Here is a 72089-nt window from a genome sequence, read left to right as displayed (position 1 = left end):
CCATACAAAATGGTTCACATTGTATCACATGCAGATTAGACAAGGCTCAGAATTAGAAGAAGCAGTTCTATCCTCAGCCCAAGGAAAGTCAGGGCCTTCTCTGTGCAGGAGTTAGTGGAGAGTATGGAGTGTAATGGTTCACAGCTCCTCTGGAAGTACATGGTTGGAATGGGAGAGTATCAATTCCCAAAAAGAAGAAGAATATTATCCAAGGATGTTATGATAACAAATGTTCACTCCAACCTCTTTCTCCACTCCCCCAATTTCTCTATAGGCTCATCTTTTCCTTTTATGGAGACATTACATTTCATATGAGGTTGCCTACTTGCTTAATAGTAATAGCCAACACGTATATAGCCTGACTATAAACCAATTCTTTTCATAATCTCTCTCTCCTCTCTCTCTCTCTTTCTGTGTGTGTGTCTCTCTCTGTCTCTCTCTCTCTCGGTGATCACAATCTTATGAGATAAATGTAATGTGCCGCCCAGATCTCCTTTCTAGGAAGGATTTGTTGCCCATGGTAAAAGAAATGTAGCAGTAGGCAGAAGTCTTCGGCTGTCAGCTCCTACAGTAACTGACTCAGCTGTAGACAGCTGCCTCATCCAAGGCCATGTCTTTTCCTAAGATAACTCTCATCTGATAACTGTTTAATGCCTGCAATAAAAGTTCTGGTAATTTCAGCCCAATTTTAGAGAGTTCTGTAAAACCCTTCTAGCTCCAGAGTTACCCTTGGGCTTGGCCAAATTTAACCATAAATCTGTGTCACTTGCCTTCTTCTGCTGCTCCCTCCTGCTTTCTCCCCACTCTTTTTCATAGGTGTTGATTCCAAGGGCACTTTTCAATAAATTTCCTGCAAAGTAAACTCCTTCTGGAAAACAGTTTCCCAGGGAACCAACCTGTTATATATAGATGCCATTATTATTCCCAGTTTGGAAAGCAGAAGTGAACTCTGTACATTTTGATCTATAGGTCAGATACTTTACACACAGTATAAATTTCACAAAAGATGTCTTCTATTAGATAAAATTCCTCAAAGCTGAAGTGTGAGCTCACTACTTTAACTTCTTTCTCTTTATCACACTCACACACACACACACAAAAGGCAAACAAAATACTTTTTTCCTTTATTCTTTGCCATTTATGCTTTTGTCTTGTGAATGGCTGCTTATAGTCTTTCCCCAATATTCTATGGGTTTATTGATTTGTTAAAATTGTTTATGTACTCTATATTCTAATTCTTTAATAACTATTTGCACTGCAAATACCTCTTCTTGTGATTTGCTTTTTCATCTTTTTTTTCGGGTATTGTTTGGTGTGCAAATGTTTCTGATTTTATTGTGGACAAATTAAGCACCCTTTCCTTCATCATGTGTGCTTTTGGTACCTTTGCTAAGAAATAATTTCGTAACATAGGGTCGTAATATTCTGCTTTATTTTCTTCTAAATATTATGAAGTTTTGCTTGTTTACATTTAAGTACTTAATCCACTTTATCTTCATCTCTTTTAAGTCCAATTTTATTTGGACTTATTTTTGTTCCATATGGACAACCAAGTTCCCTAGCAACGTCTATTGAAGAGTACATGTTACTAATTGATTAGTAATAGTACCCTCATTATGTAACAAGTGTTTACATATTCATAGACTGCTAGATTTAAATTTAGCTGCATAATTAAAATTTAGACTTTGGTATTATATCATGGGGCAATTTTATAATTGAACAATAATCAGAATTTATATTATGATTATGTAAAGTGTTCTCTACAGAGCAAATAATATGTACTGAGTGCATATTTATTTTTATATTTCTAGTTTTGTCACCTCCATTTTACTCAGAATAAATGTTTCCTTTTTAAAAAAAAAACCCACAGTTTAAAATAATGCCATATTTTAGTGTTTTTGGTATTAAAACCGTAACTTTTCTTGTGTTTCTGTTCATATTTCTAACTCCAAGGTAAAAAGTATTTGAAATGTAACTACTCTTAGAGTTTAAATGATAACTTTGACACTTATTATGTGACTTTCAATGAGTTATACAAGACATTTGTTTCCTCATCTTTAAAACTGGATTGATAATAAAAAATATTTCATAGGACTATTGTGATGAGAAAATAAATAAATAATCATAAATAATTGATGAAAAAATAATCATAAGTAATTTATACCAGTGTGTGGAAATTTTTAATTAATATATATTAAATGTTCTAAAATTTACATTTTTATTTTATTACCATCAACTGTCAACTTCCTACTTAGTCTATTGATAGATTTCATGAATTCTTCTCCCTGAAATTCTCCACCTTCCCTTCCAGTTTTGGAACCCTTGAGTCATATTTGTATTTTTTTTTTATTTACTTATTTTTTTGAGACAAGAGTCTCACTCTGTCGCTCAGTCTGGAGTGTGGTGGTGTGATCTCAGCTCACTGCAAACTCCTCCTCCTAGGTTCAAGCGATTCTCCTGCCTCAGGCTCCTGAGTAGCTGGGTTTACAGGTGCAGGCCACCACACCAGGCTAATTTTTTACATTTTTGGTACAGACTGGGTTTCACCATGTTGGCCAGGCTGGTCTTGAACTCCTGCTTGAGTCATCTTTGAATCCTGATTTGCATAGTTTTTTAGAAGACAGGGGATGAGTGGGTAGTTATATTCATCAGTTTTCACACTGCTCTGAAGAATTTCCCTGAGACTGGGTAATTTGTAATGGAAAGAGGTTTAATTGACTCACAGGGAGGCCTCAGGAAACTTACAATCATGGCTGAAGGCAAAGGGGAAGTCAACGCCTTCTTCATGAAACAGCAAGAGAGAGAAGTGAGCAAAAGCAGAGAAAACTGCTTTATAAAATGATCAGATCTCGTGAGAACTCACTATCATGAGAAGAACATGGGGGAACCACCCCTACGATCCAGTCACCTCCCTCCTTCGACACGTGAGGTTTACATGTCCCTCCCTAGACATATGGGAATTACACTTCAAGATGAGATTTGAGTGGGGACACAGAACCAAACAATATCAGTAGTGTTTCTATTATACTCCTCCTTTTTAACACACTTGTTTCTTTGTCATTTTTCTAAGTTCCTCTAATAAGTCAATAATATTCTATTTGGTATAGTACCCTCTTTTCCCAGAGTCCTCTTTTCCTTTTTTTTCTTTTTTTTTTTTAGATGGAGTCTCGCTGTGTCATCAGGCTGGAGTACAGTGGTGCGATCTCGGCTCACTGCAATCTCCGCCTCCCGGGTTCAAGTGATTCTCCTGCCTCAGCCTCCTGAGTAGTTGGGCTTACAGGTGTGCACCACCACATCCAGCTAATTTTTGTATTTTTAGTAGAGATGGGATTTCACCATGTTGGTCAGGATGGTCTTGAACTCCTGACCTTTCGATCTGCCTGTCTCAGCCTCCCGAAGTGCTGGGATTACAGGTGTGAGCCACCTCGCCCAACCCAGAGTCCTCTTTTATTTTGCCTTCTGTTCTCCTGCCCATACTGAGACTTCCCTTTTTTATTTTGCTGAGATAGAGTTACATTTTTCCAGATCTTGTCATCCTCTTTTGTGGTTTACTCTCTCATTTCCCTGGAGTATATTTTCGAGTAATGTCTTAAGAACTGATGCATAGCAAATAAAATAGCTGAGCCACTGTGAGTCCAAAAATGTCCTTTTTCTTCTCTCTTTTAGTAATAGTTGGTTCAGTCAGAATAGAAGAGTTTATTCTGTAGTAGTGAGAATAAGTCCCAAATATCAGTGTCTTAAAACAACATAGGTTTATTCTCAGTGTTACTTCGTGTCCATCATGGATCAATCACAAGAGAAGGTGGCATTGTTTATTGTCACTGAGAACAAGACTGCAGGAGCAGTCAGCAGCAGAGATTGGGCCAGTTGCCATGCCTAGGGGAAGAAAAGAAGTCACTGGATGGTTTTCACCGGAAATTAAATGTGTCACAATAACTCCTTTCACTTATGTTAGTAATACTCTTGCCTGAACTGGTTACATCCCCTACTCAACTTAAAGGAGGCCAGGAAGTGAAACTCTAACAAGTTCTTAGAAAGCAGAATGCCTGAAATGTCTCTTGATTAGCATTAATGACTATCATATTAATGTGGCTGATATTATCTTGGAACTTCAATGAGTTAAATGCTAGGTTTTGAGGATTGGTTCTCCACGTGTTTTGCCTCTCTTTCTGTCTATATATTTGTTTCCTTAATTACTTTCCTTTACATAAGGTTTCTATTTGTCCCCCTAAATAGCTAATAGTTATATTCCACATTATATATCCAAAACAAATATCATTTATGCTAGCAGAGTTTCACTTGTGATTTTCCCTACTACCAACAGTAACACAAATTTAACCTTACTGTTTAATTAGCAAGTATAAATAGTATTCTTTGTTTTCTCACATTCTGCATCTGATCTATGTTATCTCTACATTTAAAAGACTGGCATCACTTATCTATGTCACACTTACCCTATTGCTAACACCCCAGCCATAGTCACCATAATTGTCATCAAGATGACTGCAATAACCTTCTAATTAGTCTTAACATTTCAGCTATTGCTCATCTACTGTCAATTCTACATACTGAGGCATCTTTTAAACATAAACCAGCCATCAAAAATTATTTAAAATAAATAAAAACAGAGACACAACATATCAAAATCTCTGCAATGCAGCAAAAACAATGCTAACAGAAAGCACTATAAACTGGGCTGTCTTTTGGGTGCTACATACCTACCTCAAAAGCTAGAAAGATATCAAATTAATTATATAACAACACACTTAGAGGAACTAGAACAACAAGAACAAAATAATCCCAATGTTAGAAGAAGAAAAGAAAACTAAAATCAGAGTGGAGCTGAAAAAAATTGAAACCCAAAATCCATACAAAAAAAAATCAATGAAACCAAAAGTTGGTTCTTTGAAAAGATAATCAAGATCAACAGACCACTAGTTAGATTAACAAAGAAAAAAAAAAGAGAGAAGATCCAAATAAGCACAATCAGAAATGACAAAGGTGAATTTACAACTGATCCCACTGAAATACAAAACTCCCTCAGAGACTGTTATGAACACCTCTATTACATAAACTAGAAAATCTAGAGGAAAAGGATGAATTCCTGGAAACATGCTGTATCCTAAGATTGAATCAAGAAGAAATTAAGAGATTAAAAACACTGAATAGATTAATATCAAGGTCTAACATTTAATCAGTAATAAAAAACATGCCAACCAAAAAAGCTCTGGACCAGATGGATTCACAAGCCAAGTTCTATCAGATGTACAAAGAAGAGCTGGTACCAATAGTACTGAAACTTTTCCAAAAATTTGAGGAGGAGGCGTTCCTTGGTAACTCATTCTATGAAGCCAGCATCTCCCTGATACCCAAATCTGGCAAAGACACAACAAAGAAAGAAAACTACAGACCAATATCCCTAATGAACATAGATGCAAAAATCCTCAATAAAATACTAGCAAACTGAATTCAACAGCACATCAAAAAATTAACTAGCCATGATCAAGTAGGTTTCATTCCTGGGAGGCAAGGTTGGTTCAACATATGCAAATCAATAAATTTGACTCACTACATAAACAAAACTAAAAATGAAAGCAATATGATCACTTCAATAGATGCAGAAAAAGCTTTTGATGAAATCCAACATCTCTTCTTGATAAAAACTGTTGACGGTTAATATTAAGTGTCAGCTTGATTGGATTGAAGGATGCAAAGTATTATTTCTGGGTGTGTCTATGAGGGTATTGCCAGGGAAGATTAGTGCTTGAGTCAGAGGACTGGGAGAGGCAGATCCACCCTCAGTCTGGGTGGGCACCATCCAATCGGCTGCCAGGGTGGCTAGAAAAAACAAGCAGAAGAAGGTGAGATGAGCTGAATTGCTGCGTCTTCTGGCCTTCATCTTTCTCCTGTGCTGGATGCTTCCTGCTTTTGAATATCAGACTCCAAGTTCGTTGGCTTTTAGAGTCTTGAACTTTTACACCAGTGGTTTTCCAGGGGCTCTCAGGCCTTCAGCCACAGACTAAAGCCTGCACTATAGGCTTTCCTACTTTTGATGTTTTAGGACTCTGAATGAACCACTACTGGCTTTCTTTCTCCTTAGCTTGCAGAGGGCCTACTGCGGGACTTCACCATGCGATCGTGTCAGTCAATTCTCCTTAATAAACTTCTAATATATACATATATCTTATTAGTTCTGTCGCTTTAGAGAACCCTGACTAATACAAAAACCCTCAAGAAATGAGGCATCAAAGGTATAATAATCAAATAATAAGATCTATCTATGACAAACTCACAGCCAACCTCATACTGAATGGGCAAAATCTGTAAGCATGCCCCTTGATAACTAGAACAAGAAAAGGTTATCCACTCTCACCACTCCCATTCAACATAGTACTGAAAGACCTAACCAGAGCAATCAGGCAATGGAAAAAATAAAAGCATCCAAATAGGAAAATAAAAAGTGAAACCATCTCTCTTCACTGATGATATGATTCTCTACCTAGAAAACCCTAAAGACTCTGTCAGAAGGCTCCTGGAACTGATAAATGACTTAAGTAAAGTTTCAAGATACAAAATCAGTGTACACAAATCAAGAGCATTTTATATGCCAATAATGATTGAGCTTAGAGACAAATCAAGAAAATCAAGAAAACAACTCCAGTTACAATAGCCACAAAGAGAATAAAATGCCTAGGAATGCATCTAACCAAGGAGATGAAGATCTATACAAGAAGAACTACAAAACATTACTGAAATGAATCACTGATGACAGAAACAAATAAAAAAATTCATGCTCATGAATAGAAATAATCAACATTGTTAAATAGCTGTACTGCCCAAAGCAATTTACAGATTCAATGCAATTCCTATACAACTACAAATGACTTTTTCACAGAATTTGGAAAAATGATTCTGAAATTCTTATGGAAACAACAAAGAGCCCAAATAGCAAAAGAAATCCTAAGCAAAAAGAACAAATTTGGAGGCATTATAATACCTGACTGACTTCAAACTGTAGTATAAAGATACAGTAATCAAAACAGCATGGTACTGGTACAAAAACAGGTATATAGACTGTCTCTATACCATGGAACAGGTATAAAGAACCCAGAAATAAAACCGCACACCTACAGTCATATGATCTTCAACAAAGTCAACAAAAATAAGCAATGGGATACTAATACCTGGCTAGTCATATGCAGAGGAATGAAACTGGAGCCATACCTTTTACTATATATAAAAATTAACCCTAAAGGGATTAAATATTTAAATTTAAAACCTCAAACTGCAAGAATTCTAGAAGAAAACCCGGTAAACTCCATTCTGAACCTTGGCCTTGTGAAAAAATTTATGACTAAGTCCTGAAGAGCAATTGTAGCCAAACAAATATTGGCAAGTGGGACCTAATTAAACTAAACAGCTTCTGCACAGCAAAGAAACTATCAACAGAGTAAACAGATAGCCTATAGAATGGGAAAAAATATTTGCAAAGTAGGCATCCGACAAAGGCATATTTAGAATCTATAACGAACTTAAACAATTGAACAAACAAACAAAAACAAACCCATTAAAATGTGGGCAAAAGACCTGAACAGATACCTTTGAAAGAAGACATACAAGCAGCCAACAAACATATGAACAAATGCTCAGCATCACTAATCATCAGAGAAATATGAATCAAAACCCCAATGAAATACAATCTCATGCCAGTCAGAATGGCTATTTTGTAAAAGTCAAAAAACGACATATGCTGGTGAGGCTGCAGAGAAAAGGGAATGCTTATACACTGTTGGTGAGAATATGAATTGGTCCAACTACTATAAAAATTAGTTTGGAGACTTCTCAAAGAACTTATAATACCATTCATCCCAGCAATCCCATTACTGGGTATGTATTCAAAAGAAAACAAATCATTCTACAAAAAAGAAACACGCACTCACATGTTCATTGCAACACTATTCACAACAGGAAAGACTTAGAATCAATCTAGGTGCCTATCAATGGTGGATGAGACTTTAAAAAAAAACGTGGTGCATATACACCAAGGAATGCTACGCAACCATAATGAAGAACGAAATCATGTCCTTTGCAGCAATATGGATACAGCTAGAAGCCATTACCCTAAGCGAATTAATTCAAGAACAGAAAACCAAATATTACATGTTCTTACTTATAAGTGAGAGCTAAACATTGGGTAGTTATGAACATAAACATGACAAAATAGAAACTGAGGACTACTAGAAGTTGGGGAAGGAAGCAAGGGAAGGGTTGAAAAACTATCGGCTACTATCCTCTGTACCTGGGTAAGGAGATCATTTATACCCTAAACCTCAGCATCACACGATATAGCCAGGTAAAAAACCTGCACGTGTATCTCTTGAATCTAAAATACACATTGAAATACACACACACACACACGCACACACTGGCCATGACTCTCTGCTCCAAGGATTCCCCATCACACTAATAAGAAAATACAAATCTTTTCAATACCTTGCTTTTCTCTCTGTCTTTCCCTCCCACCATTGTCTCCTTAGCTTGTTCTGTTCTAGCCACATTGACCTTCTGGTTGGTTCAGTAAGAAGCATTTTTTTTCCTCTTGAAATATGATTATGACTCAACAAACACCTTCTCTAGACTTCATATGACTAGTAGCTTTCTTCTTATATATTAATTCATCTAACGGAGTTTCTTTGAATTAACGCTTTCTTCTTGTTCTATTTCCTTTTCCTGCTTTAGTTTTCTTCATAGTCCTTATCAATTTTTGACCTCATGTTGTACATTAAATTGTCTATTTGTTTCCATGGAGTCCAAGAATTATAAGTCCCATATGCACTGTTTAATTATTTGTGCATTTCACGACACTATTGATAGTACAAAGCCAAGACCAGCAAAAAATAAAAAATAAAAAATAAATAAATAAATAAATAAAAAAAAAGCAGGAGAGTGGACCTGGCCAGGCGCCCCATCCGAATGCCACAAATCCCTGGAGGTACTTTCTTTCGGAGAAGAAGGAGATGGCGTTAAATTGTCTAGTAAATACTAAATGAATGAATGAATCGCTAAATTTGAGATAATTTCTTAAATATATTCCAAGCTTGAATTTAATTTTTTTATTTGACTTTCTGTTTTACATTTGCCATGAGCTTTTCCTTGTGTTCTGATCATGCATTTTACATAGGACACTATTCTATATTTGTTTTGTTTTTGTTTTTGAGACAGGGTCTCACTCCGTTGCCTACACTGGAGTGCAGTGGCACGATCTTGGGTTACTGCACCCTCTGCCTCCTGGGCTCAAGTGATCCTCCCACTTCAGCCTCCTGAGTAGTTGGGACTACAGGTGAGTAGCACCATGTCTGTCTAATCTTTGCAGTGTTTGGGGAGACAGGGTCTCCCTGTGCTGTTCAGGCTGGTCTCAAACTCCTGGACTCAAGCTATCCTCCCGCCTTGACCTCCCAAAATGCTGGAATTATGGGCATGAGCCACTGCACCCAGTCCTATTCTATATTTGTTAATGAAATATGTTCTTGAGTATCTTTTAATTATAATTGAACTTTATTTTTAAAGTACAATTAAAATTATTTTTGTTTGCTGAGTCATTAAAAATTTTTATTCCTTGTTCTCTGATATATGACAATTGTTCTCAATTGTCTGATAATTCTTGGCTGTTATTAAGTTACTCACTAATTTTTTCCTCTATTCAGCATCTCTGTTGAGCTGGGTAGAAGTTCCTTCCTTGGAATGGCAGTAAGAACCAAAGCAAGAAATGAAAGCAACATGTTTCCAAACATCTAAGAACTCAAAACATTTCCAAAAGCCACCATAATTGGTTTGACCTTATCCTTGTCCTGGAATTTTCAGTAATGTTTTTCTTGTAGAACAGATTAAGCAGCATAGTTTCATTTAATGTATTTATGATGATTCTGACCATATTACTGAAAGGCGTAGTGGTACCAAGGGAGTTAACAATTGCAAAGGTGCATTATTGTTCTCTTATTACTTGGTTGGGCTACTGTTTTTTTTTTTTTTTTTTTTTGAGATGGAGTCTCACTCTGTCACCCAGGCTGGAGTGCAGTGGTGCAATCTGGGCTCACTCCAAGCTTGGCCTCCAGGGTTCACGCCATTCTCCTGCCTCAGCCTCCCAAGTAGCTGGGACTACAGGTGCCCGCCACCACGCCCGGCTAATTTTTTGTATTTTTAGTAGAGACGGGGTTTCACCACATTAGCCAGGATGGTCTTAGTCTCCTGACCTCGTGATCTGCCCTCCTCGGCCTCCCAAAGTGCTGGGATTACAGGCGTGAGCCACCATGCCCAGCCTGGGCTACTGATTTTTAAAAATTAGAATGTATTAAACACACAAAATGAAATGTAGCCATATAAAATACAGACTTTAAGTTTTGACCAATGTATGCACCTTTCTAGTCATCAACATGATCAATGTCATGTTAACTGTACATTCAGTAAGATATTTCCATCACCATAAAAATTTTTCTCATATCTATTTGCCATCAGTTCCCCAACCTCTTGCCTCAGGAAACCAGCAGTCTGCTTTTTGTCACCATTGATTCGTTTATCTTGTACTAGAAATCAATGTAGATGGAATCATACAGTATGTATTCCCTTTCATCTGCCTTCTTTTTCTCACAACATGTTTTAGATTGATCCAGGCCGTTGTGGGTATCAGTAGCTCATCACTCTTTATTGCTGAGTAATATTTTGTCCTACAGTTATACCAAAATGTGTTTATACATCCACTTATCAATGGACATTTAACATATTTCCAGTTAAAGGTTATTATGAATAAAGCTGTTATAAACATTTGTGGAAAAATTTTTGTGCCAAGTTATGACTTTATTTTTAGGGGATAAATACCTAAAAGGAAAATTGTTGAACTGTGTGGTAACTATATTTTTAATTTTGTAAAAAATTTCCAAACTCTTTTCAGAGGGAATTATGTCATTTTATATTAGTATGAGAGTTTCCATTGCTCCATGTGTTTACAAACACTTGATTTTTTCTGTCTCTCTATTTTTAACCATCCTGAGTGTTGTGTAATAGTATCTTATTTTGGTTTTCATTTGCTTATGCGTGATTACTAGTGATGTTGAGCACAATTTCATGTTGTCTTTTCATGTTGCCATTTCTATGTTGTCTTTTGTGAAATATCTATTCAAATATTGATTACTTTTTTTAAAAAATGGGTTATTTGTCTTTATATTATAGAATTGTAGAAATTTTCTATATAATTTGAATACCAGTGCTTTGGCTGATATACATATTGACAATATTTTTCCTCGTCTGCAGTTTGACTCCTCATTTTCTGAATGATGACTTTTGGAGGGAAAAAGTTTTTAATTTTGAAGAAGTACATTATATTATTATTTACATTATAGTTTGTGTGTTTTATTTCCTATGTAAGATATCCTTACCTACCTAATTTTATTAATACTTTCCCTTATATTTTCTTCTAGAAGATGTATACTTTTAGTTTGTGACTGCAGGTCTAGAATTTATTTTGAGTTATTTCTGTATGATGCAAAGTGAAGGTCAAAATTTATTTACTTATTTTCCAAAAAAGATTATCCTGATTTTCTAGCCCCATTATTTTAAAGGATTATCTTTCTCCTCAATAATACATTGGCTTATTTATTGAAACAAACTGACCTTACACGTGTAGGTTTATTTCTGGACTCTATTGTCTGTTCTGTTCTACTGATGTATATACCTATCATGATGCAAATTTCATGCTTATACTAAGCCTGAAATGGGGTAGTGAGAATTCTTCAATTTTGTTCTTCTTTTTCACAATGTTTTTGATCATTGTTGGTTCTTGGTATTTTCTAAATTATTTTAGAATCTGCTTGGCAATTTCTGTAAAAATTATGTGCTTTGATTTTGATCGGCATTGTATTGAAACCATAGATCAATTTTGAAGAATTGCCATCTTATTGAGGTTTCTAATCCATGAGTATGTCATATTTTTCTACACAATTAGATATTATATAATTTGTCCCAGCAGTTTGCTGGGATAAACATTTGTGTACAAATCTTCATGCCAAGTTATGTCTTTATTTCTTTGGAGTAAATACTTAAGAGTGGAATAGTTGGATTGTGTGGTGTGTATATGTTTAATTTTGTAAGACATTTCCAAAGTGTTTTCAGAGGGAACTGTGCCATTTTATATTAATATGAAAGTTTCTATTGCTCCATGTCTTTACAAACACTTGATTTTGCCCATCTCTTTAGGGGGATTACACATCTTTTTTGATACATTTTTAATAAATATATTAAGCTTTTTGGCACTGCCAGAAATATTTTTTATTTCATTTTATGATTGTGTATTTCTTGTATTACATATAAAATTGATATTTATATGTTGACCTTGTATCCTGTGCCCATTGCTAAATTCACTCATTACATCTAATAGATTTTTGAGAGTCCTTGGAATTTTATGCATATATGATCTCATATATGACCACAAAATATCTTGACATTTTAATCTCTTCCTTTCCAATATGTGTATTTCTTACTTATTTTAATCTTTGTCACACTGTTTAGGAGCTCCAGTGGAATATTTAATATAACTGATAACAAGGAGTATCTATGCTTTTGTTTCTAATCTTGAGTTGTAGAAGGTCACACTGACTTACAGCATTTCATAACAGTGCAGGTCTTTTGTAAGCACTGTTTAACAGATTCAGTAAGTGTTCTGATAACACTAGTATACTAGGAGTTTTCATCAACAATTGATGTTGAAAGTTGTAAAATTCTTATTCTGTATCTATTGAGAGAATCATATGATCTTACATTTTAAATCTGTTAATATGGTCAGTTATTTTTTGAGTTATACATTTTAATCTGATCTTACATTTCTATGATAAACAGCACTTGATCATAGTATATTATCCTTTGTATATACTACTAGATTTGATTTGCTGATATTAAAGATGATTCTTTGTATTCTGTATACTTCTTCCTGTAAAATAATAGCTATTTTACTATTTTGTTTTTTTCTTGTGTTGGTTTAGGTTATTTGTATCTTTTAAAAATATTTTCATATTACATAAGTTTATGAGTACAGTCCTATATTTATTTTCATATTTACTTACTATATTTTCGTTTGTATATGTGTGGTGAGAGCACTTAAGATTTACTCTCATCAAATTTAAAGTATATAGTACAGTATTATTACCTGGAGTCACCATACTCTAGTTTAGATCTCCAGGACTCACTCATCGTGCATAACTGAAACATTGTATCCTTTGATTAGCTTCTCTCAATTTGTCCCTTTCCCAACCTCCTGGTAACCATCATTCTACTCTCTATTTATATGAATTTGACTATTTTAGGTTTCATATACAAGTAAGTACATACAATATAATTTGTTTTTCAATGTCTGTCTTATTTTACTTAGCATTGTATTATCCAGGCCCAATTATGTTGTTGTAAATGGCAGGATTTTCTCCTTTTTAAGGCTGAATAATATTCCATTGCATATATATACCTCACTTTATTTATTCATCATTCATAAACATTGAGGTTACTTCCATATCTTGACTATTGTGAATAATGCTGCAATGAACATAGAATACAGATATCTTTTGGAAATACTGATTTCAATTTCTTTGAATAAATATGCAGGAGTAGGATTGCTGAGTCATATGATAGTTCTATTTTCAATTTTTTGAGGGAAACTTCATTCTGTTTTTTATACTGGTTGTGCCAATTTACATTGCAACAAACAGCGTACAAGTATTCCCTTTTCTCTACATCTTTCCCAAGACTTCTGGTTGAATGTTTGTTTGTCTTGTAATAGCCATCTTAACAGAGATGATATCTCCCTGTGATTTTGATTTGCATTTCCCTCATGATTAGTTATGTTGAACACTTTTTATATACCCATTATTTTTTAGTATCTCTTCTTTGTAAAAATGTATATTCAGGTCACTTGCCCATTTTTTAATGTGGTTATTTCTTTTTGTGCTACTGAGTTCTATGAGTTCTTTACATGTTTTGAATATTAACCCCTTATTAGATATATAGTTTGAAAATATTTTTTTCTGATTCTGTAGGTTGTCTTTTCATTTTATTGATCATTTCTCTGGCAGTATAGAAGCTTTTGAGTTTGATGTAGTTCTACTTATTTATTTTTGCTTTTGTTGCCTGTGCTTTTGAGATCATATCAAAAACATTGTTGACAAGAACAGTCAATATCAAGGAGGTCTTTTCTTATGTTTCCTTCCGCATGTTTTAGAATTTCATATCTTATATTTAATCTTTAAATTATTTTGAGTTGTCTCTTTTGTGTTTAGTGTAAGATAAAGCTCCAATTTTATTCTTTTGCACAAGGATATCGAGTTTCCCAACACTATTTATTAAAGAGACCATTCTTTCCCCATTAAATATTCTTGGTATCTTTGTTAAAGATCAGTAAACTGCATGTGTGAGTTTATTTCTGGGCCCTATTATGTTCTATTGGTCTATGTGTCTGTTTTTATATTAGTACCATACTGTTTTGATCATAATATCTTTGGAATATCATTTTAAATTAGGAAGTGTGATGCCTCCACATTTGTTTTTCTAAGATTTCTTTGGCTTTTCTGCGGCTTTTGTGATTCCATACAAATTTTAGGATTGTGTTTTCTACTTCTTTGAAAAAAGGTATGGAAATTTTGGTAAGGCTTACATCAAATCTGTAGATTATTTTGGGAACTATGGACATTTTAACAACTTATTTTTTTCCAATTTATAAACATAAAATATCTTTCCATGTATTTTTGTCTTCTATTTATTTCATCAATGTTTTATAGTTTCAAGTGTACAAATCTTCACTTCCTTGGCTAAGTTTACTCCTATATATTTTGTTTTTATTTATGCTATTGTAAATGAGGTTGTTTCCTTAATTTCTTTCTGGGATAGTTCATTGATAGTGCATTGTAATGCAACTGGATTTTATATGTTGATTTTTTATTCTGCAGTTTTATCAGATTCATGCATTAGTTTTAATTTAGTGTTTTTTTGGTGGAGTCTTTAAGTTTTTCTATGTGTACAATCAGGTCATCTGTAAACATAAACAATTCATTTTTTTCTTTCCAATTTTGTGTTTTAACTTGTAGAGTCTTTGTCTCGCTTTGGTATCAGGGTAATGCTCTCTTCATAGAATGAGTTTGGAAGTACTTTTTCCTCTTTAAATCTTTATAAAACTTTAAGAATTACTGGTATTAATTTTTATTTAAATGTTTGTTAGAATTCACCAGTGAAGCCAACTGATCCTGAGCTCTTTTTTTAAGAGGTCTTTGATTACTGATTCAATATCTTTACTTCTTTTTTGTCTGTTCATATTTTATATTTCTTCATTATTCATACTTACTATATTTCTATTGCAAATTAAGACATAGGTTAGGCATGCTGGCTCACACCTGTAATCCCAGCATGCTAGGAGGCTGAAGCAGGCAGATTGCTTGAGCTCAGAAGTTTGAGACAACCCTGAGCAATATGGCAAAACCCTGTCTCTACAAAATATACAAAAATTAGCCTGGTGTGGTGGCATGCACCTGTGTTTCCAGCTACTGGAGAGGCTGAGGTGGGAGGATAGGTTAAGCCTGGAAGGCAGAGGTTTCAGTGAGCCGAGATCTTGCTACTGCACTCTGGCCTGGGTGACAGAGCGAGACCTTGTCTCAAAATAAATAAACAAATAAATAATACAAATTCAGGAAAAAAATAAGTAATTATATAACCTAATGAGTTATTATAACATAAATGCCCCTGGTCATCATCAGGTCAAGTAATAGAACTTTGTAATCTACCCTAGAATACCAATCCCTGTGCCCTATCCTAGTCACAAGCCGCTACCTTCTGTAGGCAACCAATATTCTGACTTATATAGTATTTATGTGTTTGCATTTTTAAAAGAATTTTATTATCAAAATGTACCTCCCCAGGTGTTATAGTCACGCCTATTAAAAAAATAGTATCTTTGAAATCTCTTGATCTTCAGTTTCCTTGCCAAACTTTTGTTTTACTAAATTGTTGACAAACTCATGCTGAATTTCCTGTAGAGATTCCCACAATCTGATTGATCATATACTCATCATGCAGTTTAACATGTTCCTGTCCCTGTATTTTTCCCAATTTGGTAGTGAGATCTTGAAAGTGTTTCAGACTCAGGTTTAATCTTTTGGGCCCAACTATAAGTGACAGTTGGCAAAAATATGATGGTGAAAAGGGGTCTGGTTTTCTTTTTTTATGATGTTAGCAACCATTAATGTTTATATCTATTCATTGGGGATTAAAAATGGTGATATTCTAATTCTATAATTTATTTGTTTTTCATCAGTGAGAATCCTTTTACAAAAGCATACTTGTCCTAAGCTACTGTTTAGTTACCCTGTGTGATGGTTTAAATTGAAGAGGCAAAATTTACAATTAATTATTTTCCAGACTTCAAGGAAATAAATAGGTTCCCTGTCATTCTCCAAAGATGGCCATTTTAAAAAAAATATTGTTATAAGTATGGATTTAAATATTTTGATTGATTCCAATCCATTGCAGTTTTTATCATTACTGAAGTTCAAAATTTCCTGTATTTGGTCAGTAGGAGCCTTTTTCAATCTGGCCCCTAAGTTCTCCAGGAGTCATCAATAGTGTTCCTACTCTCTGATAGGATAAAATGTTCCAGGCTCAAATTGTACATTTTATTTTCAAACTGGAAATAGACCTTTTCCCTAATAATTTTTTTTAAATTTAATGTCAATACTTCCAATCCAAATTCAGGAGTATGGATTTTTATCTCATAGTACTGCATCTGCATCCTCTTTCTTCCACAGTAATGATCTTAGTTCTCAACTATAGAGAAATGATAGGATCAGAATATTCCATAATTACTCATTGTTCTACCTCATATTGCATATGCAAGTATCTCAGAATAATAAATATAATAATACTGCCAATATGGCAGTAGTGTTGTTCCCATTCTTCCCTGTATTTTTCAGTTTTACTACCTCTGACTGTCAGAGCTATAGTCATTGCACACTATACTCTTACCTCTTAGCCCTTATGTAGCTGTAGCTCTATGTTTACAGGTAACTATATATTTAATGTTCATGGCTAGTTCTATGTTAACATCTCTCTAATTGTTTGATTGCCTGAATAATTTTCTCTGGTATCAGGAATAATGTGAGTTCTCTGAGTTCTTACATCCCAATAGCAGTTTGTCTGAGCCACCTTTACACTTAAAAATTTATTTTACTGATTATAAAATCATTTTTCCATACATCATTTTCTTGAATATTTAAATGTTTATCTATTTTTCTGAGATAAAACGTTAAAAATTCTTGTGATAATATAATTTTCTTTTCCTTATATATTAGGTATTATTTTACAAAGAAAATAAAATACCTAGGAATACAGGTAACCAAGGAGGTGATATGTATCTACAAGGAGAACTATAAAACGTTGCTGAAAGAAATCAGAGACAACACGAATAAATGGAAAAACATTCCATGCTCATGAATAGTAAGAATCAATATTGTTAAAATGACCATACTACCCAAAGCAATTTGCAGATTCAGTACTATTCCTATCAAACTACCAATGTCATTCTTCACAGAATTAGCAAAAAGTATTCCAAAATTTATATAGAAACAAAACAGAGCTCAGATAGCCAAAGCAATCCTAAGCAAAAAGAAAAAAGCTGGAGACATCACACTACCTGACTTCAAACTATACTATAAAGCTACAGTAACCAAAACAGCATGGTACAGTTACAAAAACAGACATATAGGACAATGGAACAGAATAGAAAACTCATAAATAAAGCTGTACCCTTACAACCATCTGGTCTTCAACAAGGCTGACTGAAACAAACAATGAGCAAAGAACTCCCTATTCAAGAAACAGTGCCAGGATAACGATCTAGCCATATGCAAATGATTGAAGCCAAACTCCTACCTTTCACCATATATAAAAATGATCTCAGAATGGATTAAAGATCTAAATGTAAGACCTCAAACTGTAAAAATCCTAGAAGACAACCTAGGCAATAATCTTGACATTGGCCTTAGGAAAGAATTTATGACTAACTCCTCAAAAGCAATTTCAACAAAACCAAAAATTGACAATTGGGATCTAATTATACTAAAAAGCTTCTGCACAGCAAAATAAACTATCATCAGAGTATACAGACAACTTGCAGAGGAGAAGATCTTTGCAAAATATGCATCCAAAAAAGCCATAATAACCAGAAGCTATAAGAAACTTAAATAAATCATCAAGCAAAAAAACAAATAACCCCATTAAAAATAGGCAAAGATATGAAAAGACACTTCTCAAAAGAAGACATACAAGTGGCCAGCAAACATAAAAAAATGCTTAGCATCACTAATCAGCAGAGAAATGCAAAGGAAAACCACAATGACATACCAACTCACATCAGTAAGAATGGCTAATATTAAAAAAAAATAGCCCCCCCCACCCCAAAACAAAACAAAACAAAACAAAAACCAGATGCTGGTGAGCTACAGAGAAAAGGGAATGCTTGTACATTGTTGATGGGACTGTAGATTAATCCAGCCACTGTGGAAGGAAATTTGTAGATTTCTCAAACAACATAGAACTACCATTCAACCCAGCAATCCCATTGCTGGGTGTAAACCCAGAAGAAAATAAACCATTCTACCAAAAAGACATGTGCAGTCTCCTAGGTTCATCACTGTGTTATTCACAATAGCAAAGATATGGAAGCAATCCAGATGCCCATAAATGGTAGGTTGTTATGTTGGATAAAGTAAATATGATACATATACACCATGGAATATTACATAGCCATAAAAAGAGTGAAATTACGTCTTTGTGGCAAGATGGATACAACTGCAGGCCATTATCTTAAGTGAATTAATGTAGAAACAGGAAACCAAATACCACAAATTTTCACTTATAAGTGAGAGCTTAACATTGAGCACACATGGAGATAAATATGGGAACAATAGACACTATGGACCAGTAGAGTGATTAGGGAGGGAGGGAGGTGTGTGTTGAAAAACTACCTATTGCATACTATGCTTACTACCTGGGTGATGGGATCAATACCCCAAACCTCAGCATCACAGACTATTTCCATGTAACAAAACTGTACATGTAATCCCTGTATCTAAAATAAAAGTTAAAATTTAAAATATGTACATCAAAAAGAATGTAAGTACACACTTAAAGCTTCATAAAATATTTGTATATCTGATTATTATTAATGTTAAATCTAATAATTAAATATGGTTGATATTTAACATACAATTTCTTCTCGGAAATTTTGTTTGTATGTTAGTATGTACTCTTTAAAGAGAAGCATAAGAGCTGTGTGGCAACCATGTCTTCTTAATTAAGTGCCTTAAAATTTTGCTTGTTTAGGAATATGTATTTGCTTGCAAATTGTTTTCATTAACATTAACATAGTTTAAATTAATAAGTCAGACTTAACTGCCTAACAATTTTAAAAAAGTTTTTTTGATGTTACCAAACTTAATAAAATTTTGTCAAGATTTTAAAATAAATAAATAAATTAGCTACTCTTTTTATCTAAATGGCACAAAGAAACTTTTTTCTTAATGTTTGTTAATTTTGTAAGGTGTTGTTCGTCTAGGTTAAAATGATCAGGTATGCAATTTAGTTCCAAATAATACTATTTTTCATTTGATTTTGGATTTCATTTATTTTCATCTTGTATTTTCTGTAAAATGTACGCTGTTGTAGTTATTAACTCATGTGTTCTGTATAGTTTGGTCTTCCTTTCTAAAATTATTTTCTCTTATTTGTTATTAGTAACTTTGTTTTGTATTCTCTTTTCTAAATTTTCCTAATTCTGATTTATATTATTCTTCTATGTTTGTTATCGAAATCTTAAGCTCTTTTAGTTTTCTTTGAAATATAATTTGTTCTGTTTGTCAGCAAATCTCACTGGTATACTTCTATTTTCTATAAGAATTTTGGTTTGCTTCTTCCTCTTCTTTTTTTCATAATATAAACTTACATGGAATATGAACTTGATCAATTTCTGTTGCTAATTTTTATATGAAATTGGACTTTTCACATTCCTAAAATGAGGGAGAGATTAGGAAAACCTTTTCAACATTGTAAAACTCCATTTTCTGTTTTTATTTCCTCACTGTGTTCCTCTCCATTTTGGCCTTGACCCTCTCTCTCCTTTTATCTTGAGTTCACAGGGGCTAGACTGCTCCAATCCTTTTTGTCCTTCTTATGATGGACATTTTACACTCACCTTTTGTAGGAGAGAGCAAATCTCTACTTAGTTCTAGTTGCTGTTTTCAAATTGGTGGTTATCTTATTCTTGAGGTCATGAGTCTTTGCCTCCATTACTTCTGTCTTCTCTGTAAAAATATAATACTGAATGGACAAAACCTGGAAGAATTCCCTTTGAAAACCAGGACAAGAGAAGGATGCTGTCTCTTACCACTGCTATTCAACATAGTATTGGAAGGTCTGGCCAGGGCAATCAGGAAAGAGAAAGAAATAAAGGTATTCAAATAGGAAGAGAGGAAGTCAAATTGTCTCTGCAGATGACATGATTGTATATTTAGAAAACTCCATCATCTCAGCCCAAAATGTCCCTAAGCTGATAAGCAACTTCAGCAGTCTCAGGATACAAAATCAATGTGCAAAAATCGCAAGCATTCCTACACACTAATAATAGACAAACAGAGAGCCAAATCATGAGTGAACTCCCATTCACAATTGCTACAAAGACAATAAAATACCTAGGAATTCAACTTACAAGAGATGTGAAGGACCTCTTCAAGGAGAACTACAAACCACTGCTCAAGGAAATAAGAGAGGACACAAATGAAAAAACATTACATGCTCATGGATAGGAAGAATCAATATTGTGAAAATGGCCACACTGCCCAAAGTAATTTATAGATTCAATGCTATCCCCATCAAGCAATCTTTGACTTTCTACACTGAATTAGAAAAAAAAAAACTACTTTAAAGTTCATATGGAACCAAAAAATAGCCCACATCACCAAGTCAATCCTAAGCCAAAAGAACAAAGCTGGAGGCATCATGCTACCTGACTTCAAACTATACTACAAGGCTACAGTAACCAAAACAGCATGGTACTGGTACCAAAACAGATATATAGACAAATGGAACAGAACGGAAGCCTCAGAAATAATACCACACATCTACAACCATCTGATCTTTGACAAACCTGAAACAAACAAGCAATGGGGAAAGAATTCCCTATTTAAAAAATATTGTTGGGAAAACTGGCTAGCCATATGCAGAAAACTGAAACTGGACCCCTTCATTACACCTTACACAAAAATTAACTCAAGGTGGATTAAAGGCTTAAAAGTAAGACCTAAAACCATAAAAGCCCTAGAAGAAAACCTAGGCAATACCATGCAGGACATAGGCATGGGCAAAGGCTTCATGACTAAAACACCAAAAGCAATGGCAACAAAAGCCAAAATTGGCAAATGGGATATAATAAACTAAGCTTATGCACAGCAAAAGAAACTAATATCAGAGTGAACAGGCAGCCTACAGAATGGGAGAAAATTTTTGCAATCTATCCATCTGATAAAGGGGTAATATCTAGAATCCACAAAGAACATAAATTTACAAGAAAAAACCAAACAATTTCATTAAAGTGGGCAAAGGATCTGAGCAAACACTTCTCAACAGAAGACATTTATGCAGGCAACAAACATGAAAAAATGTCATCATCACTGGTCATTAGAGAAATGCAAATAAAAACCACAATGAGATACCATCTCACACCAGTTAGAATAGTGATCATTAAAAAGTCAGGAAACTGGCTGGGTGCAGTGGCTCACACCTGTAATCCCAGCACTTTCAGAGGCCGAGACAGGCAGATCACGAGGTCAGGAGATCAAGACTATCCTGGCTAACATGGTGAAACCCCGTCTCTACTAAAAATACAAAAAAATTAGCCAGGTGTGGTGGCAGGCGCCTGTAGTCCCAGCTACTTGGGAGGCTGAGCCAGGAGAATGGTGTGAACCTGAGATGGGGAGCTTGCAGTGAGCCGAGATCGCACCACGGCACTCCAGCCTGGGTGACAGAGCGAGACTCCGTCTCAAAAAAAAAAAAAAAAAAAGGAAACAACGGATGCTGAAGAGGATGTAGAAAAATAGGAGCACTTTTACACTGTTGCTTGGAGTGTAAATTAGTTCAGCCATTGTGGAAAATAGTGTGGCAATTCCTCAAGGATCTGGAACCAGAAATACCATTTGACCCAGCAATTCCATTACTGGGTATATACCCAAAGGATTATAAATCATTCTACTATAAAGACAAATGCACACATATGTTTGTTGCAGCACTCTTTACAATAGCAAGGCCTTGGAACCAACCCAAATGCCCATCAATGATAGATGGATAAAGAAAATGTGACACATATACACAGTGGAATACTATGCAGCCATAAAAAAGGATGAGTTCATGTCCTTTGCAGGGACATGGACGAAGCTGGAAACCATCATTCTCAGCACACTAACACAAGAACAGAAAACCAAACACCACATGTTCTCACTCATAAGTGGGAGTTGGACAATGAGAATACATGAACACAGGGAGGGGAACATCACACACCAGGGCCTGTCGGGGGGTGGGGGCCTAGGGGAGGGATAACATTAGGAGAAATACCTAATGTAGATGACGGGTTGATGGGTGTGGCAAACCACCATGGCATGTGTATGCCTATGTAACAAACCTGCACGTTCTGCACATGCATCCCAGAGCATAAAGTATAATAAAAAATATTTTTTAAAAAAGAAATGCCATACTGTATGATTGAGGTTTTTTTTTTTCCTTACCCTCCTTTCTAATTTTGTTTTAAATATTGTCTTGTGTTTTAGCTTTTGCTATCTACTTGCTTTGTCAGTTTTACGTGAAGATTTGAAGAGATTGAAAGGCTATGCTGGCCAGGAGCAGTGGCTCATGTCTGTAATCCCAACACTTTGGGAGGCCCAGGCAGGTGGATCGCGAAGTCAGGAGTTCAAGATTTGCCTGGCCAAGATAGTGAAACTTCATCTCTACTAAAAATACAAAAGTTAGCCAGGCGTGGTGGTGCATGCCTGTAATCCCAGCTACTCAGGAGGCTGAGGCAGAGAATTGCTTGAATCAGGGAGGTGGAGGTTGCAGTGAACCAAGATCCTGCCACTGCACTCTAGCCAGGGCGACAGAGCGAAACTCTGTCTCAAAAAAAGAAAAAAAAGAAAAAAGTTTATGCTGTCACACTACCATCTCTCCAGGATCCCTTTATTTTTTAGTTTAAATAAATTCTATTCCCTTTTGTACTATCCCTCATCCATTTCCAAATTTTCCTAAAATATTATTTTGATATACCTTAGAAAGGAGCTATGTGAATGTGTATAATATGGTCTGTAAAGTTTTATACCTTCTGCAGAATGAAAATTCTATTCATCGAGATTTATTAATGTTGTTCCTATATACTCAATGTTATGTAACTAAATATATATACTACAATTAAATTTTCAGTTGAATCATTTGGATTGCTTATGCTGTGTTTAACAGAGCACTTACTGTTTCATTGGATCTGCCCTTAATTTTTTAAACATTAAATATTGCATATTGCTATACATTGGTCTTAGTGTATAAAAAGAGGTATACCTTATAATAGTATGCTTTTCATAGAAAGCACAACATTTCTTGAAATTTAAAAAAGCATAGGTAAGTACTTATTAATAAACAGAGCATATTAGAGAATCTTGGAGTTATGATACAGGCAACAAATAAACAAGGAGAATTGTGTTCCACTTCCCTTCTTCTCAATTGTCTTTCGCTCTAATGCCTTTTTGATTTTCTGTTTCTTCATGAGTTTGCCTCAGAATTCCTGTTGCCTTTGGATCTTAAGCTGCAAATACTCACTGAAAGGACTGGGATTCCTGCTGTTGTGACTGGCGTTACCTTGAATTTCTGTTGGCATACCCGTGCCTGGCAGTTTGGCAGTGTGAGAGTCATTGATAGGCTGTTTTGTCTAAATGGGACAACCACATTTTAAGTTGCATAGTCTATAACCTCCAGTAAAATGTACATGTTGGATAGTTGTGCATCATAGTACAAAGATATGTATGGTATTGTATAAGCATCTATTTCCCTTCATTGTTTCTGTGCTAACAAACACATTTGTTGTTCCAAGTGGATTAGCCAGTCTAGACATCCTACCAAAAGTCAATGCAAGCATGGATCTTCTGTGCACAGGTCTCAAGTGATCAGGGCTTGTCTGCAATGCCACTCTTAAACAGTCAGATCAATACAGTCACATTATTATTGTTTTTCTTTCCACTTTGCTAACAGAAAATGTTATCTGAATACAAGATTTCTTTTTGTTTTCTAAGCAGAAAGTAACATATGACCAGAACTCAAGAGGGAAAAAGTTAGCTGATGAATAAATGCCCAAGAACTTGGCAAAGAAGTATATATTTTTTATTACCCACTAAGCCACGATAAGGGTTATTATCATAAGATAATCATTCCTCTGGAGCAATACGAGACAGGGGACACAGCTGAGTGCGATCATGCCCATGGGATGTGATTAGCTCATGATAACAGCATCCCCTGGACTCATTGCTGTTATGAAATGTCTATTTCCCCCTATTTTCTATATATAAATAAATGATTTTGGCGGACAGATTCAATTCCCACAAACTGCAAGTTTGCATTAAAATGCTTCAGCTGTGAGATTCACAGATATTAATTTACCCTTTTGGAATGTTGAACAGTCAATCAGAATCTTTCTTCATCTCAAGCTGTTTTATGATATTATTACAATGTATTTTGCGACAGAACGGCGCGTAAAGCAAGTTTCAGAGAAATAGGCTTGCTTGGGCTCGATTTAGTTGCTTGAGGGAAACCTCTACATAAAATGACTCTGCCAGCTCACTAAGGCATCCTAACTTTCTCATTATTTTTTTCCTGCCTGACTCAATTTCTTTGCTGCATTTTAGAAGTCTGAAGTTCATTCCTCTAACTAGATTAATAAAAGCAGATTTCTCATTTCATATTTCAGAATTGACAGAGGAAAATAATGCCCTGGTAAAGTCAGAGTGAAGTGAGAAAATACTAGTCCTGAATTTAGGATTTTAAAATTAACTTTGAAATAGGATTGATTTTTGGATTTATCAATAAATGGGAAGTTTTGATATAATAACAAGACTGGCTGGTTTGTGTTCTTTATTAGAAATTTAAGTTTGTGAAAATAGCACAATTAATTTATAAAAATTAAAAAGTCAGCCTGGGTGCAGTGGTTCACGCTTGTAATCCCCACACTTTGGGAAACTGAGCCAAGAGGGTTGCTTGAGGCTGGGAGTTTGAGACCAGCCTGGGCAACATAGTGAGACCCCCATCTCTACAAAAATACTAGCTGGAATAGGTAGCATGTGCCTGAAGGCTACTCAGGAGGTGTAAGTGAGAGTATTGCTTGAACCCAGGAGTTCGATGCTGCAGTGAGCTAAGAAGGTGCCACTGCACACTTGCCTGGGTGACAGAATGAGACCCCATCTCTAAAAAAAAAAAAAAAAAGTAGTCAATGTCATTTCCATCAGCTAAAGAATTTTGGGTAGTAATCTCCTTGGCCATGCTTATGAAAAGCAGAAACATAAACTAGATTATCATAGACTCCTAAAGAAATTTTTTCTCTATATTAAAAAATATTTGTGGCACATGTGTTAATAGTATTAGAACGAATATTGGGTGTAAAAATAAGGATCGAATCTAAAAACTAACAAAAGGAAAAAGTGGCATCTTCTTTTTCTTCAAATATATTTTATGGTTTTGGTCAAGCAGGCTTTTTCTCATTCAATATATGTATGTATTGTTCTAATTTTTAGGAGAACATACAAGCAGTCACCATTTAATTAGAGAGTGTACTTAATTAAGAAATACAAAATTTGCTCCTTATCATTGTTCTTCCTCTCTATGAATGTTATTACTTTTATGGTGTGAATGATGAAAGAAGCTTGCTTCACACCACATTAAGCCAGAAGAGGAAGGAACTCATGCACTAACTTACACAGAGCATCTGATAAAAATACAAATTCAGTTAACTCTGGAATTATCAAGTGGACATAAATGAATAGTGTTATGATATGAATTTAAAGTATAAGTATTAGTGATGTTTCATGAGTTATTAGACTTACATTTTTCTTTTAGTTAAAAAGTCTTGGAATGAAATTCTGGCTTGTGTAGTTCTGAAAAACAAATTTCCTTCCTATTGTGACCGTTAGTTTTATGTGTGAATTTGACTAAAGTATTCAGTTATTCAATCAAGTAGAATATTAAATCAATTTTATATAATTTCTTATATTAATATTTTAGAGGGTCTTGACTAGGTGGTCTTTTGTAGCATTGAGCGGGATGTTCATGAGGATGTTAAAACAAGTAGGTTTTCTTTTTCAGTGATACAATTGTCAAATCAAAGATATTTTTGATTACCTAATTTTCCTCTCCACCTTTTATTTTTCTCTTTCAAGCTGCATTTGGACATTGTACAAAGTATTTTTTGGGCCCTATGATTAAAGATTTCTGAGGTCACATAAAAACAGGAGGTTGAAAATGCTAGTTAAAATAGTTGGGTAATAAAAAAGATGTTAAATACCACCTTCTTACCCTAAAAGTAGGATTTTTTTTTTTGAAGACTGAAATTTGGAGAACTTAAAAAATCTGTGCTAAGTTTGATGAAAGTAGAAAGATATATGGAAGGCTAGGTTACGTGTACAGTATTTGATTATATATCATAGGTGTCAAGAACATTCTGGAATCATAGTTCTAGCACAGATTCTAGATATCTCCTAGTCCAACCCCTTGAGGTAAGCAATGTTAAATACTAACAATTCAGGAGTTAATTATCACAAAGTCTACTTTTAAAAATATGTAGGAGAAATTATTAAAGAACTTTTTCACATTGGTTTTGTATGCATTTTAGCTATAAGTTTTTATAGTTTACCTAAAGCATTCTGATATTTATATCAAGAATGGAATAAAATATGAATTTGCACACACTAATATGTATATATATATATAGGAAATGTAATATGTGGTAATTGGAACAGATCTCTACTTATAGAGTTCAGTAGTAGACAGGGTTTGAAAGTCAATAACTATAAATGAAGGTGATAAATAGAACACATTCATTCAAGATACAGTGGACAGCTGAGAACTGAAAAAGCCAACACTTCAACAGCTACCTTCTTTTAGTCACAGTACAATTTTCTATGCTGCGTAATGTAGTCCTTCCCTCTCACAGAGGTACCAGTAGAGGCTAGAACTAGAAAGATTAAAATATTACCTCTAACAGTGTGTAAAAGTTGACTTATAATTTAAAAATAAACAATTATTTTCATTAGCCAACATATTTCTCTTCTCTTATTCCACCCTCATCTCAAATTTTGAGCATCAATATTAGAAAATTTAAGTTAAAAAGAAACCATAGAAAACATGAATAAATTCTGAATTATATGTTTTATTTTCATGTGTAGATATAACTATTACCATGAAAATATGTTAACCTAATAAATCCCGAAAAGTAGGATGAATATAATGAGAATTTGTCATTGTACTAAAATGAAATTTATGACACCATGCTTTCACCTTTAATATCATTTCCTCCTTATTGTCAAGGAATGTATGTAAGCAAATTTTCATAGAACACTAGTTATATTCAACAAAGCTTTCATAGAAGTAAGCTTGAAAAACAAAGCATTTTGGTGTATATTCTTCTTACTTTTAGAAGTAAGTATGCATGTTATCATACTAAAATGTTAAAACATACTACAATAACAAAATTGGTTAACTTTGTTTAACATAGGGTTTCCCACACTTATTTGACTACGGAATGCCACACCTGTACCTCTCCCGCCAACACCATTAATATCAGTCAACTGATGTTTCCACAAATCACTTTGGAAATTCTAGTGTTAGCCTAGATTGTTGGTGGAATTGGAGGAAGAGTCAGTACTATTTTTCCATAAAGGGCCAAATAGTGAAGATTTTATAATCTATAGGCCACATATGGTACGTGTTTCAAATTCCCTTTTAAAGTTACAACACTTCAAAAATGTAGAAAACATTTTTTGCTTGAGAGTCAGTAGGATACAGGTATGATTTGTCCTGTGAGCCATAGTTTATTGACCCTTGGATTAGAGGATACAAATAAAAAATAATGACTAAGAAGAGAAAAAAATTATCAATTAATAAAGAATAAAACACATGTAGAAAACCAAGTGGAATTTTGGCTAAATTGTCATAAATGTTGATATATAAAACAGTAGGCATAAACAATAAATGCTTTTATTTCATAATTATGCAATTAGAAAATAGATTTACACATGCATTTTACTAGAAATCCTTATACCATGAACAAAAATCAACTCAAGATGGATTAAAGAATTAAATGTGAAACATAAAACTATAGAAATCCTTGATGATAACCTAGGAAATACCATTCTGGACACAGGCTCTGGCAAAGATTTCATGAAGAAGACACCAAAAGCAATTGTAACAAAAACAAAAATTGATAAATGGGACCTAATTAAACTAAAGAGCATCTACACAGCAAAAGAAATTATCAACTGAATAAACAGACAATGCACAGGATGGGGACAAATATTTGCAAACTGTGTATCTAACAAAGACCTAATATCCAGAATCTCGGAGGAACTTAAGTCAGCAAGCAAACAACAACCACATAAAAAAACTTGGCAAGGACATGAACAGACATTTCTCAAAATAAAACATATATGTGGTCAACAAGCATAAGAACAAAATGCTTAAACATTACTAATCTAGAGAAATGCAAATCAAAACCACAATAAGATACCATCTCACACCAGTCAAAAGTGCTATATTAAAAAGTCAAAAACAACAGATGCTGGTGAGATTGTGGAGAAAAGTGAACACTTCTACACTACTTGTGGGAACGTAAATTAGTTCAGCCACTGTGGAGAACAGTTTGGTGATTTCTCAAGGCAGAATCACTATTTGACCCAGCAATCCCACTGTTGGGTACATACTCATAAGAATATAAATTGTTCTACCATAAAGCCACAGGCATATGTATGTTCATTGCAGCACTATTCACAATAGCAAAGACATAGAGGCCAGGCGTGGTGGCTCATGCCTGTAATCCCAGCATTTTGAGAGGCCAAGGTGGGTGGATCATAAGGTCAGGAGTTTGAGACCAGCCTGGCCAACAGAGTGAACCCTGTCTCTAATAAAAAAATACAAAAATTAGCTGAGTGTGGTGGTGGGCACCTGTAGTCCCAGCTACTCAGGAGGCTGAGGCCAGTAAATCACTTGAACCCAGGAGGCAGAGGTTGCAGTGAGCCAAGACTGTGCCATTGCACTCCAGCCTGGGTGACAGAGCAAGACTCCATCTTAAAAAAAAAAAAGTAAAAAGAAAAATAAAAGACATGGAATCAATCTAAATGCCCATTAAAAGTAGACTGGATAAAGAAAATGTGGTATGTATACACCATGGAATACTATGCAGCCATAAAAAAGAATGAGATCATGTTATTGGCAGGGACATGGATGGAGCTGGAGGCCATTGTCCTAAGTGAACAGAAAACCAAGCACCACATGTTCTCACTTGTAAGTGGAAGCTAAACCTTGACTACATAGGGACATACAGAAGAGAACAACAGACACCAGAGCCTATTGGAGGGTGGATGGAGGGAGGAGACTGAAGACCTAAAAACTGCCTATTGGTTACTATGCTTACCATCTGGGTGATGATCTGTGTTCCTAACCCCTGTGACATGCAAGTTATCTATATAACAAACCCGCACATGAACCCCCAGACCTAAAATAAAAGTTAAAAAAAATTAAAAATAAATTATACAAAGATGTGTTGATTCAAGATGGCTGAGTATCAAATATCAATTTTACAAAGTCTTTGTTAGAGCACTCGGTGGTCCTTAGATTTTTACAGCATTTCTGAACCTATTTGAGTGAAGATAAGGTTATATACAAGTTCTTCTTGCTCTTAAGATTCACCTATAAGAAAATTATGAGTTAGTATGCAAGTTGGAATAAACTGCTTAGAGCCAATTAAGAACAAAGAAAAATTTGAATTTGGGGTCTAGATTCATAATTCTCTATTGTTGATGTTACATCACCTGAAGAGAAATAGATTAAATATATTTAAGTATATTTATACATATTAAATATATTTAAATATATTGGGCAATGAGAAAAGTATGTACTAAGAATGCCTATTTTCATGTATTCACTAATTGAGAAAGCAAATGTTTATTTAAATCTACTATATTCAAGATATCATGTGTTTACAATAATAAATATTTGGAGAAAATATAAACTTTCAAGTGTTGACCATCTTTCATTGCTACAATGAAATTATACATGCTTTTTTATGAAATAAAAAAATTAAAAAGAATTTTTTAATTACTCACAATTAAAATATAAGTAGAAAAAATGAAATTACAAAACAGAACACATACTGTGTTTGTGAACACAAGTTTATACACATATGCACAAGTATCTACACATGTACATGTTGACATATATTCTTTGAAAATGGTAGAAACCAATTCAGAAAGAAATGTAAAAGTAGTTAACTTTGGCCAGTGGTATTGCTTTTTGTAGATTTTCTATTTTTAAAGATATTTTATACAACATAGATCTTATGTCTTTTTCAAAAGAAATGCATGCTAGTGTTACTAGATTGTTTGTTGTTTGCTTTTAAAATCTATTCCCTGGCTTTGAAAAGCTTACATTCATTGTATTTCTGGGTTTGCTGATAGAGAATCCCCAAATAAACTGAATGTAAAGTAGAAATTTCAATTTGCAAAATATCTGGGTGGAAATAAAGCATTTCTGGCAAAAATGAATAGTGAATTGCATTTCTCTCTTCAGATGATAGTGTGATTGTGTGATTCTGTACCTTTCATGTGTTGAGACCACGAAACCGGCAGACTGAGGTGTTAAACATGCCCTCGTTTTATGACTTCAGTAATTCACACATCCCTGGGGTTGGCCAGATGGGGATGCCTCTCTTTGTTTAATCTAATATCTCTATTGCATTAATTTTTTCTCCTTTTGTAGCCCAACCGGATAGCTTTATTGAGCTGCTCACGATGCTTCCTGGATCCCCACCCTCCAACTCACTGAGAGTTGTCAGTCCACAAGGCATAAAACAGCCTGTGGAAGATGGTCTACCATTCCTTCTGATGTTCTTGCTTTAGGACTGACACTGCTTAGCCTGAATTTGATGTGCCATATGACTGACTGCCTAATTACCTTTATCTTCTCCCTCCTAGGTATACCTTAACTTCTAACAAAAAGGGTTTCAATATCATTGTTGAACAGAAAACAGTTTTGCTTTGTTTGTTTGTTTTTAACACAGCTTTTTTTTTTTCTAAGGTTTAAAACCTCCAATCCTATACAGCAGAATGTGGCCCTCTGCGAATAGCTCAGGTCTTTGAGGCCGAAGGACTCCCTCATTGCACACCTGTCTTGACAGATTGAGGCCCTAGAACAACATAGCTTAGTCACACACTAACCAGCAGGGAGGAAGTCTGTGCCTTTTATTAAAGCCTACCTACTGGCTTAGTGTTTGGAATTCAGTTCTACCTATAAATCAACATCAGAGCATACAACCCAGCGTGTTCAAGAACTTTGCTTAAACATCAAAGGAAGAACACAGACAAGTACTATGATAGAAATACAACTAATCACTTGCAAATACATCCTTCCTGTCAGTAGGAGCTTAACCTTTTCTGTTTAATGTGACTAGGAAATAAATTCAGTTATCTCCATTCTATATGTTTTCTTTAAAGAGGTATAGAGTTTTTCTATGAAAAAGGTGTATTTGTTCTTAATGTAACACAGACCAGCGTAGCATTTCAGAAGTCTGCAGTTGAAGAGAGCAACAAAAAGCTGAAGTCTGTCCAATTGTAAATGCTGTTTATCACCTAATGAAAGGCACATTACTTCTATTAATCTTATATCTGCTAGGAAAATCTAAGTTTTGATCAAGTGGCACTGGGATAAAAGTAAAACATAATAAATATATTTATTTTAAAAATGGGGGAAATAGATTTCTATTTGTTTGTTGGCTGGCAGTGAATACAATTTGATGCTTTGTGGTACATTGATTGGGATCAATTTAGCTTCATCCTCTGCTCATGGTTTTATCCATTCATGAGGGACCTAGGAAGGATTTACTTGAGGTGCTCAGAAAATCCTAGAATCTATAAACTGTTCCTTTAATTTGAATGCTACAGATTACAGATGAAAGTTTGGTCACCTGCGTGGATCAGTGGGATTAGAGACATCAAAGCAAGTAAAAATAAGAAAGACAAGCAGAGAAACAACAAACAAAAAGAACTCCATCACTGAAACTGAAGGTAGTGCCAAGGGAATTGGAGGGTTTGCGTAGAAATATAGTATTCCAAAGTGGATTTGTGCTAGTGCTGTTGTTGTTTCTAAATCTGGGATAAATTGTGGAGACATGAAGTCTTAGAGTCGGCATTTGAGAAAGGAATCTTCTATTACTTTCTGATTTGATATTTCTGTACAGTATAGGTAATCTTGATTTTCAAATGTGTGTGTGTAATAAATGTTTTTATGGAGGCTGTAGCATATGTGTTATTGACATTTGTGAGGTTTTAATATGTACACATATATGTGGCTTTGTTTGTATGTATGAGAGTTGGTATAGTCTAGTGATATTAAGACTGATATTAACCTTATAACAAAGTAAAAAGAGTAGAAATATTGAGTTTGACAAAACTAAGAAGAATCCTGGACCCACAGGTGTAAGTTTTGGAATCTTAGGGAATATTAATACTTATTTTAGAGTTGTGAGAATTAGACGGGCTCTCTCATAGAAATGCCTAATGCATTTTAATAATCCTATAACTCGTACCTAGTAATAGTAGTATCAAAAAACAACATAGGGGTTAGTACCTTTATGCCTTACAACTGGATGTTTCAAGGTAAGATTTACTAAACCTCAATTGATTCTCAGTATTTTCTTATCTAGGATTTAATAATAAGTTGAAAATTAAAAAACAAGACTAAGTGTTTGTAGGTTACCTGTTGGATACCCTGTTTATTACCTGGGTGACAAAATAATTTGTACACCAAACCCCTGCACCACACAATTTAGCTATATAACAAACTGCATATGTACCACTGAACCTAAAATAAAAGTTAAAACAAAACAAAAAACTACCTTGTTTTTTCTGATACTAATAGCAGAATTTTAACAAGAGTTGTTAGGTTCACCTATATTTGGAGTCTGGAACCACCTCTCCATTCTCCTCTAGTTCCAAATATACCAACTATACTAAATAGAGCATGTATATGATCTCTCCTCACTCACTACTCCCCTAGCCCCATGTTTTACCTTAGAAAATGTACTCTATTTAGAGACATGGCTCCTATATGTGGGTGCATTCACATATATCAAGGTTAATAGCCACTTTCCCACTGGCAAATGCTAATCCATAGTGCCAATGAGTCTTCATTAGAATAAAATATAACTGTTGTGCCCATTTAAATAAAGCATTTCCAACAACATCACAGAATGATTGCACTATAAAAATGCTAATGCACAGCCAGTGTTTTGAGAGAGATTGTAAGATCCTTGAGGGCAAGAATTTGTTCTATCCTTAGGTTACATACTCTATAGACAACAATGGAACACTTAATGATTTTGTTTTTAACAGCTAACTAATTCTCCTTGTTTCAAGAAAAACTTAAGAGTGAAAATAACTTCCTCAGGCATCCTTGTTAGAAGAAGAAAATGGATTGGCAATTTTCAGAAATCAGGTCTGCAGGATCTTAAGACCATTACAAACTTCTGTGATATTCAGTTCAGAGTTTCTCAAGAAAACAGAAAATGAACAAGTCTCTGAGACTTCCGCCTTTACAGATGTCCTCTGGAATGGAGGGTAGATAAGCCCTTGCTAAGTAATCCCGTCCAGAGCAATTTCCCTCAGCACTCAATCTCCTGAGAGCTCCCCTTCTCCTTCCACATCTCTTTCCTTTAGGTTTAGATCTTCCACCTTCAAATTGAAGGTTGGTTCCTGCTTATGTATAGAATTCATTAAAAGCAAAACTTTGACCCTCATAAGCTGGTGAAAAGATTAACATTAGAATATTTGGAATGAGTGGTGGTGGCCATAATAAAATGTCTGTTGAAAATAGCTATTCTGTTAATTAACTAAGTAATAGCACAGTGCAGCTAAGTGGCATGGTGGGGTGAATGAGTGCATTAGTTTGTTCTCATGCTGCTAATAAAGACATACCTGAGATTTGGTAATTTATAAAGAAAAAGAGGTTTAATGGACTCACAGTTCCACAGGGCTGGGGAAGCCTCACAGTCATGATGGAGGGTGAAGGAGAATCAAAGTTATGTCTTACATGGCGGCAGGCAAGGAGAGCTTGTATAGGGGAACTGACTTTTATAAAACCATCATATCTTGTGGGACTTATTCACTATCATGAGAACAGCAGGGGAAAGACCCACCCCCATGGTTCAATTACCTCCCACCGGGTCCCTCCCACAACATGTGGAAATTATGGGAGCTACAATTCAAGATGAGATTTAGGTGGAGACACAGCCAAACCATATCAGTGGGGATGGAGGTTAGGAGTGGAATTTGAGAGCAACAGGTGAGCATTATCAGTGTACTAAAAAGTAGTCACAAAGGCTTCCTTTATAGTCACTCAACATATAACAAGATGAGAGAAAGCACTAAATGGGATATTCTGATTCATTCAGAGGCCATGAAAAAACTAATCAATTTAGTAATATTTATTAAATACAAGTTAAATATACATTCAAATTTCATTAGTAGTTTTATAACTTCATCTTATGAAATTACCAGAGTATTCTTCTATTTGTTAAACAAATTAATGTGTATTTAAAAATATGTATTATTTTATTAAAAATACGTCCTAATTGATCAAGTACCTAGTGGTACTTGAATATGCACAGAACATACAACTATTTTCTGCACATCAGTTTCCTCAGATTATTTTATCCTTGGTTTTGTGTGCAATATTGCTAAGTTTCTGTGGTAACTCAATCACTTTATATAAAATGGAGATTATTTCATTAACTACCAAGGCAGCTACTATTGCTGGGTGTTACTGTGTCATAGGAATGAGTTGAAGCAATTTTCCAGTAACACAAAATGCTTGGAGTACACTTACATGTAGACTCAAATCTCCTGCATTTTGAAGGGGTTGTCACAGTTTATAGATGTTATGAAACCTAATATCCTGCCTTCTCCTTCTCAAGCCCCACACATGTGCTCATCCAGACAGGTACCAAGTTGCTAGACATGAGCAAGGTCTGCATGACCTTCACAGAAACTAAACTATGTAAGAGAAATAGACAGAAAACTGCCCTAATCTCTACTTTACTCACGCAGAAGAATCTATAAATAAATACATTTGACTGTAGTAAGGAATACTACATGCTGTTCTTAAACTAATGTCTATTGCTGTCCTGGGAGGGAGAAAAGTTATGGCAAATTATCTTTAAGAATCTTGTGCTAGGAGCGTTGTTTGCCTGTTTGTATTCCTTTAACTGAGAACACCACAATGGTATTGTCAGTACCTCCTCAGACTGGCAACTGGGAAGTGACAACTCACCTAGGTATTGTTCAAACTCTCAGAAAAGCATATCAGACTCTGTCAGAGGTCATAGCTATTCTTTTCAAAATGATGGAACATGACTGTCACTTTTTCCAGTTTTTGTTCAGTTCCTATGATCTACATCAGCTCATCTTATTTCCAATATTTGGTACCTGCCATCCTCTCCTTTGTGGAACTCCAGACCTCCCTAATGTGAAAGCAGTTCTGGCCCTTGGTTTGTAGAAAACTCCAGTGTTAGAAAACTCCATGCCTTAGAAAGCTATTGAGTACTAGGCCTAGTATCTAGGTGACAAAATAATCTGTAAAACAAACCCCATGGCTTGAATTTACCTACATAACAAACCTGCATATGTACCTCTGAAGCAAAAATATTTTTTAAGAGAGCTAATGGTAGCTCTCTTTTTATTTATGTTTCACTGGCCCTGAAGTGTGGGTAGGGGATTCTGGTCCTAACAGTGGCAGCAAAATGACAGACAATTGAAATTTACTCTAGTTCAGTTTACCAAAGGTGAAGTTTATAGGCAATTTCTTCATAAGTTACCTATATATAAGCCCAATTCGACAGAGTAAATATATTCTGCCTAGATTGTGTGATTCAATTTTATTGGAAGAACATGATTTTTCTCTATCTTTTGAAAGTTATTAACTTCCGCATTATTTTTCCCAGCCTGCTTTTATGATGATATGTATTATGTTACCAGATATCTGAGTCATCTGAGGCACGTGTTTCCTGTACTACAAACTCGTCTTTCAGTAGGTTTATGAGCAAGCAGAATCGACTCCATTTGAGAGGCATGGGAGGGACCCTCAGTAATCATCCCTGTGCCTCCTGGCATCTCCTCTCTCCTGAACCATGTAGCTGAGCAAATGCGTATCTTGAGTCATGCAGCTAAAAGCCCTTGGAAACTGTCTCCCTATTGAGTAAGCTGTCAAAAAAAAAAAAAAATCTGGGGATTTAAAATATCAGTTTAAGCTATTCCTCCCAAACTCATGATTACAACAGAACTGCAGACCTTCAATTTGGCACTTGCTCTTGCTAAGCTCCTTGAATCTGATATTTAGGACTTTTCCAAAATATTACTGCCTTACCTAGACACCCTTTCTTAGAGCCAAGGTAAGACTCTAGTTCTCTTGTTCTAGCAAGTCTATTTGTCACTCATGGGAATTCCATGGAATTAGGACAAATGCCAATTATTTCTACTGGGCAGTAATAAATATTTGAGTTCACATAATCAGTGAAATATTCACTACTTTAAAATTTTATCATTTTTTTACTCATTTCCTCAAGTGATTATTTTTTGAGGTCCCCACAAAATGTTGGCATTCATGAAGAACTATTTTGACTTCATCATTTGAACAGCCCTCAAAGCTTCCAAAATCTAACTGTGGATGATTCTGCCTTTTCCTGTGCCTGGGGTGAGTCTAATGGCTTCACCCGGGCTCAAGTTTCTCTAGATCACATTAATATACTGCTTACAGAAATCAGAAAGACTCTCTAACTTGCTTAGTTTAATGGTCAAGGACATCTCTGCCGTGTTATATCTTGGGGACAAACCAATAAAATTGAAAAATGGGAAGTGGGAATAAGAGGTCAAATTGGTTAGACATAGGAAGCATCCCTTTTTTCTCTGACTACTTAGGGACAGATGGTGAGCCAATGAAAAGTGAGCAGAGTTGGGATGTCAATGTAATTTAGGTGTAAATTATTACCATTATCTCTGTTATGCTGGATAACTCACCCTATCTCATAGTGTTATGCTAGACAACTCACCCTGTCTCATAGTGTCTAGTTTTCTCTCTTTGGAGTGAAGATGATACAAAACTAAATTTTAGAGTCAAGCTGAAAATCATGAAGTTGTTTAAAAAGTTACGTAAACGTTATGAGTTATATCTCTTTTCCTGAGTTTTGAGGTTCTCCCCAACATGGGGAAAAATACTATTCTTTTGAAAAAGAATGATGTCTGTCTCATAGAATATTAAACTTTAAAGGTGATGTACATGTGACATATTAGCAGCAGGTGAAAAATGTCTATTTTCATAGGTCTGGAAGAGACTCATCAGGCAAAATACTTGGTAAAGGTGAGTAGATCAAGAAGCCTAAAGTTAAACAGGTGTGGGTAACAAAGTCTGCCTAACCCTCCTTCCATTAGGTAGCTGCTTACATAAGTAACTATGAATAGTTCACTTATGCTCACCATTTTCCAACAGAAATTTTTAAACAAAGTAGCAAATTGATACTATGTTAATTTATGTTAGTGTATAGTAGCATATTACTAAAAAATTTATCTGATACTAATACTTGATAATATAATCTTCACATTATATCCTGAGTCTTTATCATGAGACCTAGTGGAAACATTTTTCTAACCACAGTTGAGAATTCTTATCTTCTGGAATTTGGACAGACCCATACTGAAAAGTATGCTTCTCTAAGATGTGGTTTTATCTATAATATATAAAAAGCTTGCAAGATTTTAATGGATAATAAGAGTATGAAGGACAAAGAAGAAAAAATGTTGGCTCCAAAATAGGAATGGAAACATCAAAATTATTATCAATGTATGTTAAATTAAATGTCTCAAAAATGTAATACCCCAACTAGTCAACTACAACTTAGCTCATAACATTTTACACACACACACAAACACACACACACACCTGTATAATGTGTAATGTGGATACAGTCTACTAGCTGATGGGGGCTTATAAAAGTAAGAAGATTGAGGGCAAAGGAAGATGTGAATATAGTCCTGCCTACAAAATCCCACTTATGGAGAGCAAAAAAAATTATAACATTGTTTAAGAAGGATATGTTACATATTTTTAGCTTTGTGCCTTCTAAATGCTGTTTGATAAACTACTTTTTTTTCAAATTTTTGTTTTATTTATTAATACTACTTAATGTTTTCATCACCAGAGCAGCCCCAGACTTGCTCTCTCTTTAGTATTAGGTGCTGCTGATGTCTAATTACACTAAAAGACATTCAAGTTTGCAGACTGCCACATCTTTAATCTTATCCCTTTCTTCTTTTTCTTTTTCTTGTTCTTCTTTTTTTTTTCTGAACAAAATGCATCTCCTCCTAGTGGTAGCATATGGGAAATCACAAGCTCACTGCCTTATACCACTGTGACAGAATGTCATTTCAATTGCCTTATTAACCATATGAAAAAATATATCACAACACTGAGAAAACTTCTCAGTTATCTATATCTTCCCCCTCAGGCTATTGTCATGAGCCACTGGCATACTAAGGAGAGTGTACTAATTCAGTTGTCAGCGGCCTCACCTATTAAAAAAGAGGGAAATACCAGCAAAAAATATGAAACCCATAATAAGGGTGCTGAACAGGTCTGGATAGCTCTGTCCACTTGTAGTCCTGAATTAAGCACTTTCTCAAACAATGTACCATTTGAACTGTCAAAGAGAATGCTGCTGTCACCCACATCTGGCTTGGTAATGAAACATTAACAGTGTTGTGAGAGCAGCTTCCCCTGGCTGTGTTTGGGGAACATGAGACTGGACGCTCATGCTTGCAGTTTCCAAGTGGGGTGTAAATATATTTTACCTCACATTCTTTTTATAAGAATAGGGAACTCTTGAGAAAGTTATGAAAATGTAAAGTTCTGGAAGTCGGATCAGAGTTCTTAAAGAAGACAAAAATAATAGGTTTTATGAGACTGAAACCAGAATCAATAGTAGAAAATACTGAGAGTTTATTAACTGATGTTCACTCTAACTATACATCAGATTTATAAATCACTGAATATAGGAAGAAGCATGACAGCTGATGTCTTAAGCATATGTAAGACCTGCTTTTTTCATAACAGCTAAAATCAGAGCCTATATATAATAAAAGTGATGTTTAAGCCCTAGGTTTTATATATATTGGAGTAATATTTTATCATAAAACATAAGGTTACCAAAACAGCATTATACTATTCATAGTACTATGGCAGACCAGACACTCTGTAGAGTGCTTTCTGGTTTATCTCCTTTAACCCAGACAACGATAATAGGCAAAATATGCATTAACATAGCTCATCTTATATACAGGAGTGAAATATTGCCCAGACTGTATGCTCTTCATCAGCCATCATATATCTAATAAGTATTAGCATCATGATTTGAACCCAGGACTGACTCCAGAGTCTATGGCTTTCCTCTGTACCACAATTGGGAGTAAATCAGCACTGTGAGTTTTAACCTTGAATTCGTGCAGAGAATCAGAGACTGGCAAAGCAAGTGCATTAATACATATTATTTAAAATACATGTAATACTTAAAAATTACTCACAAATTATAAGACATTGGAAACATAAATAAAGTGTTTTTTCCTACTTTTAGAAAGTTTTCATCACTTAAATGTAAACATCACTAATAACTCTATGTGCTTGTTACTATTAATTTCTGTATTAATTTAAAAGAAATTCTTAAAGGATGCCAGTGGAGAAAACATGCGGAAGCCACACTTAGCCTCCATGTGGCTTTTGAAACTCATTTCCTTTTAAACATGGTAAGAATATCATTGAGTGCTTTGAAAGTATGCAATAGAGAACATAAAATGTGCAGTCTTTTATACCTAGAGTGTTCAATCATGTAATTCCCTGGTGAGAGTTTCATTCTAGATAGTTTGTCCCTCTACAAACTATCTACAAATGGAGTCTAGGGCTCCGACCTTAGGCCTATGCCATGTCAGCGCTTCATATGGTATTCTCTCTCTGTCCTCGTTGCTATCTTGCATCTTTTCTTGGTACTGTAGTGCATTTTTAAATAAGAAATGTGATTGGCCTGGCTAGTCAGAATCCAATGTAGGGGGTCACTGCAAAGCTTATGGATTGGTGACTCTTGAATCAGATGTACATCCCTCATTCAATCAGCTGAGTAAAGGGTAGGGCCTGTGGGTGGGCAGTTTCCTTCAGATGGGGATGTGGGATCACAGGCACATGAAAAACTGTAAAGGATCTTATAGGGAGTGAAAAGTCTTCATATTAATTGGTAGAAGGAGGACAATAAACCCTTTAGCAAGTCAGATACCACAGTTACAATTTAAGATGACTCACTAGAGTGCAATTCTGGCACAAGATACACTCATTGGTCCTCATGGAGTAAATTATTTCTGCTGGACTCTGAGCTCTAGGGATACCTATGGATAAACCTATAAAATGTCCAAGAGTAGGGTGGATAAAATATTTTTCTCTAGAGTCATATAGACCTAGATTAGAATACTTCATCTGCTACTTGAATGTCTTTTCTAAGTGCTTGATGTCTTGGTTTTCATAACCTTAAAATCAAACACACACACACAAACACAAAACCCTTTGTTTTTTGTGAAGCATGTAACAATATCTAGTTTTGTGAAGCATGTAACAATATCTAAAGCAATGCTTGTGCAGTATTTCTTACTATTGAAAATTGCTTTAGAAAATAGAATTTCTGGGGCATTATGATTCTTCTACCTCCAGAAAAATCTGAATGATAATAGTAATTATCAATTTCACTTACATACTTGATCCCTCTTTCAAATAATCATGGACAATTCTTTAAGGAAACCAGATTTATATTGTTTAATTCCAGCTTTGTCATTACTTAGAGACCTAGAGCAAGTCTCCTCTAAGTCTCATCTGTGAAGTGGTGGTAAAAAATCTTCTGTGGGGGTGGAGCCAAGATGACTGAATAGGAACAGCTCCAGTCTACAGCTCCCAGCGTGAGTGACGCAGAAGACTGGTGATTTCTGCATTTCCATCTGAGGTACTGGGTTCATCTCACTAGGGAGTGCCAGACAGTGGGTGCAGGATGGTGGGTGCAGCGCACTGTGTGTGAGCTGAAGCAGGGTGAGGAATTGCCTCACTCAGGAAGTGCAAGGGGTCAGGGAGTTCCCTTTCCTAGTCAAAGAAAGGGATGACAGACAGCACCTGGAAAATCGGGTCACTCCTACCCTAATACTGTGCTTTTCCAATGGGCTTAAAAAATGGCACACCAGGAGATTATATCCCGCACCTGGCTCGGAGGGTCCTATGCCCACAGAGTCTCGCTGATTTCTAGCACAGCAGTCTGAGATCAAACTGCAAGGCAGCAGCGAGGCTGGGGGAGGGGCGCCTGCCATTGCCCAGGCTTGATTAGGTAAACAAAGCAGCCCAGAAGCTTGAACTGGGTGGAGCCCACCACAGCTCAAGGAGGCCTGCCTGCCTCTATAGGCTCCACCTCTGGGGACAGGGCACAGACAAACAAAAAGACAGCAGTAACCTCTGCAGACTTAAATGTCCCTATCTGACAGCTTTGAAGAGAGTAGTGGTTCTCCCAGCACACAGCTGGATATCTGAGAACGGGCAGACTGCCTCCTCAAGTGGATCCCTGACCCCTAAGCAGCATAACGGGGAGGCACCCCCCAGTAGCAGCAGACTGACACCTCACACGGCCGGGAACTCCTCTGAGACAAAACTTCCAGAGGAACAATCAGGCAGCAGCATTTGCGGATCACCAATATCCGCTGTTCTGCATCCACCGCTGCTCTGCAGCCACCGCTGCTGGTACCCAGGCAAACAGGGTCTGCAGCGGACCTCTAGCAAACTCCAACAGACCTGAAGCTGAGGGTCCTGTCTGTTAGAAGGAAAACTAACAAACAGAAAGGACATCCACACCAAAAATCCATCTGTACGCCACCATCATCAAAGACCAAAAGTAGATAAAACCACAAAGATGGGGAAAAAACAGAGCAGAAAAACTGGAAACTCTAAAAAGTAGAGCACCTCTCCTCCACCAGAGGAATGCAGCTCCTCACCAGCAATGGAACAAAGTTGGACAGAGAATGACTTTGATGAGTTGAGAGAACAAGGCTTCAGATGATCAAACTACCCCAAGCTACAGGAGGAAATTCAAACCAATGGCAAAGAAGTTAAAAACTTTGAAAAAAAATTAGATGAATGCACACCTAGAATAACCAATGCAGAGAAGTCCTTAAAGGAGCTGATGGAGCTGAAAGCCAAGGTTCGAGAAATATGTGAAGAATGCAGAAGCCTCAGGAGCCGATGCAACCAACTGGAAGAAAGGGTATCAGTGATGGAAGAACAAATGAATGAAATGAAGTGAGAAGGGAAGTTTAGAGAAAAAAGGATAAAAAGAAATGAACAAAGCCTCCAAGAAATATGGGACTATGTGAAAAGACCAAATCTACGTCTGATTGGTGTACCTGACAGTGACAGGGAGAATGGAACCAAGTTGGAAAACACTCTGCAGGATATTATCCAGGAGAACTTCCCCAATCTAGCAAGACATGCCAACATTCAGATGCAGGAAATACAGAGAATGCCACAAAGATACTCCTCAAGAAGAGCAACTCCAAGACACGTAATTGTCAGATTCACCAAAGTTGAAACGAAGGAAAAAATGTTAAGGGCAGCCAGAGAGAAAGGTCAGGTTACCCACAAAGGGAAGCCCATCAGACTAACAGCGGAACTCTCGGCAGAAACTCTACAAGCCAGAAGAGAGTGGGGGCCAATATTCAACATCCTTAAAGTAAAGAATTTTCAACCCAGAATTTCATATCCAGCCAAACTAAGCTTCATAAGTGAAGGAGAAATAAAATACTTTACAGACAAGCAAATGCTGAGAGATTTTGTCACCACCAGGCCTGCCCTAAAAGAGCTCCTGAAGGAAGCACTAAACATGGAAAGGAAAAACTGGTACCAGCCACTGCAAAATCATGCCAAATTGTAAAGACCATCGAGGCTAGGAAGAAACTGCATCAACTAATGAGCAAAATAACCAGCTAACATCATGATGACAGGACCAAATTGACACATAACAATATTAACTTTAAATGTAAATGGGCTTAATGCTCCAAATAAAAGACACAGACTGGTAAATTGGATAAAGAGGCAAGACCCATCAGTGTGCTGTATTCAGGAAACCCATCTCATGTGAAGAGACACACATAGGCTCAAAATAAAGGGGTGGAGGAAGATCTACCAAGCAAATGGAAAACAAAAAAAGGCAGGGATTGCAATCCTAGTCTCTGATAAAACAGACTTTAAACCAACAAAGATCAAAAGAGACAAAGAAGGCCATTACATAATGGTAAAGGGATCAATTCAACAAGAAGAGCTAACTATCTTAAATATATATGCACCCAATACAGGAGCACCCAGATTCATAAAGCAAGTCCTGAGTGACCTACAAAGAGACTTAGACTCCCACACAATAATAATGGGAGGCTTTAACACCCCACTGTCAACATTAGACAGATCAACGAGACAGAAAATTAACAAGGATACCCAGGAATTGAACTCAGCTCTGCACCAAGTGGACCTAATAGACATCTACAGAACTCTCCACCCCAAATCAACAGAATATACATTTTTTTCAGCACCACACCACACCTATTCCAAAATTGACCACATACTTGGAAGTAAAGCTCTCCTCAGCCAATGTAAAAGAACAGAAACTATAACAAACTGTCTCTCAGGCCACAGTGCAATCAAACTAGAACTCAGGATTAAGAAACTGACTCAAAACCACTCAACTACATGGAAATGAACAACCTGCTCCTGAATGACTACTGGATACATAACAAAATGAAGTCGGAAATAAAGATGTTCTTTCAAACCAAGGAGAATAAAGACACAACATACCAGAATCTCTGGGACACATTCAAAGCAGTGTGTAGAGGGAAATTTATAGCACTAAATGCCCACAAGAGAAAGCAGGAAAGATCCAAAATTGACACCCTCACATCACAATTAAAAGAACAAGAAAAGCAAGAGTAAACACATTCAAAAGCTAGCAGAAGGCAAGAAATAACTAAAATCAGAGCAGAACTGAAGGAAATAGAGACACAAAAAACCCCTCAAGAAATTAATGAATCCAGGAGCTGGTTTTTTGAAAAGATCAACAAAATTGATAGACTGCTAGCAAGATTAATAAAGAAGAAAAGAGAGAAGAATCAAATAGACGCAATAAAAAATGATAAAGGTCAAATGATATGTCTTTTTTTTCCTTTACCCAGCATTTTAAAAGGCAAAAAAAAAAATGATAAAGGGGATATCACCATCAATCCCACAGAAATACAAACTACCATCAGAGAATACTACAAACACCTCTACGCAAATAAACTAGAAAATCTAGAAGAAATGGATGAATTCCTCGACACATACACTCTCCCAAGACTAAACTAGGAAGAAGTTGAATCTCTGAATAGACCAATATCAGGCTCTGAAATTGTGGCAATAATCAATAGCTTACCAACCAAAAAAAGTCCAGGACCAGATGGATTCACAGCCGAATTCTACCAGAGGTACAAGGAAGAGCTGGTATCATTCCTTCTGAAACTATTCCAATCAACAGAAAAAGAGGGAATCCTCCCTAACTCATTTTATGAGGCCAGCATCATCCTGATACCAAAGACTGGCAGAGACACAACAAAAAAAGAGAATTTTAGACCAATATCCTTGATGAACATTGATGCAAATATCCTCAATAAAATACTGGCAAACTGAATCCATCAGCATATCAAAAAGCTTATCCACCATGTTCAAGTGGGCTTCATCCATGGGATGCAAGGCTGGTTCAATATACGCAAATCAATAAATGTAATCCAGCATATAAACAGAACCAAAGACAAAAACCACATGATTATCTCAATAGATGTAGAAAAGGCCTTTGACAAAATTCAACAACCCTTCATGCTAAAAACTCTCAATCAATTAGGTATTGATGGGACGTATCTCAAAATAATAAGAGCTATTTATGACAAACCCACAGCCAGTATCATACTGAATGGGCAAAAACTGGAAGCATTCCCTTTGAAAACTGGCACAAGACAGGGATGCCCTCTCTCACCACTCCTATTCAACATAGTGTTGGAAATGCTGGCCAGGGCAATTAGGCAGGAGAAGAAAATAAAGGGTATTCAATTAGGAAAAGAGGAAGTCAAATTGTCCCTGTTTGCAGATGACATGATTATCTATCTAGAAAACCCCATTGTCTCAGCCCAAAATCTCCTTAAGCTGATAAGCAACTTCAGCAAAGTCTCAGGATACAAAATCAATGTGCAAAAATCACAAGCATTCTTATACGCCAATAACAGACAAACAGAGAGCCAAATCATGAGTGAACTCCCATTCACAATTGCTTTAAAGAGAATAAAATACCTAGGAATCCAACTTACAAGGGACGTGAAGGACCTCTTGAAGGAGAACTACAAACCACTGCTCAATGAAATAAAAGAGGATACAAACAAATGGAAGAACATTCCATGCTCATGGGTAGGAAGAATCAATATCGTGAAAATGGCCATACTGCCCAAGGTAATTTATAGATTCAATGCCATCCCCATCAAGCTACCAATGACTTTCTTCACAGAATTGGAAAAGACTACTTTAAAGTTCATATGGAACCAAAAAAGAGCCCACATCGCCAACTCAATCTTAGGCCAAAAGAACAAAGCCAGAGACATCAAGCTACCTGACTTCAAACTATACTACAAGGCTACAGTAACCAAAACAGCATGGTACTGATACCAAAACAGAGATATAGATCAATGGAACAGAACAGAGCCCTCAGAAATAATGCCGCATGTCTACAACCATCTGCTCTTTGACAAACCTGACAAAAACAAGCAATGGGGAAAGGATTCCCTATTTAATAAATGGTGCTGGGAAAACTGGCTAGCCATGTGTAGAAAGCTGAAACTGGATCCCTTCCTTACACCTTATACAAAAATTAATTCAAGATGGATTAAAGACTTACATGTTACACCTAAAACCATAAAAACCCTAGAAGAAAACCTAGGCAATACCATTCAGGACATAGGCATGGTCAAGGACTTCATGTCTAAAACACCAAAAGCAATGGCAACAAAAGCCAAAATTGACAAATGGGATCTAATTAAACTAAAGAGCTTCTGCACAGCAAAGGAAACTACCATCAGAGTGAACAGGCAACCTACAAAATGGGAGAAAATTTTTGCAACCTACTCATCTGACAAAGGGCTAATATCCAGAATCTACAATGAACTCAAACAAATTTACAAGAAAAAAACAAACAACCCCATCAAAAAGTGGGCATAGGATATGAACAGACACTTCTCAAAAGAAGACATTTATGCAGCCAAAAAACTCATGAAAAAATGCTCATCATCACTGGCCATCAGAGAAATGCAAATCAAAACCACAATGAGATACCATCTCACACCAGTTAGAATGGCAACCATTAAAAAAATCAGGAAACAACAGGTGCTGGAGAGGATGTGGAGAAATAGGGACACTTTTACACTGTTGGTGGGACTGTAAACTAGTTCAACCATTGTGGAAGTCAGTGTGGCGATTCCTCAGGGATCTAGAACTAGAAATACCATTTGACCCAGCCATGCCATTACTGGGTATATACCCAAAGGATTATAAATCATGCTACTATAAAGACACATGCACACATATGTTGATTGCAGCACTATTCACAATAGCAAAGACTTGGAACCAACCCAAATGTCCAACAATGATAGACTGGATTAAGAAAATGTGGCACATATACATCATGGAATACTATGCAGCCATAAAAAATGATAAATTCATGTCCTTTGTAGGGACATGGATGAAACTGGAAACCATCATTCTCAGCAAACTATCACAAGGACAAAAAACCAAACACTGCATGTTCTCACTCATAGGTGGGAATTGAACAATGAGAACATTTGGACACAGGAAGGGGAACATCACACTCCGGGGACTGTTGTGGGGTGGGGGGAGGTGGGAGGGATAGCATTTGGAGATATACCTAATGCTAAATGACGAGTTAATGGGTGCAGCACACCAACATGGCACATGTATACATATGTAACAAACCTGCGCACTGTGGACACGTACCCTAAAATTTAAAGTATAATAATAATAAAATAAAAAAAAGAAAGAAAAAAATTATCTTTGAAGAATATTGTAAAATTAAAGTATGGAAAACATCTAATATTCCAAGAAACTCAGAGCAGTCAAGCCTCTCCAAGTATGTAGCTAATCTTGTGTCTCTCTGGAAAAGTGTTTTATCTCACAAATCCATTATTAGCACTTTATTCTGGATTATATTCTCACTTCCCCATAAAGTTAATAATAGCTTTTTTTTTGGAGCCCTGGGTGTAGAGTGTTTGTGTGTGTCTGTGTTTGTGTGTGTGTGTGTGTGTGTGTGTGTGTGGGTAGGGGTTGGTCAGTTTTTACACATCATTCGTTGTCATGGATAGATATTCCCTTTCATTATTTCTTATGGCTTGCCACCTTAGAGACCTTAAAGAGAATCATTGCTTGCCTTCCCTTTCAAGCACAGAGAAGAAGACATATTCTTACACTCTCTGGGTGCTTGATTTAGAGTTTGACTTGCTAAAGTTTGGGAGGGTTAATAACTGAGGTCTGAAGGTGGTGATAAGATAGAGTAATAGAATTCATACGGGAAGTGCAAACTTGGAGTTCCATGGTGAGTGAGGGCTTATTGGATCAAGAGAGCAAGAAAGGAGATTGCAACTGGAGATATAGGGTTCTAGAACAAGTGGCTTTTGTACCATGGGTTTTTATATCCCCACCACGTGGTCATGTTGCCTCCTCACTTTCTGTGCTTTAATAACTCAGGTCATAGCATCATGTACCAGTGGTATTTCTATTGAATCAGTTTGTATGCGTTATCCAGTGTTGGTACAACTGTTCTATTTTCCACTGCTATGTACACCTTCACTTCTGATCTCTTGCTGTTCTCTGACTTGATGCTTTGCTCCTGTGTTCCACTTGATTGGGGATACTTTATAGGTTCTGTGGCCACCAGCCAGCTTCTTACAGTCTTACAGATCTGATCCTGACACATCCCGATCCTAGGTTCTAGTATCACATCTGTGATCCATATGTGCTAATATACTAATGCCATTACTATTATAATGCTTATACTATGCTATTAATATACTATGATATTTGTAACGCTAATGTCACATTAACTATCATGCTATTATTTGACTCAGTGACCAGTGTATACCAATGATTCTTAAACTGGCCCACTGACTGACCAGCAAGCAGCCTTAGCATCACCTGAGACCTGAATCAAAAACTCTGAGGGTGAGATCCAGTGATCTGTGTTTTAACACACCTTTCAGGGATGCTGATATACACTAAAGTAAGAGAACCACTGGTCCAGGCTATGGGTTGTGGAGGCAGTCACACTGCAGCATGAGTCAAAGGGTGTGTTCACTGGCTTCAACTTCCTCTTTACAGCCTAATCATTATAGTGCTCTTCCTTTACCTAAAGGCTTTCTTCTGCCTAGTAAACTTTGGAAAGGCTAATATATTAAGCTACTAACTGTAATTTGTAACTTTATGTAAATTTGTTTATATATTTTTTCCTCACAACAGGTTTCAGAATGACTAATTTGAAAAATCATTTGATGATTACATTTAACTCCAAAATCCAGCAAGCATTTATAAGGTTCCTACTGTGCTATTTTCTAAAGAAGATACAAAGAAAGTATAAGATATAATTCTGGCCATTGAACTATTTCAAAGTTCACTATGGGGAAAACATATATATTTATTTATATATATATATAAAAATATATATAAATACATATATGTATTTATATATAAAAATATATATAAATACATACATGTATTTATATATAAATATTTATAAATATATATAAAATACATATATACACATATATTTATAAATATAAATATATATATAAATATAAATATATATAAATATATATATAAATATATGAATATAAATAAATATATATTTATAAATATATATTTATATATTTATAAATATATAAATATATATTTATAAATATTTATAAATATATAAATATATATTTATAAATATTTATAAATATATATAAATATATATTTATAAATATATAAATATATATTTATAAATATATAAATATATATTTATAAATGTATATAAATATATATTTATAAATATTTATAAATATATAAATATATATTTATAAATATTTATAAATATATAAATATATATTTATAAATGTATATAAATATATATTTATAAATATATATTTATAAATGTATATAAATATATATTTATAAATAAATATATATAAATATATATTTATAAATAAATATATATACATTTATAAATATATATTTATAAATAAATATATATACATTTATAAATATATATTTATAAATAAATATATATACATTTATAAATATATATTTATAAATAAATATATATACATTTATAAATATATATTTATAAATATATATACATTTATAAATATATATTTATAAATATATATACATTTATAAATATATATTTATAAATATATATACATTTATAAATATATATTTATAAATATATATACATTTATAAATATATATTTATAAATAACTATATATACATTTATAAATATATATTTATAAATAACTATATATACATTTATAAATATACATTTATAAATAACTATATATATATATTTATAAATAACTATATATAAATATATATTTATAAATATATATATATATTTATAAATAAATATATAAATATATATTTATAAATATAAATATATATTTATAAATAAATATATAAATATATATTTATAAATATAAATATATATTTATAAATAAATATATATAAATATATATTTATAAATATATATATAAATATATATTTATAAATAAATATATATAAATATATATATAAATTTTATAAATATATATAAATATATATATAAATATATATAAATTTTATAAATATATATAACTATATATATAAATATATATATATTTAATGAGTAAATTAGAAAACAAACAAGGACAAAGTGTAAACTCGTGCATAGTTTTAGTGGTATGTCTTGTATACTTATACGTCATAGGAACTTGGAGAGTGAAATGAGAAATGTAGTTAATTTGCTAACATTTTACAGATAAAATAAATCTTACAGAAATGAAAAGTTGGATGATGGAGATGGTATGAATTTATATAATTAAGATTAATTTTGGTTTTTGGTTATTTAGTTAAAATCAAATAACATCTAAAAGACAGATAAATTGTGAGGATTTACCTGTGCTTTTCTGATGCTCCATGAAATCAAATTTCATGACATCAAATATGCATTTTCTTAATGTTCCTTGTTGAAAGACATCTGTTCATTCCAAAAAAAAATAAAAGAAGAAGTATTGTTTTTCACATATAAAATATTATGGGTAGCTCTATAAAAATGCCTGTTCTGTATTTTGGCCAGGACCAGTTCAAGCTCCAATTATATAAATACATACAAATGTTTTATAAAGAATTTTTCAAGATGTTGATATCTTCAACTCCCAAACTTGTCTTTATTTCTAAATTACTTATCAAAACTGTTTATTTAAAGAATAATGAGATGTCACTACACAGTGATTAGAATGGCCAAAATCTAGAACACCAACACCAGCTGCTGGTTAGAATGTGGAGCAACAGAAACTCTCATTCATTGCTGGTAGGAATGTAAAGTGGTACAGCCACTTTGGAAGACAGTTTGGTGCTTTCCTATAAAACTACCCATATTCTTACCATATGGCCCAGTAATCATGCTCCTTGGTATTTACTCAGAGGTGTGGAATACCTGTGCTCACACAAAAACCAGCACACAAATTTATAGCAGCTTTATTCATAATTGCCAAAACTTGTAAACAATCAAGATGTCCATCAGTAGGTTAATGCATAAACTGTGGTACTTCCAGACAATGGAATATATTTAGCACTACAAAGAAATAAACTATTAAGCTATGAAAAGCACGGAGGAGGCCCGGGCATGGTGGTTCATGCCTGTGATCCCAGCGCTTTGGGAGGCCAAGGAGGGGCATCTCACTTGAGCCCAGGAGTCTGAGATCAGCCTGGGCAACATGGCAAAACTCTGACTTTATAAAAAGTACAAAAAAAGTCCGAAAAAATGAAAAACAGTACCAGGCATGGTGACACAAGCCTGTAGTCCCAGCAACTTGGGAAGCTGAGGTGGGTGGATTGATTTAGCCCAGGAAGTTGAAGCTAAAATGAACTATGACCACACCACTGCACTCCAGCCTGGGTGACAGAGAGAGACCCTATCTCAAAAACAAAAAACGAAACAAAACAAAACAAAACAAAAGACATGGAGGAAATGTAAATGCCTACCACCAAGTGAAAGAAGTCAGTCTGAAAGGCTATAGACTGTATGATTCCAACTATGTGACATTCTAGAAAAGACAAATTGATGGAGACAGTAAAAAGATCAATGGTTTACAGGAGTTGGGGGAAGGAAGGGGTGAATAGGTAGAACAGAAAGGATTTTTAGAGCATTGAAACTGCTCTGAACTCTGTAATAAATAAGACACAAAATAACATATCTGCTATAATAGTGGATACATGTCATTATACCTTTGTCCAAACCTACAGAATGTACAACACCAAGAGTGAGCCCTAATGTGAACTAAGGACTCTGGGTGATAACGTCGCGTCAATATAGGCTCATCAGTCGTAATAACGTACCACTCCACTGATGGATGTTGATAATGAGGGAGGCTATGCTATGCATGTTTAGGGACACATGGTACATGGGAAATCTCAACTTTCTGCTCAATTTTGCTGTGAATCTGAAACTGCTCTTTAAAATAACACCTATTTTGAAAAACTAAAAACAAAAAAGAAAGAAAAATCATTTGAAATAAAGGATAATCCAAAACAGTCGAACATCTTTTTAAATTTTTTTATTTTTATTTATTTATTTTTATTATACTTTAAGTTTTAGCGTACATGTGCACAACGTGCAGGTTAGTTACATATGTATACATGTGCCATGTTGGTGTGCTGCACCCAGTAACTCGTCATTTAACATTAGGTATATCTCCAAATGCTAAAACCGCTCAACTACATGGAAACTGAACAACTTGCTCCCGTGTTGTGAACATCTTTTATTTCAATGGAATCTGTTATATCATTGACTTTTTAAGCCTAATATCTTAATAAAAAAGAAATATAACTTATGGAATTTTATCATACAATAAATTGACATTTTTATATTAAAGTTTATGAGAACACAGTATGTAATTATACTTACTAAATTCTATAGTTCAGAAAATTACTCATTAGACAAAACAGAAACCACTGATATTATTTCTGTGATACATTATCAGATTGCAATAACTAAGGAATGCAACTAAAGTTAGCTACAGTTTTAGTTACATTTGGGATCTTCCATTTAGTGTGGTTAGCATCTCAAATTGTGGAAATGTGTTGATAGAAAACATATTTTAAAAACCAAATATTAGGTAAGTTTTAACATGTATGTCTCAGAAACTGAACATAGAGTTGTAATTATTAAAGTGTCATAAGACAGAATGCTGGAGTAGAAAGCACAATGCATGGTGATGTAGAAAACACAGGCTGCACACCAGCACTGTGGATAATGCTATGTGTGACCTGGGGAAAATTAGTTAAATCTGTGGACCTTAGACCTATCATCTATAAAATGAACTGTTGGACTAGATGATGTAAAAAATGATTTTCTAGGTCAATAATTCTATTAATAATTGTAATTTAATTTTATAAGAAGTTGACAAGTTATGTAGGGAAAAGCTAAGGTTCAAAAAAGTTAGACAACTTTCCCAACGTTATACAGTTAGAAAAAAGTAGAACTGAGACTCAAACTAAGTGTTTGATCACATAGGTAGCCCATTTAACCCATTTATGACTTAGGTTTGTCCTTTTCTTCTCATATTTGAATAAAAGTATAATTGACTGTATTTTGTAGAGTCTTATAAAACTTAGAATACTTGTATCTTACAAGATAGTCCCATTCTGTGAACCTGACTTGAGAAGCTGAGCAATACTGTACCCTATTTGTTTATTTTAATATGTGATCATCTAGAACATTTGAATAAATATGTATGACGTATTTAAATTAACAGACACTATTTTGAGTTATTGGTCTTATATTTTGTATTGCCCTTTATGAGTATATCTAATCAAGAAGTTATTGCTTCAATGTCCTATAACCAAATATTAAAAAAAGATTTTTTGCTTACTATTTCTATTACTATATTTAACTTTGTTGCATGTTGAAAACTCATTAGATAATTTATCAAGGCATGAACTCACTCATATTGGAGCATGAGACATTTCTTTAATCCTCTGCAAAGCCTAATTCGGATTTCCCTCTGAAGTTTAACATAGCACACATTGGCCACTGAGTTTTGTATCAGAAATCTGAACTTTAAATGTCTGCAAGCAATTAGGCTTTTAAACTACGTCTACAGGTGGATGTTTAGGGGGAGAAAAATATTTGAAAGTGATTTTTTTTCCTCATCTAATCACCTTTTGGATTGTTATTTCCTCCTTTTACTATATAACTTTCTCACATGGGCTATTTGAAAAATTAAACCCCTTTTTTAGGTTGTGAACTGGCCTCATTAAACTCAATAGTTTGGTATGACTGGGAGACTTTTGCATAAATAACCTGTATCAACTCCTTGGTCCCTACTCACAATGTAGGAGAGGGAAGCTGCTTTGGGTCACACAAACATGGACACACACGTGTATACACACGCTCATGCAATGTCTCCATTTGCTTCCTTTTTATCTATTGAAGTGGGTTATGGCTTCTTACAGAACATAACAAAGCACTAAAACTTAAAGGCAACATTTCCTTTTGATTGAATGACTTCTTTAAGCCAGGCCCGCATGTAATCCAAGAACTTATTTTTCTGATATGTACAAGCAAGGCTAAGGCTTCTTGTCACATTAATGAAAAGAGAGAAAACTCAGAAAATGTAACCCCTTATTGGAAAACTTGGACCTAACTAGAAGACAAAAATTGATCTATATTTTCTTTCTTCTAATGTCTCTGTTGTACAAGTCCATTTTTTTAGGAGAAGAACTTTCAAATTTTTTTTTCTCCCAGCACACAATTTAAAATAATGAAGTGTTTCCATCAAAAGCAAATTTACATGGTCACTATTGCTCTACAGAAATGAAAGAATTTTTAGGTCTGGATGATAGAAGGAAACTTTGCATGGCTTTCAACACTATGATGAATTTTTAAAAATTAATAAATAGTGTATTCTTATGATATTAAAAGGGAATTATATAGACATTTCTTTGAGCTTCAAAAGTATATCATAGTTTTTATTTCCCCAAGAGCTTAGCCTGGATGAAGTGAAGATAGGGTTAAAATGGTTGCGAAAGTAGGTATGATGTTGAGGGGACTGATGTAAACTTTATCACCTCATCAACATCTTTAGTCCTTTCTTAATTCTGAGGGTGAAGTGGTTTTAGGAGAAAAAATCAGTGACCTATTGTCTCCTGGAATTCAACTCCAGGAACGTTTTCCATAATTATATTCAGTGTTTAATGGAGGTGAAACCCAGGCAGAATAAGTCATTTCTATTAGTATCAATTTCTTTTGCTTTATTCTTTGTAAACTCACTGTATACCCAACTCTACCTGGAAGCCTTTGCTCACACCACCATTAAATGGTGTAACCAACGTTTAAGTCCAGCACCAGAGTTCACATTCTAAATCACTGGTTAACTCACATCATGGTTAAGCAACTTGCCCAGGTCACACAGCTAAGGGCAGAGAAAGATAAAGACTATGAATAAGGTGACTGTATCTCACAGTTTGTCTGGGCAATCTCAATTTATACTTATTATTCCTGCATGAGTAATATTGAAGGAAACAGTATTACTTATGGAGAATTAATAATGATAAACTGAGATTGAACCAGCCTCATGAATATTATATGGTTACTTTAGCATTACAATTGTAATTAAAATGCTACTTGGCTCATACTTTTTTATTTATCCAAATTTGTTTGATTCAAGTAAGTTTATTTATTTAGGTAGGTTTTTTTATTTTTTTAAAACCTCAGTAACGTACCAAAGCATTTCATCTACAGATCAGATTATCTCCATCTATGGCATTTCACTCAAGCCAAGTAAAAAGCTATTTCTCATATGAAAAATAAATAACAGACCCTAGTGAGAAAAATAGTAATACACTTTTTGTAAGTGCATGGTCAAATTATAAAAAAAAATAGCTTGAGGCTAGAAGAAACAGGAGAGAAGCAGACACATTTTTAGACATGTCACAACATTTACAGTGATTTTAGGTGAAAAGAGCAGTAAATTTCAATAGACCGAAAAAATTTGCAGCACAGCAGGCCTAGGGGAAAAAAATCTGTCTTTTACCAAGATTTTAAAAACTTCTGTTGTCAAAGGCCTCTTCAAATGTGAAGATGCTGTATATTGTCTTCAGAATCCTGCATTTATCCTATTGTTATTTTAGCATTTTCTAAAATGTCTGCAATCCTCTGTGGGATCCTTGAAAGTAATGTAGGTTTATAAAGCTGTCTTCAGTAACCCTTAGTGCTATCACTAATGAATATTGAGACTAAGGTCTGCCATGAATAAGTCTCATGCCCACTTAAAAGTTTCTGGCTAATGGTGAGGAGAGCCAAAGGGAGGAGCCATCTAATCTCAGCTGTCCTCCTTCTCCTGACATTCTCAATGCCCTTGTTTATAAGTGTCCTAGCTCCAGCCATTTCTGCCACATAATATTTCTTTTATTTTATTTAACTTTTTCTAGAATGGTCTATGCTTTACTCATCAGCTTCAAAACTCTGCTCAGACTCAGCTTCAGGAATGATTATGATGTCTTTATATGGTGCTGGAGAACCTCTAATCATGTTAGAGGTGGGTACAGAAACCAGGGCTGGGCCAAAACAAAAGAAAATAGAGGTCTCATTTATTGGGATTCTTTTCCCTCATTTTGAAATTCCAATGCCTACATACACACACACCCCCCTAAAATCTATGTTAACAAGTACATCCATACAAATGAAGCACATACATTTTAGAACTCATCATATACATGAAGGTTGCCTGTTCCAGTGCCCTTGTATATGATTTTCAGTTATCATCAAAAGTTTTGTTTGTTCCTGCTCACTCTTCTTTGATGACAGTGTTTAAAATGGCAGTGCATCCCTGATGATGAAAAGAAAGATAATAATCAGTTTTTTATACTCTCCCAATGATTTACTTCGTTGACTAACACACCTGTGTGCTCCTAGTGGGTTACAAGTTGGATGAATATTCACCTAAATCTTTTGGGGTAGTTGCAGAGGCCAGGAGTGGCCAGAATTCCTGCAGCAATTGTCCTGCCTTGTTTGTAAAGCCCATGGTACTTTATAAACACAAGCGTTTTCTTCGTGTGCTATCACTTAGGAAAGTTTTCTTGAACTAACCCATTAAAAATCATAATAATGATGGTTTCAAAAGCACAGCATTTGGTAAGTAAATCTAGGAATATTGGAATCTTAAACTCATTCAAGACTGGCTGTCTACAGAACTAGTCTACTCTAGGTGTCTGAAATATTCTTTTCATTTCTAGGTAATTATGAATAGAGTGGGCCCCTTGCACTTAAAGCTATATCCACAAGTGGCAGACTTTTCATAATTTTTATATTTATACGTATTACTAAAACAATAGCAATCCCTTATATTTATATATTTTATCACAGTTTATAGAAAAATTCATGTACATGTACTCATTTACACACTTCCAGGGAGATTTTCCTGATATCTCAGAAAATTGGTTATGTACTATATTCTCTAATAAAACAGAGATCTGCCATTAAAGCAAAGGTAAGAATGGCAGCTTTTTTTTTTTTTTTTTGAGACGGAGTCTCGCTCTGTCGCCCAGGCTGGAGTGCAGTGGCGCCATCTCAGCTCACTGCAAGCTCTGCCTCCCTGGTTCGCGCCGTTCTCCCGCCTCAGCCTCGCGAGTAGCTGGGACTACAGGCACCAGGCTAATTTTTTTATATTTTTTTTAGTGGAGACGGGGTTTCACCGTGTTAGCCAGGATGGTCTCAATCTCCTGATCTTGTGATCCGCCCGCCTCGACCTCCCAAAGTGCTGGGATTACAGGCGTGAGCCACCGCACCCGGCCAAGAATGGCAGCTCTTAAGGCTCGGAAGAACATGCTCTTTTCCTCAACCTTGGAATCAGATCTTACCAACGGCTTTTGGACTTTTGCCCAGGGCAAAACAACATGACCCCATCAACCTCTGCGATCAGATTTAACCCTCACAAAATAAATACTAACTGCATACATTCACACTGGGCACATTAAAAAAAAAAAAAAAAAGAATTGTGACCTCTCTCCAGCCAGTTTCTTGTCCATGGAATAAAGAGAGGTTGCTCAGTGGACTTTTCCCAAGATGTTCTTTGCTGCCTGGTGTCAACTGGAGCAGAGAGAGAATTCAGGAGAAAAATAATAGAGTCTCGACTTGGATTTAATTGTTTTTCACTTTTGCCCAGAGAGAACACCATCCCAGGAGAAAAAAAGCATATAATCAGTTAGAGTGCTTTGAACACATCAACAGCTTAATGAATGTAAACTAACAGACTTTCAGCTATGGGAGAGAGCACCAGAGGTCACCCGCTTTTTATCTCTATTTCCCCGCAGGACTGCACTGAAACCTACTCCTAAAAACCTGGGCATATACTGATTTCCTAGCCAAAACCTGCAATATGCAGTATAGAATTGCTGAACTCAGATAGTTATTAAACTCATTTTTTTGCTGAAACACAAATTTTTTTAAAGGATATTACCACTTGACTTAAATGTGAAGATTGCATTTTCTTGAAAAACAACAAAAGAAATATGCTTTCTGAAACAGGTCTGAATTGATCCAATATTTATTTGAACAAGAACAATTGTAAAGACTCTGAGATAAAAGAATTTCATAGCTTCCAACAGTATATTTACCAGGGTTTCATATATGCAATAATAGTTTGTTGTCTTTAAATTAAATCTCTGACACTATATTTTGGGCGTATTTTCTTTTCTGGATAAAAATGATTATTTTCTACATTATCCATTCTTTTAAATGAGAATTTCTACCAAGCATACACTTTTATGCATAAAACTATATTTCTTACAGTTTATTTTCTCTCTTGGTATTAAGTCACACAATTAGTGTTAAATGTATTCGCATTTTTTAACAGTTTACTTTGAATTAAAAATATTGTACATGGAGGAAAAGCATCAGGTAGATCAATAATTGAGAAAAAAAAAAAAAGCCTTCCCTGACATTAACATCCCAGCTACAACTCCTGCAATTAGTTCTGTCCTGTTGGGGATGAGGAAACTTAGGTTTATAGAGGTAATGGTCACAGAGAAAAAGGAGACAGAAATAGATTTTTCTTGGCTTCTACCACTACTTATCTCGTTAAATAATACCACCTTTAAGTGTTCTATACGTTGTTGTGCCTTTATAATTTTGACAATGTGAATTCATTATGTCATCAAAATTAAATTGAATAAACAAAAGTACAAAATGTAGTTTTAAGATGTCAAAATCAAAACAAGATTCTGAAGTCTAGGGAAAAAAAAATACAACAACAACAAAAAAAAACCAACAGTACATTTCGGATCTCTTTACGATATAAACGATTGTCATTCTGACTATTTCTAAGCTCTTGGTCTCATAGGACATTTATATAATTTCTGCAGTGTTACAATAGAATTACTCCTCTGAGAAATTCCATACTGTGAGAATGGATTCCAGTAATTGAGCTGGCAGATGGTCTTAATATAAGAAATATATTGATACAACAACCACTTACTTTCCTGACCGATGAAGCTGATAAAAGATGGAGTAGAATAGAGAATATATGGAGGAAAACATTCAGGTTGCTTAGACATATGCTGTGGGAGCCAGAGTCAAAATAATCTAACCTACCTCATTCACTTTGATTAATTTTTTCCTCTGATGGAATTATTTCATTCTCATCTGATTGTTCAAGACTTTATTTCAATAGGTTTAGTTATTTCCCATTCTTGTTCATGTGAAGTACCAAGACCCACATGTTCATTCTTGCAGTGAAAAAGGCACCTGCAAGCCTCGTTTTCACAAGTTTACAGGTCCATGGATTCTCATTCACTTGTAAGCTCTCACTCACTGAAACCTGTTTCATGTGTGTTTGCTTTCATTTCTGCAGATCTCTCACACAGTGCCTGACATATAGTAGATGTTTAATGAATATGTATTAAATGAACTGGCACTGCTCATTAGTGTTAATCCTCCCTTATGACTTTTGTATAGATGAGTTACTGCTTTCCTTATGTAGGTTACGTAAGTCATGTATATCCTTCCAGAAATTGCTTTTTGCTTACTAAATTAGGTGTACCATCCAAAGCTGGCATATAAAATAATATAATCTTAGTTACTTTAATTGTCCTTCTGTAGAGAAACTGTTACTTTCAGCAAACACCTCTAGTGACGATGAAATTGTGAGAAAAGTATAGGTTTTGAAGTTAGAGGTATTCAGATTTAAATTCCAGCTCCCAGATTATTAGCCATGTGACCATGAAGAAATTACTTAACCTCCCTGATACTCAGTTTTCTCATTTGTAGTAACATCTGTAACATCTGGCTTTCAGGGTATCTTAAGCATTGCAAGAATATCAGGAGGTCAGCACAGTGCCTACAGCACAGGAGAGCTCACGCAAAGATACTTATTAGTGTTCTTAAATTTCACATCATGCATAGCACTCCAAACCTGCTCATCTAAGGGAAAGTATTAAAACTTTTATAATAACTATTATTTATTTAAATTCAAAATGTATGAAAATAAATCCCTGCTAGAATAATAAATAGGATGAAACATTTAATTTAAATATGCAAATTAGAACAGCAGATGTTAATAGTAAGTGATAAAATACATGACCTCACGTATTAAATTGCCCCGATGCTTCTAATTCATTTGGGACTATTTGATATTATTTAGCTAGTCCTGAAGGTCGAAAGAGTAAGACCTTCTGGGGTCTATTGGGGAATGGTGGAGTAGCACAAATAAGTATGAATCTGGCTGGCTTTTCTGTAATCCATTTACACACTTTCAGAATGTCAACATTTGAAGGTCCACAGGTTATAGTGCTGCCAGATAAGATGTAAGAAGTAATTTTGGTCTCAAATGCCAGAAAGAGCTTTTAAAAAGCTGTTACATTATGATTTAATTGACAGAATATTTGAATATATTCTTTTTTATTCATTCATTTGTTCTTTCTTAAGAAAGGCTATTCAGTGCCTACTATGTTCAGGTGTTGAGATCAATGCTGACAGCGTGAAACCAGTCTTTATCATCATGCAATTTTTAATATAATGAAGAAAAGGATTTAGAGTTAGGCATATTTAATAAAATAACATAGGCCTGTAAGTTATACAATACAATTTAGATTATCTTTCAATTGTTTTCAAAACAAGTGATTTAGAAAGAAAGAGTTTTTTAACTTGGTCAAAATATAGCATTTGCTGTTCGCATAGTGGGGTCAGCAAATTAGTGTTACATTCTGATTTGCAAATCACAATATTCCTACATTTTAGATCTGTGCTGTTTTATGAGTCTTTTGTCTGGGATTGTTGTTAATTTTTCTAAATGCATTTGCTATTGGTAATTCTTTTTCTTTCAGAATTAGTGGAGAGGTCAGCATAGAAGCTATTATTGAAGTCTTTAAATGCTTTTCCAAGTTAAAAAGAATTCAAAGGTAGAAAAACTCTCACAGACTGAGCAGTCACAAGGGGATCATCCATGGCAGTAGTAGTAGATGTTGTAGCAGTAACCACAATAACTAATATAAATTCAGCTCTTCTTGCACATTTATTACAGTAATAAGTATATATAGTTGTTCTCATAAAACCTCCTTTGATGGAAGGTTCACTATTTTAATTTCTATTTTACAGGTAAGAACATTGAGAATCAAAGAGATTATGTAATTTTCTGAAGGTTCTACAGTTAGTGGATGTGCTCTATAGAAGCAAAGGTGAACAAGAGAACCAAAGTTCTTAATGCCCCTGAACCCCAGGCCCAATCCCTGCAAAATACACAGCCTTTTGGATCAAACTGCTGATGTCTGCAGGCAGCATGTCAGCTGGGAAATGACACCACGTCTACAGTTCCAGGACTGTGTTAATACTCACAACCTGTACAACCACCACCACCACTCCAATTAAAGCCTATCAATGTGTCAGGCTTTGTGCATTACATGAATTTTCTAACATTGTTCCCAAATCAACTCAAAAGAATATCATTACCCTTATTGCTAGATAAGAAAATCAAGATGTAGAAATTTCATAAATTGCCCGGCGTGCTGGAATTCAAATACAGGCACATTAGCTCAGGATCTGTATTCATTCCCACCCAACTAAACTGCAGCCTTGGGCAAAGGCTGAAATATATTGACTCCTATCAGCAGGTGTTATGAGTGTTGGGAGCATTTAGCAAACCTTCCTCTTCACTTCCCCGCATACATAACCTAAACTCAGATTAAGCAGAGAGAAGCATATCTTCACTTTGATATTTGGTAGACCTCATGGAAGGTAGCCTATTGGTTCTGTAAGAATCACATTCTATCTCCACTTCTCTTTCTCAAACCTTTACCTGACACTTTCCAATCTCTTTTTAAGATTAACTACTTTTCCTTTCACTGATAATTTTTCTCCTTTTTCTTGTATCAGTATTTTCCTGCTTCCACACACACAAACATATGAACTGATATTTTTGAGATCTACTCATTTTCTCCCTTTACTTTGACTGCAGAATAAGAATATTTTCTATAATTATTTGTTTAATTATTTAAAAATATTTTATCTTTGATTGTTAAGCACCCCATTGAATTTCAGGCAGTCTTTTTCAGAAAGAATTTTTAAAACTATTTTAATATAATATTGCTACATTAAATAAAGAAATAAAGATTTCGAACAAAGAAAATAGAATATTTGTTTATAATAGCTACGTCTTTATGCAAAAAATTTTTTAAACTCTAGAATTTAGAGAACACTTTCTTAAAAAGTTATCATGTTTCACACCTCTTAGTGAATAGCAGATGTTAACAATGAATTTTAATTTCTCTATTTTATGTTTATTACATATATATTTTAATCAAACTGGAAAAGTGAAAGCAATGGTGAAGTCTTAAGAGCTTTAAAAGAAGGTGCTTATTTCGAGTATGAAGTAGAGGAATGCAGTTTTTCATTGTGACAACACTGCCACCTAGTGTTTTATCTAAAACTACAAAATAAAATAATTTAAATTTTGGCTGCAAATAATAAGCCTCTATTCATACACAGGTTAATATTAGACATTTTAAATGCGAGTAAAAGAGAAAATATTATTTTTAAAAACCTCAAAAGTAAGTTATTAAAATTCTTATAGCCCTTTTAGTATAGAAAAAGGTTAATTTCTCATTTAATGAAGGACTATTCACTCTAGAAGCACAAAATTGCATCTTGATCATAATTATTTATCTAAAATAAGAAACTTGTCAAATTAATCTACTATAGTGAAATTTTGTCTTTATTTAATTAGAATTTAAGGAAATGATATCTGTGAATTAATGAAATATTTGAATTGTAATTTTTAATTTTATTTTTAAATAATAGATTCTTATATATAGTTATCAAGATGCACTAACATAGAAGAAAGTATAATAAATGTCTGGAAATGATGTAATTTTTACAATCACTCTTCTATATGCAGATCTAGGCAATTAAGGCGTCTAAGAATTATTAGTTTCTTCATGAGGTTTAAACTTATACAAGCGCTTATTTTTAATAATATGGCAAAGTAATACAAATATAAACTTCAGTGTAGCGTTTGTCAAAATTGTCACAAATTCATTCTACAGTCGGTATTTCTAAAATAACTTTAAAAGGAAATATTTTACAAAACTTATTAACTAGTTACAAATATATACTTACAATGTAAGCATTCAAAGTTTGTTAATACAATTAATATTTGTTCAAAGGGTAACTACTTCTCTATGAAAGGCAACTAAAGCTCAAATTTAAATGACTTAGGATTTTGTTTCCTGAACACTTCAAACTGTTCTCTAAAATAACTCTCCTTTTCCCATTATGCATAGAAACAGCTCAATACTTTCTAGGAGCATGAGCAGGAAATTGACTAGTCTTCTGTGATATTTCACTGCTTCATGGGGCATGAATTGCATTAAGACCAAAATAAAAGAGGCTAATAATAAACACTAGACTTCCTTTTCTTTTCTTTGCACATAATATATGCTCAACAAATGTTTACTTGTACTCCCATTCCGTTTAACTGAGTATTACCTTATATTTCATTTATCTAATGTTTAATTCCTCAAGTTTTGTAGATAATAAATGGGATTCTCTTTTATTTTTATACTAAACACAACCTCAGCCTCCTCTTGCATAATGTGTTGTTAGTCTTATGCCTAGTTTATGATCCAAGAAGGTGAGATACACAGCATATTCATGAGAGAGTTTGTGGCAGATGCTGTTAGTTAACCCAATATATTACCAGCCTCATTCTCATTTGCTCACCTTTCTTACAGAAGCATGCCAGGAACCCCAAGTGCTTCTTGGAAAGCATTGGGTTATTTTATAAAGGACTGAATGAATTACTGGCTCTATCTTTCCTTTCTTCTCTTCTTCTTCCCTTGAAGATGAACTTGATGCCCATAGCTTTAGCAGCTGTCTCAAATCTGTTACAGAATGACCAAGATAATTTTAGAAAATGCCAGTTCCGATACAATTAACTACTGAATTAAATCCAGCAGACACCTATTCCAGATTTCCTGTTATGTGAAAGAAGAAACAAAAATTTAAGTCATTAGTCACTGGGCTTTGTAATACTTGCAGCTGAAAATCATCTTGAGTTGTCTAGAAGTAGAAGTTCAGATTATAGTAATTAAACCTCCAGGCACATTAACCTGAATAAGTTCCAGCAATGAAATAATTGATTGTTATATTTTATAAAGAACTGACATCATGGAAGATATAACATTATCAGGAATTCATCAGTTGATCAAAAACATTTGAGTGACAATTTCATAGTGAACCATGATCAATATTGTAAGCTACAATTTATATAAAACATAGCATTTGAACAAACTGCACTCACAATTATATGAAAAAATAAATGGCTGACATAATATATCTGCTAAGTGTCAAATAGATAGACAGGCAATACAGCTTAAAGTTGTGCTTATAAATATGGACATTGGTGGCTGTGTAGAAACTAGATGGAGAGAAGAGTGAAGGTGCTCCAGGTGGGGAAAAAGTAAGGGAAAACGTCTGGAAATGGATGTGTGTGTTTGTACTGCCTGCGAAGTGGTCAGTAGGGAACTAGGCTTATATAAAAACATCTGACTCTTTTTCTTAGGCTTATGTTCACTTGGTTATCAAAAAAGGTGATTTGAATTCTTTTATCTGGGAATGTGATGATCAGTCAAAAGAGAATGAAAGAGTAGTTTAAAAAGATGACATAGGTAAATTGAGCAAAGATAATCTAAACCCATGGGGCAAAACACAATAAACTATTGAAGACTAAAGACTTCCAAAAATAATAATGAATGCTAGTTTGAAAGTACATATAAAATCATGAGTCCATAACCTATACTTAAAGACCTGTCTATGACTAAATGTCAGTCACTAGGACATGGATAACTAGGAGCATCAAGTACTGAAAGTGATGGACTGATAATTGGTGCTATGGTCTCTTTTAAACCTGTGAGTGCTTTATTTGTCCTTCACTTAAAAGATGAACATGCAGCTCAGGGTCAACAGCATCTGGACTCTTGATATTCGGAGATTTTTGTCTGAATTGCTAAGCATTTGAATTCATATATATATATATTCTTTTATTTATCTTTTCGACAAATATGTATAACATGCTTGCTCTGTGCCAGAAATTGTAAGGTCTATAGCAATACTGGGAACTTAACGTTATTCCTCACTGTTACCCCTCATACATCTGATCACAAACTTACCTAGAAACTACTGGATTATAAATAGAAAGTAAGAGACATTAGTGTTGACAATGTTTCAATGCAAGGCATAATGAGAAATTTACTACACAGCATTAGCTGAGGAAGTTCTTCTAATTGTTGGAAGAAGGCATAGAGAAATGTTACCTGCATTTGGGAGTTAATAGCTTTAGTTAAGTCTTTTTCTCCAGGAATGAGTAAAAAAAGACCATCTTTCTTTATCTTTTTTCATGGGCATAGATGTTCCATTAATTATAATTCTTATCCATATTTACTTTTATTGTAATAATTTTCATTTATGTAACCCCCAAATATCCTTTGTGTCTGGCTTTTCACTTACTATTTCCAGTTTCATTGCATGTGTATTTCAACATCCTCTCAAGATTCAATCTAAACTGATTCTTATTTGAAATTATATTTTCTTCTGTGCTTGCTTTAAAAGTTTCTTATTCCATATTTCCTGCATCCTAAATAGGTGTGCGTGTGTGTGCGTGCGTGTGTGTGTGTGTTTGTGTGAAGATAGGCATAGTTTTCTCCCCAGGCAGACTAAGGGGACAGAGTAGCAGACCAGACACATAAAACATAAACATTATTCCAAAAGAGAGAAGGAAGGATTTGGGAGAAGGGAAAATTAGATTTCAGAGATCCAGGAAGACAAAAAGATGAGGAAGCAAGTGATCCTACAGTTAACTCTAGAAGTTATGAAACTGCTTGTTTTCTTTAAAAGTAACTTAAATATACAAGAAATATCCATGAACTTAAATGTTTCTATATTTGGGTCAGCCTGATTTCTTCTACTTACTTAGACTGAATAGAATAATGGTCTTTGTGTGGCAATGGTCTTTGTGTGGCAGTGTGGAGGAAAGGGGCTCCTCTTGTTGTACATAGGGCAAATTGTCAACCCATTCAATGGGTTTTATAATCAGTTTCTGCACAGAAACACTGGGCCATAAGTAGCAGTCTCATCTCGGCCTTCATGAAAACATTCTTCTGATTGAAATAAATGGTGAAGATCATTTTGGAGTGAGTTCTCAGTCCCTTATGATGCCTCCATGCCCCTACCTCTGTTATTACATCACTGTCGAAAGGATGCAAAGCCCACATTAGTGACACAATGTGCTCATAGTGGTGGGATTGAGAAATGGGCTGCACTTGTTGGCCCATTCTAAATCTTTTTTCTCGTTCTTAAAAAAATGCTGAAAAACTTGAATTGACAAGATGTTGGTTTTCAGATTGTGGGAATTAACCTTGATGCATAATGAAAGTGTTTCCTGGAGCATTTGGATTGTATTATGAGACACAAATCCATCAGAATTTAACTTTCCCTAAGTGTTTATTCTCAGAAGTATATCATCAGTATAGCAACCATGTATATACAATCTTACTGATTAGAAATATGGAAAATGAACATGGTATAATATTTTATAATTTCCCAAGAAGATGGATATATGCTATAGCTTGCCCCCTTACCATATAAACACTTAGAAAAAAATAGCTATCACTACTCATGGGCCTTGTTACTTATGAACAAGAAAAATATCATCTTGTGCTATGGCTGTCATTAGATGGTTGACAGATTTGGGAATGGGATATAACAAGATGTCCATAGTTATCGAAGGCAAGTGATTCCTCTAGTACAAAATATAAATCAGTCATCCTGTGGATGCTTATCAAACTGTGTACCTGGTAAAACAAACTGGTGAGTGAATGGTGTGAGCCACCTACTTCCACAATTAGACCAGATTTGCAACATGCATTTTTAAAAGTTGGGTCATTTTCTAAAACGTGGCACCAGTTTATTTTAGGAAAAAAAAGAAAAAAATATATATGTGCGAAATCTGTTTCTTCTAAGCTCTGGATAGCTTATCCTGATGCAAGGAGGTAACCTACTAAAGTATTAAGAGCAACTTATTACTTTCTCCATCAGATGTCACTTTAAGTAGGAGCTGAAAATGACAAAATGAGCTCCCATTTGGAGAAAAAGCAAGCTTGCAAATTTGGCAAGTAGATAAGAAGAAGAACAAAATGCAGAAAGCTATATTGTCAAAGAAACTGCAGCAGGAAGGTGCACAGTTTATAGGATGATACTGCAACATTTAGACACATAATATTGAATGTGAAAATGCCAAAATTATTTGGAGGTGCAGATATAAAGTTATCAGGCTGTGTATCAGGAGGATGGTATTTTCCTGTCTAATGATAAACAAATTCTACTTCCAGAATCCCATTTATTTATAGACATCTCATTTGAAAAATAATGTAGACAAATTGGGAAGCAGTCAGAAGAAATGCAATGCCGTGATTAAGCGACTGATGAGGAGGGACCTTCAAATAGTCAAGCAATTAAGCCTAAATGTAAAAATCTGGCTAAGCAACAGCACAGGATGAATGTAACTGCTATAAAAGAATAAAAGCTGAAGAAAGATTGTATTGAAATTAGGACAAGTGGGACCATATTTGAAAATCTGTTTCTTTGTCTTCTAAATGATATCACTATTATGAAATTGTCTTGCCAGAGACATAACACATCATGTAGAGTTTGATTCAATTAAAACTTTTCCTGACCAGGAAACACACTCTGGTTCCAACAGTAGTGAAGAAGAAGGCCATTAATAGTCCTGAGATCTGCACAGTTCTTGAGAGTTAGATGATAGTGCCCAGAATAATGTCGCAACCAAGACAGTGAAATAAATAATAATAAAAATAAATCCCTATGTATGTGTCAAGTGCTGTTTTGAATACTTTACTTGTGGTAACTTATTTCATCCTTGTCACACTTCTATGTGCTACTCTTTAATGTTATCTGCATTTTGCAGGTGAGCAATGAAGCACAGTGAGCTAGTAGGTTTTAGAGCTGAGGTTCAGGTCAAGTGCTGCTTCTACAGCCTTCACCTCTAAGCCAAGCTGTTGCTCCATGAACTCACATTCTTCTCACTCAAAATACTTTATTCCTTCTTCTCCTACTCCACACAAATAGTTGTACTGTTACCCTGAAATTTGTGTAGGGCCACTACATTCCCTTTCCTTAGTGTTATGCCCACATAAGACAGAACTGGCAAGTGCAACAGCAGGACAAGGCTCAGATTCATAGGAAGTCTCCCCTGTGAGGCTGCAACAAGTCTAACTCGTAAACATGATCTGGTTTTGAATAATTAAGAGCAAACCTTAGTGGGGTTGGTCATATATAAACTAAACAAATCTGCAGAAATTCAGGTTACTGTGGCTAAAATGTAGGTGTATGAAATAATTTTGAATATTGACCTTTCCATATTCTCAGAAAGTTACTCAACTTCTCATGGCTGAAGTTTTCTCATCTCTAATTTGAGGATGATGATATTCACCTGGCTAAGTGTTTGTAAAAGTTTCAATTAATATTTATTAAAATAGCTCTGTGCCTAACACATAGTGAGTGTCATAGAAATGGAAACTGTTATTATTACAAGGGAGTAATAATAAACCTATCCAGGCACAGGGAGCCAGAGCTCAGCAGAAGAACACTTAGCAAAGCAGACAAGAGGGTAGCAGTTTAGTGATCAGGAACCAGGCCTATATAGCATGGATTGGGAAGATGCAATCCATAATGAAAAGATCAGTGGAGAAATGGAAGCCTGAAAGTAGGAGAGAATCAGGAACATGGCCAGAATTGTGTCCAGAAAGGTGAATTAAGGTAAATTCCCTTACAAGCAATCACTACTTCTAAAATGACAGCTTTTAGATGGTCTAAATAGCAGCACTCTTGTGTTACATCAATGTCTAAAATCTTGGTATATCAATAGGGATTTTCGTTTTGTTTTGTTTTTCTTTAGAAGAGGTTCACATTATACTGTCTTCATCTTAGGGCTTCTGGTATGACATGTAGTTGAATCACAGAATATGGACTTAGACAGGATTTTAATGCTTATTACTAGCCTTATATAATTGGAGAGGCTATATAGCTATAATGCGTCTTGGTGGGACTGTAAACTAGTTCAACCATTGTGGAAGTCGGTGTGGCGATTCCTCAGGGATCTAGAACTAGAAATACCATTTGACCCAGCCATCCCATTACTGGGTATATAACCAAAGGATTATAAATCATGCTGCTATAAAGACACACGCACACGTATGTTTATGGTGGCACTATTCACAATAGCAAAGACTTGAAACCAACCCAAATGTCCAACAATGATAGACTGGATTAAGAAAATGTGGCACATATACACCATGGAATACTATGCAGCCATAAAAATTGATGAGTTCATGTCCTTTGTAGGGACATGGATGAAAATGGAAACCATCATTCTCAGCAAACTATTGCAAGGACAAAAAACCAAACACTCCATGTTCTCACTCACTCATAGGTGGGAATTGAACAATGAGAACACATGGACACAGGAAGGGGAACATCACACTCCGGGGTCTGTTGTGGGGTGGGGGTAGGGGGGAGGGATAGCATTAGGAGATATACCTAATGCTAAATGACGAGTTAATGGGTGCAGCACACCAACATGGCACATGTATACATATGTAACAAACCTGCACATTGTGCACAGGTACCCTAAAACTTAAAGTAAAATAATAATAAAATAAAATGAAAATTAAAAAAAGGAAAGAAAGAAAAAAAAGGTTCAATATATAGCTGCTCTAAAGGGTGCTGGGAAGTTTAAGTGAGATAGTAGAGGCCAGATATTACATGTCACCACTCTGAAGAGCAAACCTCTTGAGTGTTCTTTAATCACATACTGGATTTTTTCTTTTTCTTTTTTTTTTTTTTTTTTTTAAGACGGAGTCTCTCTCTGTCGCCCAGGCTGGAGTGCAGTGGGGCGATCTCGGCTAACTGCAAGCTCCGCCTCCCTGGTTCACGCCATTCTCCTGCCTCAGCCTCCCGAGTAGCTGGGACTTCAGGCGCCCACCACCACGCCCAGCTAATTTTTTTTTTTTTTTTTGGTATTTTTAGTAGAGACAGGGTTTCACTGTGTTAGCCAGGATGGTCTTGATGTCCTGACCTCGTGATCTGCCCGCCTTGGCCTCCCAAAGTACTGGGATTACAGGCGTGAGCCACCGTGCCCGGCCAGTCACATACTGGATTCTTATTACTCTAACAGAAGTGATGTGGACTTGGGAGGAAGCAAGGAAACAATGAAAGATTTTTAACTTAATCATCATGTAAACTTAAAGTATAATTTAGCTTAGCACCACTTGGGTAAGTATTTCAATTCAGGGCTCCTCTCTTAACTCTCAACGGTCTTTATTTACTCCTTTCTAAGGTACAGGGTGAGTAGGAGGTTATTTAATATTCTACTAACGGAGAGAGGAGAGATCTGGGTTCCCATGCCATCTAAAACATTTGTTCAAGATGCCAAAGGAATATGGTTGCTTTGGACTTGTTCCAAAATGTGTAGAAGTATGGCTGGACCTAGCTTATTCTTACCTATGCAATGATGTAAATCTAGTCATTCTCTCTCTCTCTTTGCATCATGATTTTTTCTTCATTACTTCATAATTCTCATCAGTGAGTTTTCCTTTCTTAAAAAAAGCAAATACATAACTCTTCTGATCTCATCTCTTCACCTGACCACCACCCCATTTCTCTTCTCCCCTTTACAGCAAAACATCTGCAAAGATTTGTGCTTGTTTTTTTGTCTCTGATTTCTCTCTTGCATCCCATCCAGCCAGACTTTGTCCCTCATCACTCCAATGACATTGATCTTATCAAGGTCACCAATCCTATGTGTAGCTAACCCCAATGGCCAATTATTAATGCTTATCTTACTGGATCCAACAACAACCATTAACAAAGATGATCATCCCCTCACCTCTAAAATACTCTTTGTAATAGGCTTCAGAGGCACCTAATTCTCCTAATTTCTCTCCAGCCTCATAGATCGTAATTTCTCCTCTTGGTTCCTCTTCATCTTCCCGCCTTTGAAGTATTGAATTATATTTGGTTGAGTCTTCCAATCTCTTCTTGCCTCTATCCGTTCTCGTCTGTTGGCAATTTTATCCAGTCTCACAACTTCAAAACTATCTTTTGTGAATGGCTCATAAACGTGTATCTTGAGCCAGACCTCATTCCTGAAGCACAGTCTCGTAAGTGTAACTGTCTCCTTGACATCTCTTCCTCAGTGCCTAACAAGTATCTGAAATGTAATAAGTTTGGAATAAATTACTGCTCTTCTCTTCACTCCCAACAAGTTCTCTCCCAGTTTATTCCTCAGTAAATGAAATTCTCTTTTTCCAGTTGTGCAAGCCAAACAATTTGGAGCCAATTTAACACGTGTCTTTCCATAATACCTCATATTCTAATCCAATAGCAAATTCTGTCAGCTCTAAATTCAACTGCTTATCTGAACTTTTTAATGCCCAGTTAAATCCTGCCTCTTTAATAAACCTTTCTTGGACTCTCTATTTTCTCCCTCCACTGAAATATAAAGCTGTGTTTATCTGACATCATCCACTTGGGCATTAAACTCTGTTCCTTCCTTCAAGTGTCTGTCTATCTATAATTAGATGAATATTTCTTATATGTATGTTTTTGTCTTCCAAGTAGATCGTGTATGGTATCTATGTCATATTCCTTTCTTGTCTGATTTTCTAGCATTCTATCTCCCATCAC

Source organism: Pongo abelii, chromosome 5 (genome assembly GCF_028885655.2).
Source record: "Pongo abelii isolate AG06213 chromosome 5, NHGRI_mPonAbe1-v2.0_pri, whole genome shotgun sequence".
Taxonomy (NCBI): domain Eukaryota; kingdom Metazoa; phylum Chordata; class Mammalia; order Primates; family Hominidae; genus Pongo; species Pongo abelii.
This window is presented reverse-complemented; position numbering follows the sequence as displayed.